We start from the raw sequence: 72,089 nt of genomic DNA, 5'->3' as shown, positions 1-72,089 counted from the left end.
TGTGGAGAGCGAAACGTCGCTGTTTGGGGAAATAAACAGGTTGTGTTGAATTCTATCCCATGAGTGCTGCAGTATTCTTCTGATTTATATTACCTATACCGGGTGGTCGCTGGTATATACCGCCTGGCACCACATCTATCGTTACACGAGTGCTGCATTCATTCTGATTTTTTATATATATATATATATATATATGCAAAAAAGGGGTCCGTGGAGCCTCAGTTACGAGTCTCAAAACACGGGAATAGCCAGATATCCCTCTCTCCAGAGAAGGAAGCCCATTGCCAAGGGGTGCCTCCTAGTGGGGAGAGCACCAAACCACCCTGACACGTAGTCCCTCAGGTCCTCACTCTGTTGCGAGCTTTAGGACCTAAATAGGGAAACACCAAGGTGGCCCCTGTGAGTCAAAGTCTAACTCTGTGGCGAGTATAACGACATAAGACAAGGGTTACCAAGGCTAGGCATCCATCCACAGACTGCAGTTTCGGGGTATTTGCCCCTCGTCAGTGTGGAGCAGGATTCTGGCTACTGGAGAGAGGGATATCTGGCTATTCCCGTGTTTTGAGACTCGTAACTGAGGCTCCACGGACCCCTTTTTTGCATATTTAAATTTTGTATGGGACAATCAATGGAGACTCGTAAATGAGTACTCCATTGGAATTTTTCACTGTTCTCCCTGAGTTCAGTGATTGTTGTGTTTTGTTGGTATATATATATATATATATATATATATATATATATATATATATATATAAACTGGACGCCAAAGGCCAGATATAGAGGTTCCCACTGGACAGCAGGGCAGTACAGGAAAAGCCAAATAGTAGCTGATCCTCCATAAAGTGCTCGCTCCCAATGATTGGCCACATATGTAAATGAAACAGCAATCCAAAGTCATCTAAAAAATACATTTTTCAATAGAATCAATGTTATCCATTACAGGTATATGGCAGAGCATTAAAAAGCCAGGATTGGTAAAGACATGAGGTAATCACATGTAAGGCCACTAACAGGCTAAAAATTGTATTCTGTCCTTATCCAAGTTGACTTTTTTATGCTCTGCTATATATCTGTAATTAAAGAGGTTGGCCACTTTATAGTAAAATTGTTCAGTGTACAGTATCAGCATACCTCCCAACTGTCCCAGATTCCGCGGGACAGTCCTGTTTTCGGGGTGCTGTCCCGCGGTCCCAGAACGGCACCCAGTGTCCCGCATTATATGTGGCCCCAGCGGAAAAAACAATAAACCAGTAACTCACCTGTCCGCCGGCCCCAGCAGCTCCTTTCCCGGCAGAGCGCGCAATCCCGTCATCCTCCGGGGCGGGCAGCGGGGTATACAGACACTGACTGTACCGGAAGTGACCTGCAGCCTCCATCATGAGTCACTTCCGGCAGAGTCAGTGTCTGTATACCCCGCTGCCCGCCCCGGAGGATGACAGGAGCGCGCGCTCTGCCGGGAGCGGAGCTGCTGGGAACGGCGGACAGGTGAGTTACTGGTTTATTGTTTTTTTCGCAGGGGCCACACTAATGGGGGATTGGCTACTATGTGGGGCACTATATGAGGGATTGGATAATATGTGGGGCGCTATATGAGGGGCATTGGCTGCTATGTGGGCACAATATGGGGGATTGGCTACTATATGGGGCACTATAATGGGGGATTGGCTACTATGTGGGGCATATTTGGGGGCATTGGCTACTATGTGGGCACTATATGGGGGATTGGCTACTATGTGGGGCATAGGCTACTATGTGGGCACTATATGGGGCATTGGCTACTATGTGGGGCACTCTATGGGGGATTGGCTACTACGTGGGGCATATATGGGGGCATTGGCTACTATGTGGGCCCTATATGGGGCATTGACTACTATGTGGGCACTATATGGGGGATTGGCTACTATGTGGGGCATATATGGGGGCATTGGCTACTATGTGGGCACTATATGGGGGATTGGCTACTATGTGGGGCATATATGGGGGCATTGGCTACTATGTGGGCACTATATGGGGGATTGGCTACTATGTGGGGCATAGGCTACTATGTGGGCACTATATGGGGCATTGGCTACTATGTGGGGCACTCTATGGGGGATTGGCTACTATGTGGGGCATATATGGGAGCATTGGCTACTATGTGGGGCACTATATGGGGGCATTGGCTACTATGTGGTACACTATATGGGGGCATAGGCTACTATGTGGGGCTCTATATGGGGGCATAGGCTACTATGTGGGGCTCTATATGGGGGCATAGGCTACTATGTGGGGCACTATATGGGGCATTGGACACTATGTGGGGCACTATATGGGGCATTGGATACTATGTGGGGCACTATGTGGGGGATTGGATACTATGTGTGGCACTATTGGGGGGATTGGATACTATGTGGGGCACTATAATGGCGATTGGATACTATATAGGGCATTTTGGGGGGGATTGGATACTGTATAGGGCACTATTTAGTCAGCAGCATGTGGTGACTGTAGGGGAGTGGCTATGGAGGGTTGCTATGGGGGCGTGGCTATGGAGGGTTGATATGGGGGCGTGACTATGGAGGGTCGCAATGGGGGCGTAGCTATGGGGACCGCGGCGCACATGTCCCTCTTTGCAATAGTTGGGAGGTATGGTATTAGTAAGTGTACTCACTGTATATAATGACAGCAGTTCCCTGTGTACCTTATAAAGCTAAAAACAGACTCCCCTCCTCTGGGCTGGGCTGCCTTGCTCTGTGGTGAGTCTGTCCATAAGATGGCCGACATGGGGGAGTAGGTGACCAGGCCCGCCCCCTGTGTCCACCACTGAGTCTGTATATGTTGATGGAGGGCACGGGGGCAGAGCATGGTCACATGCAGCTCCATGGCAGCCATCTTAAAGACAGAAACAAAACGGAGCAGGGCAGCCCAGCCTGGAGGAGGGGAGTCTGATTTTGGCTCTATGAGGAACACAGGAAGCTGCTGTCAGTATATACAGTGAGTACACTTACTACTTACTACACACTAAACAATTTTACTATAAAGTGGCCAACAACTTTTATATCTTGGATTTTATTAGATATTAGAAAAGGATTGGCAGTTTAAGACAGTGTTCAACAGGACACCAGGGACCTAATCTAGGCTTACCACAAAAACTAAATATTACATTCTGAATATACCATTGAACATTTAGGGTACAAACACACACACCGTATACGCAGCAGATACGCAGCAGATTTGATGCTGTGTTCAGTTATATAGATCTAATCTGCTGCGTATCTGAGGCATATCTGCTGCGTATCGCAGCAGTAAATACGCAGCGTATACGGTGTCTGTGTTTGTACCCTAAAAGATGGATTCTTTAAAGAGTAACTGGCATAAAAAAAAACAACACTGGGACATGTCAAACAATTTGATCAGTGGGGGTCTCACAGCTGCGAGATGAGAGAGGAGCAGTGTGGTGCACTTCCCCGTTCTCAATCTAGACAGCCTCATAGATTTATAATACAGCTGCCTGGATGCAGATTAGGGAGGATACATGTTAATTAGAGATGAGCGAACCTCGAGCATGCTTGAGTCGATCCGAACCCGAACTTTCGGCATTTGATTAGCTGGGGCTGCTGAACTTGGATAAAGCCCTAAGGCTATGTGGAAATCATGGATATAGTCATTGGCTGTATCCATGTTTTCCAGACAACCTTAGAGCTTTATCCAAGTTCAGCGGCCCCCGCTCATCAAATGCCGAACGTTCGGGTTCGGATCGACTCAAACCCGAATTCGGTTCGCTCATCTCTAATGTTAATACATATACCATATTATAGCACCCTGGTGGTAAGTGCTGGACTTGACAGATATTTGACTAGCCAGGCTAAGCCCTGTCACCTTTGGCATAGCAAGTACTTTTCTATATAGTTTGATCATTTTTTTTTTTTTTGTTATTGGGAACACTAGTACTGGTGTGTTATAATCGAAGAAATAAAAGTTATGTTAGAAGAACTATCCCACTCAGCTTTCTGGATTCAGAGTCAAGTTCACTACCAAGCATATTTGCCATCTCGTTCTCCTGATCGGTGGGGGCATCAGCTTTGAGACCATGACCAATAAAGACTTTTAATTTTTTTTTTATGCCAATGCCCATTTAATAACCTTTGACTACTTGCAACTATACATCCATTATAACACTCATCATCTATGATTAACCAGTAACCACCGATCACCAGGGGCTAAAGTCTGGATTTACCACTGAACACTGGGAATCAGTCTTAGTTTACCAATGTACACCATCATTTCTGCATTATTCACTAGGAACATCTTCTCTGTGGTATTCGCAAAGGCGCGTAGGCCAGTGAAGAACATAACACGTCTGACTGTGTAATAAGGATGGGGCAGACATACAGCACATCTTTTCTGACCACATTACAATTTTACTTCTAGTAGCTTTCCCATGTACATGTGTCCTACTACTTAATTATACTGAATACTGACTCCTAAATGTATGACCGAGATAGCAATCCCAGCTCTCAGGAGACTGTGATAATAAAGAAGAAGGCTTAGCCGAGGGCAGCTCATTATCGGTGCAGAAATTGCACACTTGTGAGGACTTTATTCACTCTTCTGCCCACTTACCCTGCTGAGCTCCACTCTATTCCACCTCTTATACAAACTCAACAAATAGCCCTGGACTCAATGCTGCCTTTTATTGTATGGACGTGACACACAGAATGTTGCATCTCTTTTAAAGACCATAGACAACGCATTGCGGTGGATAATAGGTTGCTACGGGCGCCATAACAAAGAGGCATCTACAGTCATTGATTAATATACTCAAACCTTGGTGTTTCGGCATTGGGCAAACAACCTAAGATACATCAGTGGCAAAGAGTTGCATACAAAGTTTTTGTGCAGAAAGTTGACCTTAATTAAATTTGGTGGCGTTCATGCAATTGTGGCAGGGGTGCCATCAATGCCCTAGAATCACCCCTTTAGGGCCCTATTACACTAAGGGCCCTATTCCACCGGACGATTATCGTTCAGATTATCGTTAAATCGTTCAAATCTAAACGATAATCGTTCGGTTGAAATGCAGTTAACGATTAACAACCGTACGAGAAATCGTTGATCGCTTTATAAGACCTGGACCTATTTTTATCGTTGCTCAGTCGCAAAACGTTCGCAAATCGTTCTCATTGAATAAGACATCGTTTGGTCGTTTGTAATAGATACGAACGCAATAGCGAATAAATAGCGAAGAAAAAACTATCGCAATTACGATCATAAGTAACGATTATCGTTCCATGGAAATGAGTGAACGTTTTCAGGTCTTTCTTAATAGCGGTAGTTTGAGATCGTTAATCGTTAACGATTATGCAAATGATAATCTTCCGGTGGAATAGGGCCCTTAGCGATAATCGGCCGAATCGGGCCAATTCGTCCAATTATTGCTCTGTGTAATAGAGACAACAATCAGCCAATGACAACGATCATCGGCTGGTTGTTGTTTTAGGTTTGGACCTAAAATCGCAGGGCTGTATTTAATAGCGATGCATGATTCCCCAAACACCTGACACCTTACCTCTCCCCACTCCCGGTCTTCTCTCCTATGCTCCGCAGATTACCAGTGGCAGCATCGCCTGAGCGGCATGTCAGCTGACAGGCCGCTCAAACAAGTCACATAGATACGACGTTTCAACCTCCACTGAGGTCTTTGTCAAGTATACAGAACCCTAGTGACAGCTGGCTTAAAATGCACACAGTGTTTGACCCTCCACCAATGAGGAACAGACAGAGGAGTGGTCTGACTAATGCAGGTAAACAAAAAAACATGGTAGAGCAAAGGGTTATAGTTATACTGGCACATAGGTGTAGTGGCAAACATAGGTGAGTGTAGGTAGAAACCACCTCTTGTTTACCTGCATTAGTCAGACCACTCCTCTGTCTGTTCCTCATTGGTGGAGGGTCAAACACGGTGTGTATTTTAACCCTTTGAGGACCAGGCCCAAAATGACCCAGTGGACCGCGCAAATTTTGATCTTAGTGTTTTCGTTTTTCCCTCCTCCCCTTCTAAGAGCTCTAGCACTCTCAGTTTTTTATCTACAAGGCCATGTAATGGCTTATTTGTTACAGGAGTAGTTGTACTGTGTAATGGCGTCATTCATTTTACCATAACATGTATGACGGAATTCCAAATATATTATTTATGAAGATATAAATTGGTGAAATCGCAAAAAAGAATGCAATATGGTAAAGTTTGGGGTTTCCTGTGTCTACGTAATGCACTATATGGTAAAAGCGACATGATACAATCATTCTATAGGTCAGTCCGAACACAACCATATGCAGGTTTACACAGATTCTCTAATGTTATATATTTTTTTTAAATGAAATAATTTTTTTGGGCAATTAATTATAAATAAAATGGGCCTATTGTGACGCTTATAACGGTTTTATTTTTTCACCTACGGGGCTGTATGGGGTGTCATTTTTTCCTCCATGCTCTCTAGTTTTTATTAATACCATATTTGTGAAGATCGGACGTTTTGATAACTTTTTATTAATTATTTTTTATATATAATGTAACATAAAATCGGTAATCCGCGCACTTTTTCCCCTATTTTCGTGTACGCCGTTTACCGTTCGCAATGACGCTTGTTATATTTTCATAGATCGGACAATTACGCACGCTACGGTATATTATATGTTTATTTGTTTATTTATTTTTATATGTTTTATTTATATAATGGGAAAGGGGGGTGATTTTAACTTTTATTGGGGAAGGGGTTTTGGGGTTGTGTGTTGGTGTTTTTAACTTTGTTTCTTTTACACATTTGAAGTCCCTTTGGGGGACTTTTACATCCAGTACTTGGATTTCTACACTGATAATTGCTATGCCATAGGCATAGCATTGATCAGTGTTATCGGCGATCTGCTCATTGAGCCTGCCTGTGCAGGCTTAGTGCAGCAGATCGCCGATCGGACCGCACGGAGGCAGGTGAGAGACCTCCGGCAGTCCGTTTTACCGATCGGGACCCCTGCAGTCACACTGCGGGGGTCCCGATCGGTAAGTGACAGGGGACTCCCCCTGTCACTTACACTTAAACGCCGCGGTCGCTGCGTTTAAGGAGTTGATGACACGCGGCAGCGCGATCGCTGCAGCGTGTCATTACCGGTGAGGTCCTGGCTGCTGATTGCAGCCGGCCCCCACCTGCTATGAAGCGCGCTCCGCTCCGGAGCACGCTTCATAGCCAGAGAAACACCCAGGGCGTACAGTTACGCCCTAGGTCGTCTGGGGACAGACTTCCATGGCGTAACTATACGCCCTGGGTCGTCTAAGGGTTAAGCCAGCTGTCACTAGGGTTCTGTATACTTGACAAAGACCTCAGTGGAGGTCGAAACGTCGTATCTATGTGACTTGGACACCAATAAAGTTTTGGAAATATACCTGCGGATGCTGTTGGACTTCTCTTGCATCATCACGTTACACCCGCTAGGGGATCGTGGGTTACCCAGTGTGCATAAACAAAAGAAGGGAGCTACGGGGACTATTGGTGCTGCTGAACCTACCCGTTTCTACAGGCCGCTCAACCAATCACAGGCTGGGAAGCTGTGGAGCACAAGAGAGAACAGCGGGAGTGGTCAAAGGTAAGGTGTCAGGTGTTTGGGCAAGGGCTGCATTGACATTGCTAACAGGATCCATGCAGCCCTTACTGCTCGATTATTGGCCCATCTCATGCTGCGTTTACACGGAACGATTATCATTCGAATTTTCGCAATAACGATTGCATTTGAGCGATAATCGTTCCGTGTAAACACAGCAAACGATCAATTGTTTATTTTGATCTTTCAACATGTTCTCAAATCGTCGTTCGTCGTTCACTAAGAGTTCGCAGATCGCTTTGTGTAAACAGTATTTCAAAGATTCACCCTATGTAAAAGATGGGCTTAAAGGGGAACTCCGGATAAGAAAAACTTGTTTTCCATTAAAAGTACATTAAAAGTTATATAGATGTGTCTATATAATGTATTACCGTATCTGTACAGTTCTGCCACACTGATAGCTGAAAGAAATCCAGGAAGGGAAAAAATATGGCCTCTGTGCAGATCCACATTGTCTCCTGCTCCCACTGCTCTCCCACCTTAGGAGACAAATCTTTCATGCCTCTGTCTCACATTGTGTGTGTTTGCTGAGCACAGGCTGATGATGCAGACAGGGGGCAGGGCATGATTCACCATCTCTGACTGGCCAAAAGCAGGTGTTTCAGCTTTGCTGATTGTGCAAAAGTCTATAATGCTAAACAGCTAAGAGGATAAGAGCCGGCACTGCCAATCCCACCTGCACAAAAAAAAAGGCATAAACAGTATATCCCATGTAAGATAATATCGGATAATTTCCTTATTTTGGGAATCAACTTCAAAGATAAAAGATGCTTGATCATAATATGTGCGTGGAGATGAAAAGGAAAAAAATAAAAATGTAATTTAAAAAGTTCTTTGCTTTATTACAATATCAGCGTTACAGGTAGAGATTACAGCGTGCTGTGCGGGTGGGACCGTAATGAAATGATAAAGTACTGCAAATAATTCAGTAACACAATGAAACTGCAATGTGTGAACACAGCCTAGATGTTCTGCAACAGTTTTGGGTGGGGAATAGGCAGGGTGGGGGCTGTGATGGAACAGCTGAGGGAAAGCATTGCATTCTAGAACCTGTAGTACTGAGTACATCTGCTCAACCAGGAAATACAGAAACACAAAACAGAACAAACCCCCCCAAAACAAATGGATTTTTGGTAGTTACAAAACTGGGATAGATAGGTAAGTATTGTTATATGCTTCTGCAGAAGTTTCAATTTTTTTTACCTCTACCCGGAGTTCCCCTTTAAGCGATCCTAAAAACGATCGCAATAACGATTTTTCTTACAAATTTTCTAACGATTTTTCTAACGATTTATTAGTCTAAACGCTGATCATTATAAAAACCAAATCGTTGCTTCAAAATCGTTAAACGATCGATTGGGCGAATTATTGCTCCATGTAAACGCAGCATAATAGGTCCAGTAAACGAGCACTGATCTAGCAGATCAGAACTCGTTTACTAAAACGATCAGGTCATAGTTGGCCCATGTATTAGTACCCTTCAGGCCCTATTACACCAACAGATTATCCAACAGATTTTTTAAAGCCAAAGCTTTGAATGGATTTGAAAAGAGGAGAAATCTCAGTCTTTCCTTTATTAACCCTTTAAGGACCAGGGCAATTTTTTTTTTTTTGCGATTTTGTTTTTTCCTCCTTGTGCATAAAAGGCCATAGCAGTTGCATTTTTTCACCTAGAAACCCACATAAGCCCTTATTTTTTGCGCCACTAATTGTACTTTGCAATGACAGGCTGAATTTTTGCATAAAGTACACTGCAAAAGCAGGAAAAAAATCAATGTGTGGTGAAATTTAAAAAAAAAACACATTTTGTGTTTTTAGTGGATGTGTGTTTTTACACCGTTCGCCCTGGGGTAAAACTGACTTGTTATATATGTTCCACAAGTCGTTTCGATTAAAACGATATGTAACATGTATAACTTTTCTTGTATCTGATGGCCTGTAAAAAATTAAAACCATTGTTTACAAATATACGTTACTTAAAATCGCTCCATTCCCAGACTTATAGCGCTTTTATCCTTTGGTCTATGGGGCTGTGTCAGGTGTCATTTTTTGTGCCATAACATGTTCTTTCTATTGGTACCTTGATTGCGCATATACGACTTTTTGATCGCTTTTTATTAAAATTTTTCTGGATTTGATGCGACCAAAAATGCACAATTTTGCACTTTGGGATTTTTTAGCGCTTACGCAGTTTACCGTACGAGATCAGGAATGTGATTAATTAATAGTTTGGGCGATTACGCACGCGGTGATACCAAACATGTTTGTTTATTTATTTATTTATTTACTTTTATTAATAACCTGGGAAAAGGGGGGTGATTCAGACTTTTATTAGGGGAGGGGGCTTTTTATTAATAATAACACTTTTTTTTTTACTTTTACACTTATACTAGAAGCCCCCCTGGGGTTAGGGTTATCCCCCCCTGGGGTTAGGGTTATTCCCCCTTGGGGACTTCTAGTATAAGTGCTCTGATCTCTCATTGAGATCTCTGCAGCATAGATATGCTGCAGAGATCCATGAGATAGGCACTCGTTTACTTCCGGCTGCTGCAGCCGGAAGTAAACGAGTGCCGAGCCGGGGACGGCGCCATCTTGGAGCGGTCCCCGGCCGGCTTCAGTTACGGAGATCGCTCCTCCGGGATAACATCCCGGAGGAGCGATCTCCCCACTAGACACCAGCGATGACGCTGCGTCCGGTAATCGGATGCAGCTGTCAACTTTGACAGCTGCATCCGATTACTGTATTAGCGGGTACGGCGATCGGACCGTGCCCGCTAATACCTGCGGTCCCGGGCTACAAGCGGCACCCGGGACCGCCACGGTTCAGAGCGCGGCCGCCGCGCGGCCCCGCTCTGAACTTCCTTACCGACCGCAGGGCGTAAATATACGCCCGTGGTCGTTAAGGGGTTAAGGCCCTATTACACCAAAAGATGTCTGACGGATTATCTGACAGATTTATTCAGCCAAAGCCAGGAATGGATTTGAAAAGAGGAGAAATCTCAGTCTTATCTTTACGACCTGTTCTCTGTTTATAGTCCGTTCCTGTCAGATAATTTGTCAGACATCTTTTGGTGTAATAGGGCCCTTACCTGTGCTCTGTTTATAGTCCATTGCTGGCTTTGGCTCAAAAAAAAAATCTGTCAGATAATCTGTTGGTGTAATAGGCCCTTAGACTGACTGGTGCATATCCTATGTATCTAAATTTGATACCAATGTAAATGAATTTATTTTCTGTAAAGTGGGAAAAGTAAAAAGCCATTCGGTGATTAAAACTTGTTTGGTAAGTGGATACATTAGTACACATCCACGTCCTTTCTTGTTAGTACGACCTGCTCTTGTTAGCTGAACGGCCCCGTGTGGGCAGACAAAGTGGCTATTTTTACAAGCTGAATACCTTTTAAATGCTAATTTTGAACCAATGCGTCCCTGCTGCACTGAGAGAGGCTGCAGTAGTAGATGTATATGTGTCACTTTGTTCCAAATCTGCGTAAGAATAGAGCAGGCCTTTCACATTTTTAGCAGCGCCTGCCTCCCACTCAGCTCTTTGGATACTGAAATAGAAGCTGAAAACATGCAGGAGAGAACAGACGGAGTTGTGAAACCCACCATGAAAAATGACAGCATGAGCTTACCTGACTGAGCATCTGCAGTAGGTGTTTTTAACTCTCACTGGAGCAGAGGGGCCTTACAGGCAAGACAGGAGAGAAATGAAGTCTGGCAATATGTCATTATTACCGATCTCTATATCTATAAGGGGGACAACACAGGGGGGCATCTATAAAAGGAACAACACAGAGGGCATCTATAAGGGGGATAACACGGGGGCATCTATAAGGGGGGCAACACTGTGGGCATCTATAAGGAGGACAACACAGGGGGGCCATCTAAAAGGGGGGCAACATAGAGGGGCTTCTATAAGGGGGACAACACAGGGGGGCATCTATAAGGTGGACAACACAGCGGGGCATCTGTAAGGAGGACAACACAGGGGGGCATCTGTAAGGAGGACAACACAGGGGGGCCATCTAAAAGGGGGGCAACATAGAGGGTCTTCTATAAGGGGGACAACACAGGGGGGCATCTGTAGGGTGGATTGACAACACTGGGGGCATCTATAAGGGGACAACACGGGGGGCATCTATAAGGGGGTTAACACAGGGGGGCATCTATAAGGGGGGCAACACGGTGGGCATCTATACGGAGGACAACACAGGGGGGCCATCTAAAAGGGGCGGCATAGAGGGGCTTTTATAAGGGGGAGAACACAGGGGAGCATCTATAAGGTGGACAACACAGCGGGGCATCTGTAGGGTGGATTGACAACACTGGGGGCATCTATAAGGGGACAACACGGGGGGCATCTATAAGGTGGACAACATAAGGGGGGCATCTATAAGGGGGACAACACAGGGGGGCATCTGTAAAGTGGATTGACAACAATGGGGGGCAGCTATAAGGAGACAACATGGGGGGCATCTATAAGGTGGACATCAAAGGGGGCATTTATAAGGGGGACAACACAGGGGGGCATCTATAAGGCGGGTAACATAAGGGAGCCATGCATAAGGAAGACAACACAGGGGGGGGGCATCTATAAGGGGGGACTATAGAGAGGAGGGCCATATACTATAGGGGATGCACAGAGGATGTCATCTACTATAGGGGGACTACACAGAGGGGGGGCTCTCAAGGAAATGCACACGGAGCCATCTATATGGAAGACTGAAGAAAGGGCCATCTATAAGGTGGCTACACAGAGGGGCATACACTATAAGGGGGTCACATAGAATCAGCCTGCTCACTAAATGAGGGTGTAAAGGGGCCAATACAGATGTGCAGTTTGTAGACAGATGAGGATGGTGCCTAATACTGTATGTCTGTCTGGCAGATTCTATAGATTTGTGGCTCGGAGAAGTTCTCATAATGGCCCAAAGCAGATGGAGAAGAAAATGAAAAGGGATCAGAGAAGACGTCCCATGTGAGTCACTTGATATAACTGCACTGTAATTTATATGGTGTATAGAACCTGTGTAGAGCTGGGTCTCCCTCTATATGGCTGTATGAGGTGATAGTGATCTCTGTACAGTGGATCTTATTCAGTAGCAGCGGTGGTGTTAGTCAGTATGTGGTGGTATTATTCAGTAGTAGTGGTGGTGTTAGTCAGTATGTGGTGGTATTATTCAGTAGTAGTGGTGGTGTTAGTCACTATGTGGTGGTGTTATTTGTTACTTGTAATCTGGTACTGGAATGACCGGTCCCTTACAGCATCTGAACATTGCCTAAATGGTTTTAAAAAAGCTATAGCAAGATGGCCCCCATGTACAAAAAAAATAATTAAAAAAAAAATTACAATCAGAAAATAGTAACAGATTAGATAAAAAGAACATGTTTCAGTAAATGGCTCTGATTAGTAAAAATCAAAATAAAAATCTACGTTTCTAATCTATATTTTATGATTCCAAAATCACGATCCTATGAGGTCCTTGTAACTTTTTCTGTTAAATAAGCACTGAAGTCACTCGTAAATCACAGTGATGGAGCCCAAGCCTTATGCAGTCTATTCGGACTGAAAGAGTCAGTGAGTTAAAAAAAAAAAAAAAAAAAGTGTACAGATTTTCATCGCCCATAAGGAGCTGGTCCCTGGCACTTTTTTTTTTATTATATGCAAGCAGTTTCCTGGATCTAAACAGACAAAGCTGCTTCCTGCCCATAGAAGAGTGATATTGTGGAGAAGATGGGGAATCATTGCCTGCATTTTTTACACTGACCCCAATAATAAGCCATCTGTATGCGTCTGTTTGTTGCCCTATGTGCTGTTCTCCATCCACCCACAAATTCGACTTACTTAGCAGTGAGTAAGTACAGAACACTCGTCATCCAGTCACATTTTACTTCAATGGAAACAGATTTGTTTAGTCATCTGCACGCAGAGTACAGAGCTTAAAAACACCATCATTCAATAGAACCCATTGAAAGAGGCCTTTTCTATAGATGCCAAGGTCATCACGCCAAGGATAACTTTATAGGAATAGGTATGTTATGTTACATTTTATACTCTATGAATGAGTTTCACTAGTCCTTCACAATCTCATCTCAGGAAGAAGAACATTTAGCTGTAGGGGTGATGGGTATGCTGGTAGATTGCAGCTGAATACAGGAAGGACTTGTTTTAATGAGGCTTTGCAGGACTAATACACCAAACCTTTGGATCATTCCCCACCTAACAGCAGAATGACGGGACCACCAGAGCCCAGTTGTTTAGATGGTTTTGAGAGAACTTGCTTCATGCTAGTTATTGTTTTAATTTTTTTTGTGCCCCTAAAAGCTAATAAACTTGATTTGCAAATAATATTTCTCCACATTGGAGCCAACGGCCGTTGTTTAATATTACCAGTGGCCAAAATTATTGATCATGATCATTCATTTTGCCTGCAGGTAGGGTTAAACAAGGGCCGTTTGCGGCAGAGCAGCCATTGTTTTTATAGTGTGTGAACAAAGCCTTAGAGTAAAAGGATAACTTTATTGGGGAAACTGTACTACTAGATGGCCACTCTAGTAGCTTGTTGGGCCATGTCTAGTCTGGATACAAAATCGATAATCTGCCAAATTAGGCCATTTCAGCAGATTTTAGCTCCGTGTAATAAAGACAACGATCACCTGATCCTCGGCTGATTGTGTCTTTTGGTCCTGACCAGTGGCGTAGCTACAATGAAGGCAGGGAAGGCGACTGCTATGGGGCCCCTGCATGAAGGGGGCCCGAGGAAGCCTGCCCTGCCTTCATGGTAGGTACCCCGCTCCCCCAGGGGTCCAGAAAGGAAGAGGGACCCCCACTGCACTGTTCAGCCCCCTCACTGTAGTGCCGGGTGAGCGGGCTGAACAGAGGAGCAGGACCTGCCAGACGGCACAGGAGAGGGATTAAGGACCTTTGGGTCACATGACCCAAAGGTCCTCAATACCTCTATGTGAAGATCAGCCCAGACTACAGGAGGAGGAGGAGGGGGGAAGCCTGGGAGCTGTAAGTGCTGTGTATGTGTGTCAGTGAGTGTATATATGTATCTGTGTATGTGTGTCAGTGAGTGTATATATGTATCTGTGTATGTGTGTCAGTGAGTGTATATATGTATCTGTGTATGTGTGTCAGTGTGTGTATATATGTATCTGTGTATGTGTGTCAGTGAGTGTATATATATATCTGTGTATATATTTATATGTCAGTGTGTGTATATATGTATCTGTGTATATATTTATATGTCAGTGAGTGTATATATGTATCTGTATGTGTGTCAGTGTGTGTATATATGTATCTGTGTATATATTTATATGTCAGTGTGTGTATATATATATATCTGTGTATATATTTATATGTCAGTGTGTATATATGTATCTGTGTATATATTTATATGTCAGTGAGTGTATATATGTATCTGTATGTGTGTCAGTGTGTGTATTATGTATATGTGTATATATTTATATGTCAGTGTTTGTATATATGTATCTGTGTATATATTTATATGTCAGTGTGTGTATATATTTATATGTCAGTGTGTGTATATATGTATCTGTGTATATATTTATATGTCAGTGAGTGTATATATGTATCTGTGTATGTGTGTCAGTGAGTGTATATATGTATCTGTGTATATATTTATATGTCAGTGAGTGTATATATGTATCTGTGTATGTGTGTCAGTGTGTGTATATATGTATCTGTGTATATATTTATATGTCAATATGTGTATGTATCTGTGGCTATATATATGTGTGTGTATGTCAGCAGTGTCCGTAGCACTGGTGTATATGTGTGTGTGTGTGTTTGTGTATGTCAGTAGTGTCTCAAGTGATTGACAGGTTTGCTCCCAAAGATGTTCTGCAGCAGCTTCTATTAATGTTGGGCTCTAATAAAAGAACCCACCACTAATATCTGCTGCATTTTCTTTTATTTCTGGTTGAGTATTTATTATTACACTGAGATGATTTCCCTGTGTACAGTCTACTCATGGTGTATACATCAGCACTAGTGTAATCACATTACAGAGTATATATGTGTGTATGTCAGTGGCGTATCTGTATATATGTTAATGGTGCCTCTGTGTGTGTATATGTGTGTCATTGTCTGTGTTTGGCGGGGCGGGGCGGGGGGGAGGCGTACAGGATTCATGGGGCCCCATACAGTTTTTTGCTATGGGGCCCCATGAATCCTAGCTACGCCCCTGGTCCTGACCTAAAATTATTGGGTGCCGGGCGCGCATCATTATGTGTAATAGTGATGTGAGGCTGATAAATTTGTAAAAAAAAAAGAAAGTTCATACATTACCTCTCCACGCTCCCCGCACTTGTCTTTTTAGAGGCCAACTCTGCTCAGCCAATCACTGGCTGGGACAGGACAGCTGTGGCCAGTGATTGGCTGAACGGTCTGTCACTTCAGAGAGCGGCTCTGAAGTTGCACCGGAGGCTGCGGGGAGCACGGAGAAGCGAAGAGAGCACCGGGGAACGTGGAGAGGTAATGTATAAACTTTATTATTTTACACTTTTAAAGCAAGAGCTGCACGGACATCTTTAACTATAGTGGTCGGGCCGTGTAATATGGCCCATACTGTTAGGCATGGAGGCATACAGGTTCCATATGATACTTTTATTCACAGAAGTTGCTGCTGGGCCTGCAGACCCTGCACACTGGTAGGTTGCAGAAGCTGGTATTCCAGCTGGTCCCATAAATGCATGATTGGCAACAATTATTCATCTGGGCAGAGACGGGGGGGGGGGGGGGGTAATGAAGCTGCCACCTCTATCTAAATAGTAGACAAGGAAACTGTGGGAGCTGTTCCTGCTTCTCAGCAGATCAAAGCATCTGCTAGTGGTCCGTCTGGGCCATCGGAGCCTGTTTGTCATGTACATGCCCTCGTGTAATCACTGCACCCAACAACTCCTAACAGCTTGGTTGCAATGGCCTAGATGATAGGCAGCTGGTTGAAACATAATGTGCCTCTTCTGAAAGACTGTGAACTGAGAAAAATGTCTCTGGGTGACATATTTACCCTCCTCGCTCCCCCAATGCGCCCTCTGTGTGATCCTCTGATCCCGGCTGTGTTCCCGTTCTGTCGGCTTCCGTTGGCACAGTAGGTATGGCATGTTTCTTGTTTTATGTCGCGTGGAGGCTGTCCCCCAACAACCTTTAACACATTTGGAAACTTTGTTGTTAAATACTTTTGTAAAAAAAAAATCTTATAGTGTGGTAGATATTGACCCCATGTGACATGTCTACCTTTTACCTTGCTGAAGTCATAATGAAAGAGTTAACTTTACGGAATTGGTGGACCAAAGAGTGGACCGAATTCGCACGATAACGATTGAATTCAAACAATAATCGTACGTGTAAACGCTGCGAACGATCAAACGACGAATGAGAAATCGTTCATTTTGATCTTACATTATGTTCTAAAATCGTAGTTCATCGTTCGCCAAAAAAAAACGCAGATCGTTCCGTGTAAACAGTCGTTTGCCAATTTAACCAATGTTGTCGCTCATTCACTAAGCCTATTACACGATGTCCATGCAGTCCCAGTTCACACATACTTGACCACGCTCCCCAGTGCTTCTGCCCACTCCCCAATATCTTCCTGGCTTCTGACTGGTCCTCCACCCACCACAAGTACTGCAGAGCCATTCGCTGAAGTGAAAGGCCGCTCAACCAGTTACTGGCTACAGCCAGCCAGGAAGGTACCAAGGTAGGGCAGAAGCACCAGGGAGCGTGCTCAAATATGTATGAACTTTATTATTTTTTTACACACATTGCCATTTACACAGTCATCAGCCATTGGCCACGCATTGCTATTACATGCAGCAATGCGCAGTTGGTGGCCAATGATTTTAGGTCAGGACGTAAAGACATGATCAGCTGATGATCGTTGTCTTTATTATACGGAGCAATGATCTGTCAAATTGGCAGATCATCGATCCAAGTTATAGGGCCCTAACTGCCCGTATACAAAAACATCTGCTTTTCCCATTCTTGGCAAGAGTAAGGGCCCTATTACATGGAGTGATAGTCTGCCGAATCAGGCTGATTTGACAGATCATTGCTCCATGTAATAAAGACAACGATCAGGGGATGACAACGTTCATCGGCTGATCGTGTCTTTGGGTCCTGACCTAAAATGACCTGTGCTGTCACTTTGGTGGTTTTACAAACTATGGGGACTGGGCTGAAGCTAGTAGCACATCAGGGAGTGTGGAGAGGTATGTATAGTTTTTATTTTCCACTCATTAGCCAAGGGCTGCACGGAAATCGCTAATGATGTCCGCGCAGCCCTTGCTGCACGATTATCGCGCTGTATGTAGGCTCAGTAAGCGAGCACTGATCTAGCAGATCAGCGCTCTCTTCCATAAAGCCATCGGGCCCTGAGCAAGGAGTAGGTTACATTTTGGTCAAATAAGAAAAGTCTTCTACAGATAGGGCTCTGCTGGACTCCGTGAACCGTTTTATAGATGACCCTGTTATCTTGTCCAATTGAGGCCTTCTACCTCCCAACAGCATGACATGACCATGTTTTTCTACCATTAAAGTAGTCCCCCATAATTCTACATTCAACATGTAGATGCTCACCCCTTCAATTCATTAATTTCTGTTTGGGAGGTTTGCTTTTAATTCATTAGGCTATATTTTTTCAAAAAGCTTTCCTTAACACGTTACAAGGGTTGATCCTCTTTGTCTTGATTTTCACAGGTTTTTCCCAAAGCCACAAATCAACTTTTTCCAGAGAATATTGAATGAGGTATCAAAAAGTCATGATGCCTTCAGTCAAGCTATTAATGAACTGTAACCCAACAGAAGCACGACAACGAAAGAGATTCTTCTTTTATTTGGAATTATTTCAACCATATATTTCCACATTTCGTATACCACACAGAGCTTAGTGTCTCCTTACCTTCACTCCTCTTCTTATTTATGCCTCCTTCAGTGAAGCAAAAATCACTTCAAATATTCTACATCTCTAAACTTGCAATGATCCTCCATTATGTTTGACTGATTGTTTAATTATTATATTTGCAGTCCCCCCCAAAATACTTCCATTTATGTGCACCTGAGAAGTTGCTGGTATGAGTTTTAATAAAAGGAAACTATAATGTCATTGTCACAGCTGTACCTTGGTAGTTTTATGTTTTGAAGGTTGAAATTGTTAAAGGGGTTGTCCAGCGAAAATCTTTAACTTTCAAATCAACTGGTATCAGAAAGTTATATAGATTTCTAATTTACTTCTATAAAAAAAATCTCAACTCTTCCCATACTTATCAGTAGAGATGAGCGAACCGGGTTCGGGTTTGAGTCCACCCGAACGATCGGCATTTGATGAGCGGGGGCTGCTGAACTTGTATAAAGTTCTAAGGTTGTCTGGAAAACATGGATACAGCCAATGACTATATCCATGTTTTCCACATAGCCTTAGGGCTTTATCAAAGTTCAGCAGCCACCACTAATCAAATGCCGAAAGTTCGGGTTCGGATCGACTCGAGCATGCTCAAGGTTGACTCATCTCTACTTATCAGCTACTAAATATCCTGCAGGAAATGTTGTTTTACTTTCAGTCTGACACAGTGCTCTCTGCTGACATCTCTGGCCGAGACAGGAACTCTGTCTCGGTTTTATATGAATCCCCATAGAAAACATCTCCTGCTCCGGACAGTTCCTGTCTCGGCCAGAGATGTCAGCAGTGAGCACTGTGTCAGACTGAAAATAAAACATTTCCTGCATGATATTTAGTAGATAATAAGTATGGAGAGACTTGAGATTTTTTAACAGAAGTAAATTGGAAATCTATATAATTTTCTGATATCAGTTGATTTGAAAGAAAAAGATTTTTGCTGGACAACTCCTTTAACCCTTAGGCGACCCTGGACATACCCGTACGTCCAGGGCCGCCTCCCGTACGTCCAGGGGGGCTTCTAGTATATGTGTAAAAGTAAAAATAAAAATGATAAGTTATAAGTAAAAAGCCCCCTCCCCTAATAAAAGTCAGAATCACCCCCCTTTTCCCATGTTATAAATAAAAATAAACAAATAAATAAATAAACATGTTTGCTATCGCCGTGTCCGTATTTGCCCGAACTATTAATTAATCACATTCCTGATCTCGCACGGTAAATGGAGTAAGCGCAAAAAAATCCCCAAAAATCCAGAAAAATTGTAATAAAAAGCGATCAAAAAGTCGTATATATGCGCAATTAAGGTACCGATAGAAAGTAAACATCATGGCGCAAAAACTGACACCTCACACAGCCCCATAGATCAAAAGGAAAAAAGCGCTATAAGCATGGGAATAGAGCGATTTTAAAGGGGTAGTGCGGCGGTAAAGAATTATACAACTTTGTAATGTATGTTATGTCTATGAATGGCCCCCTTCCCCGTGTCCCACCACCCCCACCCGTGTACCCGGAAGTGTGGTGCGCTATACTCACCTCTCACGTGCCGACACCCGTCTCCGATCTTTAGCGAGTGACGTCTTCTTCGGGCGGCCGGCGAACAGCTCCGACTGTCCTGAATGCCGGCCGCCCTCTGCAGCGTCATCCGATGCTCAGCCGCGATTGGCTGAGCATAGCTGTGCTCAGCCAATCGCGGCTGAGCACAGTTGTGACGCGGCGGAGGGGGGACGGGCGGCAGCGACTCGGCCGTCCGTCCGAAGATGACGTTTGCCACAAGATGGCGGACGGCCCTCGACACAGATCAGGTAATGTATAACGCACCAACACTTCCGGGTACACGGGTGGGGGGGTGGGACACGAGGAACGGGGTGATTCACAGACATAACATACATTACAAAGTTGTATAACTTTGTAATGTGTGTTATTCTGTGAATAATTTCTGAGCGCCGCACTACGCCTTTAAGTGACATATATTTGTTAACAATGGTTTGAGTTTTTTACAGGCCATCAGATACAATAAAAGTTATACATGTTGTATATCATTTTAATCGTAACCGCTTGAGGAACATACATAACAAGTCAGTCTTACCCCAGGGCGAACGGCGTAAAAACACAACCCCCCCCCCCCCCCCCCCCCCCAAATAAAAGAAATGTGTTTGTTTTTTTTTTCAATTTCACCATACTTTGAATTTCTTTCTGGTTTCGCAGTATACTTTATGCAAAAATTCAGCCTGTCATTGCAAAGTAAAATTAGTGGCGCAAAAAATAAGGGCTCATGTGGGTTTCTAGGTGAAAAAAATACAAGGAGGAAAAATGAAAATGCAAAAATTTAAATTGTCCGGGTCCTCTAAGGGTTAAAGTGAAGTAAGGGATGCCATTATATTTAGTATGGTGGATTTGAGTGTGAATCTTTGGTAGCTATTAGAGAGCATGCCTGGGTCCGTCCGAACCTGAGCATGGAAAACATGGATATAGCTTTAGGCCATGTTCATACACAGTTTGAGACCGGCCGTTCCGTGACCCAGCCAGGTGCGCGCCCACATCAGAACTCTCCACTGCACACTACAGAGCGAGCAGCCGGAGCCGCTCGCTCCACAGTGTGCACTGACAGATTTTTCTGCGGCCGCTATTCAATGAATAGTGGCTGCAGAAAACTGATATGTCAGGGATACCGGACGGAGTGTATACCTAGGGGGAGATTTATGAAAGGGTGTAAATATGCACCTGTTGTAAACTGCCCACAGCAACCAATCACAGCTCCACTTATATTTTACCAGAGCTGAAAGCTGAGCTGTGATTGGTTGCTTTGGGCAGTTTACACCAGGTGTATATTTACACCCTTTCATAAATCTCCCACTATGTGTATACACTCCGGCTGGGATTCCATAGGCGGCAACGACACGTATATTTTCGTATTAATCACGGCCGTTGTTGCAATCGGCAACAACGGCCGCAGTTATATGAAAATATACTATGTGTGAACATTGCCATAGGCTGTATCCATGTTTTCCAAGACTCCATAGGGCTGCATCCATTTTCCGCAGCCACCGCTAATCAAATGCTGCACGCTCAGGTTTAGACGGACCCGAGCATGCTCAGTTGCACTAATCTCTAGTTACCATGTTTCCCACTCTCTTTGTGGCACTGACAAACTGTAGTTCTCCTTTAAGGATCATAAAACGGAATCAGGAGTGTTTATGATATTGGAATGACTTATAATAAAAATAGTTTTGAGATAAATTTAATCAGGGTTATAAAATGAATGACCCTAAAATGTAATAAATTTTCTGCTCCTCGTGGAGTATTTCTCTTTTTTTGCTAACAAGAAGCCATTCTCAGCAATAGAGTTGAAATGTAATGACTTCTTTTGAAGCTTTCCGCAACAGCTGTTATCAGACAAACCTAAAGTGGCAATTTGCTGCATGTTTCCTGAGCTCTCATTGAAGACTTGAGATGGTAGTGTCGGCTCATCTGCTTATGAGAACAGTGAAAAAAAAGACTATTTTGCATCCCAACCCCAAATTCCCATTTACAGACTTGGATTTGAACCAGGATGGGGGGGGGGGGGGGATCAGGCAGAGGAAGAGCTTCACAATATAGCCCTGCAAAGTGGGCATCTTGGTTCAGATGCTAGAGCAACCATAATTCCCAGCATGCCCGGACAGCTAAAGCTTTGGATTGGCTGTCCAGGCATGATGGGAAATGTAGTATTGCAACAGCTGGAGGGCCACAGTTTGGAGACCCATGCACCAGAGGAACCATTGGTCTATAAATTCCAATAATCCGGCATCCATAAAAAAAAAGTTTTACAAACCTTTTTTAGACCAGTCATCAATAACCATACCATCCAGCTAAATACTATACCTAAATCCTCAAATCACAGCCTGTTGGGAGGACCTAAGGACTGGAGTTGAGATCCCTACCAGGGCACGTGATACTGGTTATCCTGGTAGGGCAACCTTATCTCCTCCCTAACCAGTAGGGCAGCCTTATCTCCTCCCCGTTAGGGCAGCCTTATCTCCTCCCTGTTAGGGCACCTATGTGACCAATGACTGCAGTTTAGCTTCACTGTTAAAGAATGCGTTCACACATTCAGAATCCGCAGCAGATCTGCTGTGGATCTTGTAAGTGTGAGTGCGCCCTAATGGGTATGCTGTGAAATCTACTGATCTACTTCCCACTTCCTACTAAGGCTGGGTTCACACTACGTTTTTGCAAAAAACAGATGCATTTGTGTGCATTTGTTTTGATCCGTTATTCTATTGACTTCCATTATAGAAAAAAAAAAAAAAACAGATCAAGATTTTTTTGTCCGTTAAAAAAACGGATCCTTTTTTTTAATAATGGAAGTCAATGGAAAAACGGATCAAAAAGGATGCACACAAAGGCATCCGTTTTTGTGCAAAAAAACTGATAATAAAAACGGATTGCAAAAACATAGTGTGAACCCAGCCTAAATGCAAGCAAGGGGTTAGTATAAAAGATAATTTCCTTTATAATCATAAAAAATAATGACGTATAAAAGGATATGTCTTGGCTATCATGAACACCTCCTCATGCCTTATTAATTTTTTCATTATATTCTGCAATGATTCTAAGGCACCTGAGCATTAATGTTTTTGCTAGGTCACTTTATTAGTAAATATATATATATATATATATATATATATATATATATAGTGGAAACTACTATCACGACAAAAAAGGCACAACTGGAATAGGCTAACAACCTATTGCTGTCAGTCTGAAGACCCTTTTAATTAAAATGGAAGTGCTTGGTACACTTTCTGTACAGCTGCCTCCTTCACAATAATTGGCTTCTTCATGCAGTAAGCCGCTTACCGCCATTCATGTTCTGTGGTGTGAGTGATGGTCGGGGGATGCACATGTGCAGGATCAGCTCAGGATCACACATACAAACTACAATATCGTTTTAATAGAGTGTGTAGAGTGCTTCACCAAGTCACAAGCAGAACTGCTTCCAGGTTATGGGAAACTGCTACTCGCCAAAATGTCACCCAAAATAATAACAATTAGTTGGTCTGGTGAAAAGCCCACTCTGACTGGTTGGAAGCCATTTCTCTATGCCGCTGCTTTGGGCTGTCTGCAGCATTTTATGTTCGGGGGGGGGGGGGGGGGGGGGGGGGGGGGGGGGGAGGGGGGGGGAGAAAAAAGGGAGAAGCATGTGTGTCCAGATTAGCCAGATCCCCTAATGTATTTAGTCCATATGTCTATCATATATAAACTCTACATCCTCCTTATTACAAGACTGAGATTCAGAATCTTGTACATGGAAAGCTAAGTTGTGCCCTTGGTACTCTGTATCTCTCATTCTTCCCTCTCTAGCCACCTTATTAAAGCAGACCCCGACTTCACCCTGCCGTCCTGTCTCCATGCTGCTATGGTTCTGTGGGTAGCAAAAGATAGATACCAAAGGTGTCTTTTGGTGCTTGGTCTGAAACCATACTGAGAGAAGCTTGACTGGTCCAAACCCATATGTATTGGTGAGTGAGCGCACAATCTTACCTGTAAAATGTCCACTTGAGTGTGAGGATGAACAAGTTTTGATAATCCTGCAAATAAGACTGGAATTTGTGTTTGAGTTGTGGTCCGAGCAGTAATCTCCTCCTGCCCATCAACATCACAGCACACATCATACATATACATTAGCAACTAGAGATGAGCCAAACGGGTTCGGGTTCGAGTCCATCCGAACCCGAACGTTCGGCATTTGATTAGCGGTGGCTGCTGAACTTGGATAAAGCTCTAAGGTTGTCTGGAAAACATGGCTACAGCCAATGACTATATCCATGTTTTCCACATAGCCTTAGGGCTTTATCCAACTTCAGCAGCGACCGCTAATCAAATGCCGAAAGTTCGGGTTTGGATGGACTCGAGCATGCTCCAGGTTCGCTCATCTCTATTAGAAACCCATCAAAAACCCACATTGAGTGGATCAAACGTTCTCTAATAGCGACTACATTCAGTCCAGTTTGTAGCAACACACCATGTTATTGAGCAATGCACAATGCGCATCAAGTCTGCAGCCTTTCAGCGCTGCTCCACCCCGGGTGCTGTGGAAAAACTGGATCCAATCCTGGGAAACTAGAAGTTTCCCAGGATTGGATCCAGCTTTCCCGGCATCCTGGGAGGAGTGGAAGGGAGCGGAGCAGCGCTGAAAGGCTGCAGGCTTGATGAGCGGAGCGCTTATTAAACAATACGCTTAGCTTTGTTGAGATTAGTGATTTGCTCATCTCTAATTGCAGCTCTTGAGATTCTTTTTCCCACCACACATTTTATGGAATGTAGTTTAGTGATGACTATGTTCAGTCTATTTAGCATCAAATCCAGAAAAATTGTAATAAAAGGTAATCAAAAAGTCAAATATGCGCAATCAAGGTACGGATAGAAAGTACAAATCATGGCGCAAAAAATGACCCCTCAGACAGCCCCATAGGCCAAAGGATAAAAGCGTTATAAACATTTTAAGGAACATGTATTTTTTAAAAAAGGTTTTAGTTTTTTAAAAGCCATCACATAAAATAAAAGTTACACAAGTTCCATATCGTAATTCTAAGAACTTGAACATATATAACGAGTCAGTTTTACCCCAGGGCGAACGGCGTAAACACAAAACCTCCCCAAATTAAAAAAAACATTTTTTTTCAATTTCACCACACATTTTTTTTCTGGTTTCGCAGTGTACTTTATGCAAAAAATAATCCTGTCATTGCAAAGTACAATTAGTGGCGTCATGTGGGTCTTTAGGTGAAAAAATTAGAGTGCTATGGCCTTTCAAGCACAAGGAGGAAAAAACGAAGGCGCAAAAATGGAAATTGGCCGGGTCCTTAAGGGGTTAAGCTATGTTCACACAAAGTCTTGGCACCAAAATGACAGCCGGCCAAAAAAAGACGTATGAATGTCTAAAGATTATAATCTAGAAATTTTAAACACAAAAGTTCAAATTTTTTTTAAAGTAGTAAAGTAACATAAAATTTATATAAACTGTCGTTGTAATCATACTGACTCGGAGAACATAGATAATATGTCAGTTAAACTCCACTGCAAAAGGCAGAAAGATGAAAGTCCCCCGGAAATTTAAAAAGTATTTTTTTTTTTTATTTCAACATGCAAATATTATTTTCCATTTTGCTGAATATTTTATGGAAAAAAACAGCTCATGTGGGTATGTAGGTGACAAAATGGAAGCTGTATGGCCTTTAAATACAAGGGGGGACATTTATTAAAGGAGAAGTCTGGCAAAAAATTTTATTAAAGTATTGTATTGCCCCCCAAAAGTTATACAAATCACCAATATACACTTATTACAGGAAATGCACATAAAGTGCTGTTTTCCCTGCACTTACTACTGCATCAAGGCTTCACTTCCTGGATAAAATGATGATGTCACGACCCGACTCCCAGAGCTGTGCGGGCTGTGGCTGCTGGAGAGGATGATGGCAGGGGGACACTGAGGGACACAAGGCACTGGAGGGACACTGAGCATCTCTGTGCCATCATCCTCTCCTGCAGCCACAGCCTGCACAGCTCTGGGAGTCGTGTCGTGACATCACCATTTTATCCAGGAAGTGAAGCCTTGATGCAGTAGTAAGTGCAGGGAAAAAAGCACTTTATAAGCATTTCCTGTAATAAGTGTCTATTAGTGATTTGTATAACTTTTGGGGGGCAACACAATACTTTAATAAAAATTTTCGCTGGACTTCTCCTTTAAGACCAGCGCACTAGTAAGCCGGTCTTAAATCTCACTGCCCTCTTTTCCCCGACCAAATTCACTATGCGCATGACTCTTAGCGAATTTGGCCATGATTTATGCCTAGATTTCTTCCAGCATTGGGGGGGGGTTCACACTACGGAATTCTCGCGGTAGACTCCGCGGAATTCCGTCGGCTGTCCGCGCGCCTTTCTGCCGGCTCCATAGACACCATTCTATGGGCCTGTTTATTCCGCTATCCGTCTAAAGAAGTGACATGTCACTTCTTTTGGCGTATAGCGGAATACGTCGGCCCATAGAATGGTGTCTACGGAGCCGGCGGAAAGTCGCGCGGACAGCCGACGGAATTCCGCGGAGTCTACCGCGAGAATTCCGTAGTGTGAACCCACCCTTGCTTTGGATTGTGTTGATTGCAAGCAATCAAAATCATTGCTGGAAGAAATACGCACCTGGCTCGTGCCTGCATCGGGAACATGGCAGCCATGGCAGCCGTGCAGCAGTTTTTTTTCACACCATATCCTGCCATCCACGAAAACGTTATAGTTACCCTTTAAGTTCTTTATGGCTGGGTTCACACTGCGTTTTTGCAATCCCTTTTTTTCATCTGTTTTTAGCAAAAAACGGATGCATTTGTGTCCGTTTTGATCCGTTTTTCCATTGACTTCCATTGTAAAAAAAAGGGATCAAAACGGATCCGTTTTGATCTGTTTTTTTACAATAGAAGTTAATGGAAAAACGGATCAAAACACACAAGCACACAAATACATCCGTTTTTTCATCCGTTTTTTGCAAAAAACGGATTGCAAAAATGCAGTGTGAACCCAGCCTACCTCCCTCCTCAGTATCTGTGGTGGTGTACTGTTTGCAAAATATATATCATACAATCACTGACCAAAGAAATAATGCACCCAGATAAAAATGTTGGACTGCTGCAATATGCAGTTATGTCTATGGCGGGTATGTAAATGATTACAGGTGTGGTCACAAGAGACCCTGATTAACCCTATTAAAGCCTCTCCGAGAATAATTTGGGTAGTGTACCTCTTGGTGAAAGATTATTCACTGCTAGACATGTCTCTGACGTACTGAGGGGACTGAGAATCTGAGACTGTCGCCCTAGCAAATGAAAGGTGGCATTGCATTGGCCCCTCTCCCCTCCAAGGGAGGCCAACATTTATGGGGTCCATTTACAAAGAAAGATTATCTGACAGATTATCTGCCAAAGATTTGAAGCCAAAGCCAGGAACAGACTATAAACAGATCAGGTCATAAAGGAAAGACTCAGATTTCTCCTCTTTTCAAATCCATTCCTGGTTTTGGCTTCAAATCTTTGGCAGATAATCTGTCAGATAATCTTTCTGTGTAAATGGACCCTTATGCTAAGTTTACACGAGGCGATTATTGGCCTGATCGTACCATTAACAATTTCGAACTAACGATTTTTTTTTTATAACGATCAGTGTTTAGACGGTACGATATATCGTACAGAAATATCGCTTTGCGATTGTGCGCCCGCAGCCCGTCCTGCCCCCCCCCGCTCAATCGCAGCCCCCTGCGCCGCTCCGATCGCCCCCCCCCCCCGCCGCTCCGATCGCCCCCCCCCCACCCCCCCCCCCCCCCCCCGCAGCCAAGAGCATACGTTACCTGCTCCGCGCAGCAGGTCTTCCGTCATCCCCGGCTCCCCTCTTCAGCGCACTGATTGGCTGAAGAGATGAGCCAGTAATTTCAAACGGCTCCTCTTCAGCCAATCAGTGCTCCTCTTCAGCACTGATTGGCTGAAGTGGAGCCGTTTGAAATTCCCGGCTCATCTCTTCAGCCAATCAATGCAAGGCAGCACTGATTGGCTGAAGAGGGGAGCCAGGAATTTCAAACGGCTCCCCTTCAGCCAATCAATGCTGAAGAGGAGCACTGATTGGCTGAAGAGGAGCCGTTTGAAATTCCCGACTCATCTCTTCAGCCAATCAGTGCGCTGAAGAGGGGAGCCGGGGATGTCGGAAGACCTGCTGCGCGGAGCAGGTAACGTATGCTCTCGGCCGCGGTGGTGGGGGCGATCGGAGCGGCGGCGGGGGAGGCGATCGGAGCAGCGGCAGGGGGGGGGGGGGGGGGTGATCGGAGCGGCGGCGGGGGGGGCGATCGGAGCAGGGGCGGGGGGGCCATCGGAGCGGGGGCGGGCGATCAGAGCGGCGGCGGCGGTGATCGGAGCGGCGGCGAGGGTGGCCATCGGGGCGGCAATCGGAGCGTCGGCGGGGGGGGCGATCAGAGCGGGGGTGGCGATCTAGCCGGCGCAGGGGGCTGCGATCTAGCCGGCGCAGGGGGCTGCGGATGAGCGGGGGGCCGGGGGCGGCGGGCGGGGCTGCGGGCGGCCGGACTATCGCGCGACGACTGTTTACACGGAACGATCAGCGAATTTTTTGCGATCGGCGAATGACGATTTATGAACCTGTTAAAAGATCAAAATGAACGATTTTTCTATCCTTCGCCGCGTTTACACGAACGATTATCGTTCGAATTCGATAGTTATCACGAAAATTCGCCCGATAATCGCTCCGTGTAAACCCAGCATTAGAGGCACAATATGTAAAGTGGGCGCCAGTACTTAAAATATATGCATCACTATTTACTCTTAGGCCAGTTTCACACGTAACAGATCCGCAGCAGATTTGATGCTGCAAATTCGTAGTGAGATCCGCGGATCCCTTGCCTGTCATTTTTAATGAGAAGACATACTCGCAGATGCCAACTGATTGGCTGAGTGGGGCATCCAGACGCCATGAACCCCCGAAGCAAGCCGGAGCTAGAGCAGGTACAGTATGCTCCGGCCGGCGGGGGGTTAAGGGGGGCTGTTACTTACATAATCGTAGCGGCATGGCAATCATAATACCTCTTCCTCTGGTGCAGTGGTTAAACAGGATGTTCATTATTTTTTTTTCCCCCTTCAAAACAACTGGTGCTAGAACGTGTCAGAGATATGTAATTTAAAGAAAAAAAGAAGAGCGTGGTAGGCACAGCGTATAAAAATATGATAATATGAAAAGAGGTGCAAATAGCTAGTCAAAGAACCAATCTTTATACCAACCAAGAAAAAGCGACTAAACTAATTACAATTGTATGCACACTCAAACAATACTCAAAAATATAAAATAGTTTATTATGAAAAAAAACAACATCAACAGGAAATTTAAAAACACTTAAAAAGGCCTAAAAGGCCACATAGAAATACACAAGTGCCCCTACAATAAACAGAGCAACAAGTAATGTGCCAGGTGGAAAGAATTATTCCTGAATATATCAGAGCTCGCTACTAATATCATGGAGCAAATACATGAAAGAAAATATGAATAAATCAAAAAAATATAAATGTCCACAACAAAACCAAATACATACAAAAAAAAATGCCGGGGTGTTCTTGCTATTACAGCTATAGGTTGATCACTTGGAGCAATTTTTTGATTTTGTATGGATTTGGTTTTGTTGTGGACATTTATATTTTTTTGATTTATTCATATTTTCTTTCGTGTATTTGCTCCATGATATTAGTAGCGAGCTCTGATATATTCAGGAATAATTCTTTCCACCTGGCACATTACTTGTTGCTCTGTTTATTGTAGGGGCACTTGTGTATTTCTATGTGGCCTTTTAGGCCTTTTTAAGTGTTTTTAAATTTCCTGTTGGTGTTGGTTTTTTCATAATAAACTATTATATTTTTGAGTGTGCATACAATTGTAATTAGTTTAGTTGCTTTTTCTTGGTTGGTATAAAGATATGTAATTTATTCATTTAAAAAAAAGTCAAGTCTTCCAGTACTTATCAGCTACTGTATGTCCTGCAGGAAGTGGTATTTTTTCCAGTCTGGAGAGCAGGAGAAGTTTTCTATGGGGATTTGCTACTGACAGTGACAGAGGTGGCAGCAGAGAGCACTGTCAGACTGGAGAGAATACACCACTTCCTGCAAGGCATACAGCAGCTGAAAAGTACTGGAAGACTGGAGATTTTTTTTTTTAGATATGAATTATAAATCTCTGGTACTTCTCCCCTATAGTTCTCCCTCCTGCAGCAGTTATGGTTGGCACAATGCAGTAGGGCAGGGAATGTTCTAGGGCATTCACCACACCCAGCCTTATCCTTGGAGTTGTATCCCACAGATCACCATGTTTTTCTGTATCCTGTAGACATCTGGAGATGGGAATGTCCCTCATAGGCAGCCCAATAACAACGTGTCAGCCACATACGCCGCCATGACACTATCAGTTACCCCTATGTGCCAGTCAGAAGCACCATGATGACAGCGACGTTTACAGGACACGTAAGCTCCAATCGGTATAACCATAAAGCTCACAGAGCGTGCCCCATGATATAAACACTGAGCACCATGTTCTAGTCACATGACCGCACTCCTCATCTGACCCAGAGGCTGCTCCAAGGGTCACCAGCAGCACATCGCCCTCCTCTCATACTCGGCTGGGAACCGTCACCATGGTAACTGTACATTTCCCCTTGACTTCCGGGTTATCCGCTCTGTCCCGCCTCTGGGCTCTCTGATTGGTAGTTTAGTACGTGATTGGCAAAAGAATAGACCAATAGCTGTAGACAATCGGAAAATAGGATGACGTCATCAGTCAGCGCCGGGAAGCCTGCGTTCCACGTGTGAGGGAAAATGATATAAGGTAAACATAACCTGAGACCTGTTTATTGCTAATGCTGACTGGGAATTTTATTACAAGTAACGTTATTATGTATATATTTGTTGAAGTAAAGGAGCATTGTGGGATAACAAGTCCCAGCATGCCTAGTACCAACGATTCCGAAACCTGTAATGTTTTCACACACACATGTAATCCAAGTACTGGGTCTCCTGCTGTTACCAAACTACTACTGTCTGGGCCTGATGGGTGTTGTCGTTTTGCACTAGCTGCAGAGCCACAGGCTGGGGATCACAGGGTTAGATGATGAATGGATGAGGGGTATCACATCATAGTCTATGGGAGATGGGAAACTGAGTACACCAAATGCTCATCCCTCACCCCTGTTCTCTGGATGATCTCTGTCATCACGTCTCTATGGAGTGATGGCCACTAAAACTGCATGGATAGTTCTAGATGTGGATTTCAGAATCCTCAGTTACATGATCGCCCCCTTTCCATCTGTATAGATGCTTTCATATACAGTAGTGCCTTGGATTACGAGCATAATTAGTTCCGGGACTGTGCTTGTAATCCAAATCCACTCTTAAACCAAAGCAAATTTTCCCATAAGAAATCATAGAAATGCAGACAATTGGTTCCACACTCCAAAAATAATGATTTATTATTCTGAATAACATGTAACACAAATGAAAGAAAGTTTTAGAAACAGCAGAATATGTTATATTATTACAGTATAGCAAACAGCATGTGAAGTATAATGTATAGTAAGTGCATAACCTGGGAAAAACAGCAGCAGTTTGTAGATACAGGATGGAACAGCAGATCTCAATAATGGAGAGGATGGGAACACAAGGACTGACAGAGACTGCAGGGAGCATGGAGGAATGAGCAGGGCAGATGTGGGCACGCAGAGAGAGAGGGGTTAGAGCTAGGGAGAGATTACCTCCACAGTCCTGTCCCCTGATGTAAGCCCCAGCCTGAAGTGGATCTGCTATGATTTGGAAGGTGAGGGAGACTTCCTGGGTCAGAGTACAGAGCTGTAGACCCCGCTATGCAGACCAAGCTCCTCCTCTACTCGTGCTCCCACCCAGTACAGGGAGCTCTTAAACCAAAACACTCTTAATCCAAGTTACTTTTAAACCAAAGTACCACTGTATATAAAAGGGTCTATAATAGACATGAAGGGATAGTGACACAACATAAGACAATAAGCAGTGGTAACAGAGAAGAGTTGTCACTCTATCTCTATCAGATGCCGGTTAAGGGGGCATTCACATGTACAGGATCTGGCGCAGATTTGAAGTTGCAGATTAAAAGCAAATCTGCATCCTGTAAGTGTGAACGCCCCCTAAAAAGGGAAATCAAATGTCGCTGAAATTAAAGGGAACTAATCACACACAAATTGGCCATAAAGATAAGGAAACGTGCTGGTACATCAGCCAGCACGCTTCCCAACCATCCCCCTGTCCCCTCCGTCCCATGAACATTCAGCCCGCAAAGTTAGTTTAATAGTGTCCTGCGCTGTATGCGAATTACCATCTAAGTAGTCAAGGTGGGCGGGCGGCTGGTCAAGTAGTCACGGTGGGCGGGGGCTTCGTCATGTAGTCACAGGCTCCTGGGCCGCCTTCGGTGCTGTAATCACGCCCCTCCGGGCGTGTTGTAAAGCGGCTCCTGGTGACGTCACTCGGGGGGGGCCGGCATTGCACGTCGGCAACGCCGACGTCTTTACTAAGCTGCGCATGCGCAGTGCAGCCTGAGAAGACGCTGCTGTACTGCGCTTGCGCGGCGTAGTACAGCAGCGGCTTCACCCACTGTACTGCGCATGCACAGCTTAGTAAAGACGTCGGCGTGGCCGACGTGCAATGCCGGCCCCCCCGAGTGACGTCACCAGGAGCCGCTTTACAACACGCCCGGAGGGGCGTGATTACAGCACCGGAGGCTGCCCAGGAGCCTGTGACTACATGACGAAGCCCCCGCCCACCGTGACTACTTGACCAGCCGCCCGCCCACCTTGACTACTTAGATGGTAATTTGCATACAGCGCGGGACACTATTAAACTAACTTTGCGGGCTGAATGTTCATGGGACAGAGGGGACAGGGGGATGGTTAGGAAGCGTGCTGGCTGATGTACCAGCACGTTTCCTTATCTTTATGGCCAATTTGTGTGTGATTGGTTCCCTTTAAACTCTTCTGATCTGGTAGTTAAATAGGGAATACAGCTGCTATATGGAAGTTTTGTCATGTAGAGGCATTTCTATGGAGGACATATCTCATTGTTAATAGAATTGCAATGTTCCAATCTGTAGGACTGAAGCCTCATGTCTTTGTTTTTCACACAGGTTGGAATTTTAGAATTTTATGTTTTTACCCAAGTCAAGTTGAGAAGATGGCAGGACGGGGGAGAGGGTCAGGCCGGGGCCAGATGACATTCATTGTTCAGGCCATTGGCATTGGAAGGGGTGACACATTGCCTCCACCCACCCTTCAGCCTCCCCCTTTGTTCCCTGTAAGTAATTTATTTTATATTCTATAATATACCTGTACACCACAATTAAAGGGGATTTTCTGGAAAAATGGACTTCTTATCAGTCACTGAACGGTGAGTTGCAGACACCTGGCACCGTGCTGATTAGTGACTGATGAACTAGCTCATCAGTTTATTTTGCCTGGAAAAAAACTTTAAAGGTAACGAATCAGCCCAATTGGGCTGATATAGTTCCCTGAACTGCTGTATGTAGCTCCTGCAGCAGCCGCAGCACATACTGGCTGCAGAAGGAGCTGTATACCCGGAAAAAAGGACTTTAATCACCTGGGCGCGTGACAGGAAGCGGCGGGGAAGTATTCATCTGGGTGGCTCCCCACCCGTATCTAGTCACGGCGCTCTGCCTGTCAGCGCCCTCAGAGGGGATGATCGACAGGCAGAGAGGCCAGAGAAGGACCTCTCTGCCTGTCATTCATCCTCTCTGAGCGCGCTGATAGGCAGAGAGTGGTGACTAGATAACTGCTTCCCCACCGCTGCCTGTCATGCACCCGGGGGGTTAAAGTCCTTTTTTTTCCGGCTATACAGCTCCTGCTGCAGCCGCGGCCAGTACGTGCTGAGGCTGCTGCAGGAGCTGTATACAGCAGTTCAGGGAACCATATCAGCCCGATTGGGCTGATTGGTTCCCTTTAAGGCTGGGTTCACACTACGTATATTTCAGTCAGTATTGTGGTCCTCATATTGCAACCAAAACCAGGAGTGGATTAAAAACACAGGAAGGATCTGTTCACTCAATGTTGAAATTGAGTGGATGGCCGCCATATAACAGTAAATAACGGCCATTATTTCAATATAACAGCCGTTGTTTTAAAATAACAGCAAATATTTGCCATTAAATGGCGGCGATCCACTCAATTTGTTTTTACCTGGTTGCCAACAGATATGTGCAGCGTAGTTTTGGGATTATGTAGTTTACACCCATTATTCTTCTATAGCAGGTATCCTCCATGAAGAGTTTTGCCATCTCCACTGCACAGCACCACAGATGCCATGTGCATTAACAGTTACCCCTGTACAAGCAACCCAATGGCTTTTTGTTACATTTTTACTGGATTTCTCCTAAAATGCTATCATTTACTAGCACTTCCTTTTTATACACAATAGTTCCAAAGGACACACTTTATTAATCACTGTCTCTGTCTAGCAGAGTTGATTAACCATAATATTACGTCAAAAATATCACGAAAATAGCTTTACTATAGAACAATTACACAACACAAAGCTAAATTTTTAAACATGTTTAAGAATTTTTATTGACATAATTAAAAAAAACCTCATAAGGTAACATAGTGCAAAAGGATCCAGTAATTAATGACAGCCCAGAAACCACAATGTTGAAGTCACATAATCATGTAAACAAATATTTTTGTCAGCGTCTCAGTCACTGTATATGCCCATGCAGTGTATCCACATGGCCTCTTAGGTTTATTGCATGCAAATCTGCGTAACTTAGCCAATATCTAACAGAGTAATGAGAGCCGCTTACCCATCGTGGTATCTGGCGTCCGTAACCCTGACGCGCGTTTCGCGTATGGTCGCTTTATCAAGTTTTTTCAAGTTTATCAAGTTTTTTTTAATCATGTCAATAAAAATTGTTAAACATTTTTAAAAATTTTGCTTTGTGTTGTGTAATTTTACTAGCACTTCCTTCCCATACTTATCAGCTGCTGTATGTCCTGCAGGAAGTGATGTATTCATTCCAGTCTGACACGGTGCTCTTTTCTGGATCAAAATCCACATAAATATGTTTGGAGGCTCATTCCCATGTAGGTTTGCATCTGCTGGAGGTGGCCAGAAAGCCGAAAGCAGCTGAATGGTGATAGAGGCAGTGTGCTCCCTAACCTTTTAGGTGACCTGGTGGCTTCAAGCCCGCTCTATGTGCACCCTCTTAACTTCCATCATGATATACTGTCACTGACCTAAAATCCCAGATAACTCCTTTAATCGGCTGGATACCTGCACCATATGGCTTTTCCCTTCTTTTGCAGAGACAAGATCCTGAACATTAGAGGAAACTGAACAAGCTATGCTTTTTTTTCTTAAGTTGTAGAACAAGTCACTGTACATTGATAAATCTTTATTCACGTTAGAGGAAAATGTTTTTAAAGAGATTGTTTTAGTTTTGACGTCCTCCTCCCAGTTTGTAGACGTAATTGTGGAGTCTACAAGCTCAGATGATATCACGGATGGGACACAAGGATAAGGGTGGGTTCACACAGTATGTTAAATGTATGTGCTGGAGAATCTTATTAAGGAGTGCCATACAGGGGCATCAATCACCCATAAGCTCCCAAATAAAAAGAAAATGTATACAACTCAGTATGTTTTTTTCACTTTGTATCACTGTATAGTATAATCAACTATGCATTTTTCTACAGCCAAATTTTGCCCATTTATGCCAGCAGGTCAGAGGTCATGTGAATGGGTGGTGGTGGGGTTGTTACGTTTTACCTATACAATGGAAGCTCCATACATTAAAGGTACACTAGAGAGCCATGCTTGATGGAGCTGTAGACACCAGTGGGTCTTGATAATAGGACCTACTTTGCCACCCTAGCGTGTCCCGAAAGGATATGTAATAATGAGCTGTAGGCTCCAAATAATCAATGATCATGATCTCGATGGATGTCACCCTAGATGCCATAGTTTATCTTCTGCTTACATCTTGCCTCTTCCTGTACTAGGCCTTGGACTTCAAGCCGGTGCCTCTACAGACGGGTGAGGAGATTGAATATATGCTCGCCTTAAAACAAGAACTGAGAGGAGCCATGAAGAGCCTTCCTTATTACATCAAACCAGCGGCACCCAAAAAAGGTACCCAGACTTTCTAACATGCCTTTGGTTTCCATCTCACTACATTGTGCTTGCTGTCAGTGATTGAGAATATTTATTGTCTACAAGGGGCATTCTTGTCTTGATCCTGTTCAAGTGATGCCAAGCATGGCTTGCTACAAACCAACATAATCATGAATGGCATTGAGCTTCTAAACACTTACTGACAGCAAACGGAGGTCTTCAGAACAATGAGGAGCTTTTCATTATATAATGCTTAGCCTAAAATAAAAAGTTGAATCCTGTGCTCCAACCCATACAAGACTGGTCATGATTCTAGAATAATATAAAATCTTAAAGATAGTAAAGAATTACAAGACAACAATCTTACAGGTATGGAATATGTTATAGCGTTCTAAGATTGGTTTCTTGTGGCAACATTAAAAAAAAAAAGTGGTAGAAATTTTTTTTTTAAACTCCAGGGGGTGATCATGACCACCGACCACCGAACTTTTAGTCACACTCTCAGGGTTGCTTAGCATGTCCATAAGTGGGTGACATCCATACTTCTGGGGACACCTGGCAATGTTACCTGCTTGTGAACAGATGGTGCCCCATAATGATGCTGTCACCACAAGAATAGACTTTTAAACCATTTATTTTTAAAAATCCCTGGTGGTCTGTGATACACAGCTCCAGCAACATAATAAGATGACTGTAGAAAAATGAACACACCATTAGGTGGCGCTCTGCATGTGGTCCTATTCTGGACAATAAGAGCCATATACAGATCACGCGTAGTGGTTATGAAGCTTTAAAGTGTAACTATTATTTATCACTGAATGGATACGCGAATGGACCTGCCGCCACATTCCCTGCTCAGGTGGGAACCGAGATGGAATTCTACCGGCAGGGGCGTTGTATACAATGCAATCAACTGTGCTGCCAGAAGAATCCCATCTGTGCCTGAACAAGGAGCGTGGTGGCAGGATTTTGACAGCATATCCTGTTGCTAGTGAAGAATGAACCAAAAATGTTTGTTTAACCCATCTCTGAGATTTCTCTTACATGTATGTCAAGATTTTAGGGAGGGAAAGTATGAAGTGGATTCAAAAACTGAGCCCATCCTATACATTGTTGACTGTATTATACAGCTTACACACCAGCAGGGGCTGTTTAACCAACTACACATGAGTAAGGTTACAGTAAGTTCGGGTTCGGACATCTCTAGCCATAGGGAGCCATTAGCGATGACAGCATTGGGGGAACATTTATCAAAACTGTTGTACAAGTATGCCTGTCTTAAATAAAGTCCCGTTCCCTTTTCCGTGGCCGAATTTAATAAGAACCACATGCCACTTAGTCCAGCAGGCCGTTCCTGTGCCTGGCACAGGTCTTGGGGGACAAATCTACACCTGCTCGGGGGCAGGTGTACATTTGTATCATGGTTTATGGGCGTAAATATAGATCAATCTGGCACGGGAGGAGGCCACACCTCCTCCCTGTCTGGCCGCGCCCCCTGCCCATCCGTCAGGCAAGCGGGGAATACAGCTGGTGTACGCCATGGGAAGGGGGGAATCTGCCCCTTTTTCATGGCGTACGTCTGGAGCACATCTTGATAAATCTTTCCCTCTGGCTTCATGAAACATAGCACCAAACAAATGGCGGCATGTGTTACATAGTAACATAGTAAACAAGGTTGAAGGAAGACAAGAGTCCATCAGGTTCAACCTAGGTGAATCCTACTGTGTTGATCCAGGAAGGCGAAAAACCCCCACGGGGCAGAAGACAACCGCCCTACCACCTGGAGAATCTCCCCGCCCCCCCCCCCCCCCCCCCGACTGCAATGGCAACCAGAACAATCCTCGGACCAACGTATCACCAGAAATCTAATGCCCATAACTTGTAATATTATATTGTTCGAGAAAAGCATCCAGGCCTCCCTTGAACTTATTTAATGAATCGGCCATGACAGCCTCATGTGGCAGAGAGTTCCACAGTCTTACCGCTCGTACAGTAAAGAACCCGCGTCGATGCTGATGATGAAATCTTCTTTCCTCTAGACGTAGAGGATGCCCCCTTGTCATGGTTACAGACCTAGGAGTAAAAAGACCACTACAAAGACCTCTGTACTGTCCATTCATATATTTGTACATTGTGATCAGATCGCCCCTAAGACGTCTTTTTTCTAGCATAAATAACCCCAAGCGTGATAACCTGTCCTGGTACTGTAACCCACCCATTCCCTTAATGACCTTTGTTGCCCTCCTCAGCACCCGCTCCAGTTCACCTATGTCCTTCTTGTATACCGGTGCCCAAAACTGTACACAGTATTCCATGTGTGGTCTGACTAGTGATTTATAAAGAGGCAAAACTATGTTCTCATCTTTAGCATCTATACCTCTTTTGATGCACCCCATTATTTTATTAGCCTTGGCAGCTGCTGCCTAGCACTGATCACTAAGGTTGAGTTTACTGTCCACCAATACCCCCAGGTCCTTTTCAGAAGTAGTTTTACCCAGTGTTTTATTATTTAGCACATAACTGTACTTATTATTTCTATGGCCCAAGTGCATAACCTTACATTTATCCACATTAAACTTCATTTGCCATTTCTCCGCCCAAGCCTCTAGCTTCTCCAAATCCTTCTGTAATATGATATTATCCTCCTCTGTACTGATTACTTTACCCAGTTTAGTATCATCTGCAAAAATGGAGATTCTACTCTGTAGCCCTCTACAAGATCATTAATAAAAATATTAAAAAGAAGTGGACCCAACACTGACCCCTGTGGTACCCCACTAGTAACTAAAACCCAATCTGAATATTTTCCATCAATGACCACCCTCTGTTTTCTATCACACAACCAGTTACTTACCAGATCACGTTCATTGTTGAGGAAAATATATGGAATCATTAAAAACAACTTCCCTATGGATTTGTTGCTCTTCCTCCACTTTTATGACAGCAGAATTCTTTAAGCCACAGACTAATGATGAACATTGTTACATAAAGCCAGTGACAGATAAGCCTTGCAGGTTCATGTTTTGTCACGGACCAATTTTTTCACCATAAATTATCTTTGGGATTGAGAACTGGTCATGTAGTTTAGCTGATATGGCCCAACAGAAGCTTTAAAGGGGTTATGCAGGATTAGAAAAAGCTTTTTTTTTTTTTTTTTTTCAAAAACAGCGCCACCCCTGTCCCCAGGTTATGTGTGTTGAGCTTTATTCACTTCAATGGAACTGAGCTGCAAAACCCCACTCCCAAACTGAGGACAGGAGAGATGCTGTTTCTGGAAAAAAATAGCTGTTGTTTCAGGTGACTTTTCAGGATATTCTGTCATGTGGGTATACGTGAACAGTGCCAGACATTTTTCATCAGATTTCTGCTCTGAAGGCTCTTCTTGACTTAGTGGGTTGGGCCATGCCTCTATGGTGTCCAGCATACATTGCGCGCGCACACACACACACACACACACACACACACACAGAAGAGGGAATATAATCTTTCCATGTCATGGGGGGCTTTACACTCGTCAGTCTAAAGCCCCTACTACACTGGCAGATATGGAGGAGCAAGTGAGAGACAACCTGTCAGATTAGCACTCGCTTGCTCCTCATTCCCAGCTCGCTGCCGCCGCTATTACATGTGCCGACAGCAAGCAGGTAAGAGCGTGGGGAGCTGCGGGAGGGGCTCACTTCGTCATAGGAGATAGTGGAGGTCTGTTGCCGCCACTCCTATAGTGCTGAGCAGCGGTCAGCAGGCATTTGCCATAGTTCACGTGGAAAGACAAAGATCAGCCGACATTTTGCATTTTGGCTGATTGTTGTCTTTTAACAGGAGCTATTACAGCTATTACGGCCCCTAATAGGCCAAATAATCGCTTGGTGCAATAGGGCTTTAAGGGTGCCTTTACACAGATTTATCTGACAGATTTTTGAAGCCAAAGCCAGGAATTGACTATAAACAGAGAACCGGTTATAAAGGAAAGACTGAGATTTCTCCTCCTTCTCAAATCCATTCCTGGCTTCAAAAATCTGTCAGATAAATCTCGTGTGTAAATATTACCCTAAGAATGCAACAGATTTGTCAAACAGCCGGAGCCATTGTAATAAATCCGGCACATTCCTAGACTGTCTGGCCTACATTTCCACTGTCTAACAATTAGTTTGTTTTAGTGAATCCAGGCATCAGTTCATTATGAATTCTGACGTCCCCTTTGAAGTCATTGGGGATAATCCGGAGAAAGTCAGCAGCATTTGCTTTGTGGCTGTGGCTTATTAAACTCTCGTCCACTTTGCTGTAATACACTGTGGCGTATGGGCCGGGTTATTAGATGGTCACAGAAATCATCAGTCTTGTGCTGGTTTGTCAGACTTTCTGGATTAGCAGATGCTGTAGACCTATATTACATTCCTGTAGATTGTATGGTAGTGAGCGTTCAGTCTCCAGCATCCGTGTCTCAAGCCGTCGTCTTCATCCTCATCATCCCCCGATACCCGGCAGATTAATTAGCAGGAGCCCATCATGCCATCTGTCTGCAGGATTTATTACCTCGGATGAATGCATTGTCACGTAGTGAAGTAACGAGGGCAGCGTCCGTGCACGGCTTTATAAATAAAGACGCTTCCTTTTTGTATCCTGGCCCGATGCCTGTCATAGACTGCACCAGCGACTAACCGCAGGCTGTGGCTCCCTCACTTGTGATTGGTCGGCGACTGCTTCTCTCACTCTCTACGCTTTTCTATTGATTTTGCCTGTTGGTGACGCACACAGCGCTGCATCTATTTTTATCCTCTTCTTCTTTCTCCTGCTCAGATGTGGAGCGATACTCTGATAAATATCAGACGTCTGGACCTGTTGACAATGCCATTGACTGGCACCCCGGTAAGATCTCACTGCTGCATTGTGTTCATTACTGGAAAGATCTAAAGGTGGCCGATCTAGAGGATAATAGCTCAGGGCCAACCAATAAAAGATATAATAAGTGAGGCCATAGAGATGATGAGGGTGGTGTACTCCTCGCCTCAGTCAGCCCATGGCACAATGCTCAGGATTGATGCTTTATAAGAAAATGTGTTTTATTGTTTGTTAATTTATTCGTCATGTAACCACTGGGGCCCCAATCAGGTGTGACAGTGGCCACATATATGCTTTTTATTATAGTCCAGCTGACGCTACTTGCGGTGTGCCGTATGAGAAGAGCCATCCATAGGTCTCTTTACCATTAGAAGGGCTCCCCTGAGAGTAGCACCATTAATAGTGCTCTCCTATGAGAGGTGCCACCTGGAAAGCTCCCCAAAGAGTGGTGCCACCTGTAGGGATCCCCCTATAAGTAGCGCCATTTGGAGAACTTCCCATTGAGTTATGCCATGGCCATAAGTGGCAGAAAGTAGCGGCAGGTGACAGGCTTCCTCATGACTAGCGCCATCCTGCAGGCTCCCCTGTAAATGACAGCATAATGCATTCACACTAATTAAAATAGGCGGAATTGCGCAGCGAAGCCCCCGCCACAGACTCCGCCCAGAATCCCACCTGTCTCAATGTGTCAATGGGATTCCACCGCGCGGCTCTGCTCAAAGAATTGAGAGGTCAATTCTTTGAGCGAAGAGCAGAGGCGCACGAGGCATCCCATTGTCTCACTGAAGCAGGCCCCAGCCGCGGAATTCCGCCTGTTTTACTCAGTAAACACATACTGTAAGAGGGGTCTGCCCTGTAAATGGTTGCCCAGGACTATCGACCCCAGTAACTGTTCTACAAGTGCCCCTGGGTATACATAGAAGATGTGTTGATGCAGGAAGCTGTGAATTTAATATAAATATATCTTCTAGATTGGAATCTTTTGCCTCGGGAGCTCAAGATCAAAGTGAGGAAGATACAGAAAGAGAGTAAGTGGTAACAGAGTATGTTATCCCATGGGTGTGGTCATATCTGGACTTCCATAAGGGCATATAACCTTCATAGGAGAAACACGTGGGGTGGTCCTGGAAGTGTTCGTATAAAAAAAGAGAGAGGACCTGGTGCAATCATTCTGCGGTAGTGGCTGTACCTATAACAGATGATCACTGGGTTACCCAACAAACAGATCCTGTTCCTGAAGTGGCTGATAACAGAGAATAATAGCTTGCACTCAACTGCACAGAAATGAGTGTTTGTAATAACCAATAGCAAAGTGGCTTAAAGCCATGTAAGTCTGTCGCCCTCTAGTGGCAAGACTGCCAAACCTATTGGAGGTTTGTAGTTGCAGTTTTGTAATTTCCTTTCTTTCTCACCCTACCTTTAAGTGTTTATTAGAGGTTTCCTCACTTTTGCCTTCCCTGCAGAGTCCACCGTCGTTCTTCCAAAACACAAGCAGAGGGTCCCGCTGGATAAGGAAGAAATCATTAAGAAGTTGGAGGTAGGCTGATAGTTGTATACCCATTGTATGATGAAATTGTGATGTTAAATGCAGCAGCATAGGAGTGTGCTAAGAACATGTATAGTGGGAAAAGCTGTATAGCATAACAGCAGTACAGAGTATGTCAGGAGAGTGTTGTGCTGTGACCCTTAGGACAGCAATGGAAAGTTCCATGATGTCTGGGAATAAATGTTACATAAGTGGTAGGTTGCTTCAGCAGCACAGAGTGTTTCAGGAGAATATGTTGTAGGCGGCAGTGACTGGTGGTTGTGATTAGAGAACAGGATGGTTTGTGACAGGACACTGTAATGGTGTCAAGAGGGGGAAGAGAAGGTCACAGGCCAATAGTGTAAGGAGCAGGGTAATACAGCAGCACAAAGATTAGTGTATCCTCTATTCATGTTGGCGAGAACATGGCAGAGACATAGACAAAAAGTAGTTCAGGAGCATAGTGGGGCTTTATTCACAGCTGCATAATTTATGAGGGGAATCAAATGCAAGGATACAAATACAGTGCCACAGCAGCACAGAGTATTTCAGTGGAGGAGTGGTATGTTGCTCTCTAATCATATGATTGTGTTACAGATAAAACAGATGCTAATGTTGGGATGGGGGAATTGAAATAGGGGCATACAAACAGACAATGCCCCAGCAGCACAGAGTATTTCAGGAGTTTGAAATGCTTTGCAGCTGGCATATTGTACTTCATAGTTTAGGATGCAGATCATGGAAAGCTGCCCCACCTCCCACAAACCTTCTTATATCTGTAGTCAGTACCCAGCATGCACCACCTCACTGTAGAGTAAAGCTGCATATGTCAACATGCCCCCTCTCTCTATGAATCTTACACACAGACCCTAAACTGCTGGGAGAAGCGTGGGAGTGATGAACCGGGAATCGGCAGCAGCAGCAGCATTATCGCTGTCACATTTCCCTCAGATGCCTCCCCCTCCCCCAGCCAGCAGCCATGATTGCTGTATTACTAGACAAGTCATCATTACCTCAGACAATACATATACATGTAATTGTTCTCCACCGCAGCAGCTAGCAGACAGCACCGATCCCCACAGCGATCACTAGCTGCCATGAATCACTAACAGACAACAGGTAATTTCCTAGACAAGGTAAAGTGCTATTCCGACCGTGCTGGTCCCTATTGTCAGGGCTTCCTATTATCCATCCCAGCACGTTGGAAATGCCCACCCAGCCAGTCATTGGCCACAGTGGTGACAGGGCGGGCAAAGTAAGAGCCCATGGCAAGCAAGAGTATGGGCTTTTTATTCATACAGAAGTACCCCTTTAAGAGTCCCAGGAGGAAGCAGTTGTTGGTCGTGGTGGTTGTCACTCAGGTTTCCCAAGAACAGGTGCATTATGTATACTTAGGAATGTACTCTATTATAGTATCTATTATTATTATTATTATTATTATTATTGTAACGCATTGATAACTAAGATTTTCTGTGTCCGCAGAACCTGGAGAAAAAGGAGGAAGAAGTCAGCTCGGAGGAGGAGGAAGAGAAGAAGGATGAGGAAGAGGAGAAGGAAGAAGAGGAGGAGTATGATGAAGAGGAACATGAGGAGGTATTACTCTGGTTTTATGGTGGATAATATGCACATAGAATATATGTAAATGATAAGAAATGAACATAAGACGTTACATATAACAGAGGAGCCTCAGGCTGAGTACATTTATACAAGTCACAGAACTCATGTCATGACTGATATTCTATCATTTACAATAGGAGATACAGTATTCTATGTAATAAACACTGCGGCTGCTGCAGATCTGCTTTTGAAGAGTAAAGGGGGATTCCTGTCCACAAATCAATATAAACACACCCTCATCCACATCAAAAGAAGGTCTGCAGCAGCTGAGGTTTGTGTTATAGTGTTCCACTGCAAATGGTGGTCTGCAGAAGCTGTAGCTGTGGTGTGAAAGGTACCATGTGTCTCCCTGACCTAACAGCTATCTGATAGTATGTGCACACTACGGGACCCGGACGGATCCCCCGCCACGGATTCCGCAGCTCGCACCCGCTTGTGGCTGCGCACATCTCCGCCTGTGCCATAGACTCCATTCTATGCACAGGCAGATTCCACCGTCCACACGAAGAATGAACCGGTTCATTCTTTGGGCAGACAGCGTAATTTGCCTGTGCATAGAATGAAGTCTATAGAACGGACAGAGATGTGCGCGGCCGTGAGCAGGGTCGAGCTGCAGAATCCACGGCGGGTGATTCGCCTGGATTCCTTAGTGTGCACATACCCTAAAGTGTCAGCAATTTGGAACTTGAGTTGTAGCTGACACATTCACTTTAAGGCTGGGTTCACACTACGCATATTTCAGTCAGTATTGTGGTCCTCATGTTGCAACCAAAACCAGGAGTGGATTAAAAACACAGAAAGGATCTGTTCACACAATGTTGAAATTGAGTGGATGGCCGCCATATAACAGTAAATAACTGCCTTTATTTCAATATAACAGCCGTTGTTTTAAAATAACAGCAAATATTTGCCATTAAATGACGGCCATCCACTCAATTACAACATTATGTGATCATAGCTTTCTGTGCTTTCAATCCGCTCCTGGTTTTGGTTGCTATGAGGACCTGACATGAGGAACAAATACTGCCTGAAATATACTGTGTGTGAACCCAGCCTTATATTGCAACCTCATGTCAGGTCCTCATTGCAACCAAAACCAGGAGTGGATTAAAAACACAGGATTTGTTCACACAATGTTGTAATTGAGTGGATGGCCGTCATTTAATGGCAAATATTTGCTGTTATCTTAAAACAACGGCTGTTGTACTGAAATAATGGCAGTTATTTACCGTTATATGGCGGCCATCCACTCAATTACAACATTGTGTGAACAGATCCTTTCTGTGTTTTTAATCCACTCCTGGTTTTGGTTGCTATAAGGACCTGACATGAGGACCAAATACTGCCTGAAATATACTGTGTGTGAACCCAGCCTAAGGGTGCGTTCACATAGCAGCATGGTGGCTCAGTGGCAGGGCCGGCCTTAGGGTAAATAGCGCCCTGTGCGAAACCTTTTTTTCGGCGCCCCCACCCCCCCCCTTAAGGTAAAATAAAGCTCCTGCAGACGACATGCAACACCCATCACCCTCCCCCATACACACAACTACCCCGGCAGCCATTCACACAACTACCTGACCCCCCCCCCCCCCATACAAACAACTACCCCACCACACACACACACACAACTACAAACTTTAAAGCAAAAGCCAGGAATGAATTTGAGATGAGGAGAAATCTCAGTCTTTCCTTTCTCTGTTTATAGTCTGTTTCTGACTTTGGCTTCAATAATCTGTCAGATAAAAATCTGTCTGTGTAAACTCACCCTTACAGATATCCTCCTGAGCAAGTAAAATGTACATCTAATGCTGTGTTTCCATATTTGCATTCAGAATGCATTTTTAAACACATGGAAAACAACGTCCCTATTGCAAGAGCCGTGTCAATATTTCCAATAATCCCCACAACATTGGAGAGGAAATGGCAGCGTGGTTTCATCCATGTTTGGATACAAATGTGGAAATAGCCTAACACCACCTGCTGGCCACAAAAGGGGGAAAAAAACACTGAAAACAAATGTGTAGTTTTTCTGAAAAATGCTATGTGACATGTAAGGGCTATTTTATAATACTTTATTGAAAAGTTTGGGGGAGATTTATCAAACATGGTGTAAAGTGAAACTGGCTCAGTTGCCCCTAGAAACCAATCAGATTCCACCTTTCATCCCTCACAGACTCTTTGGAAAATGAAAGGTGGAATCTGATTGGTTGCTAGGGGCAACTGGGCCAGTTTCACTTTACACCATGTTTGATAGATCTCTCCCTTTGTGTTCCTATCTGGAGATATATATATATATTAGAGATGAGTGAACTGTTCGGACTTTTGGTCCGACGGCATCGGCACTCTCTCATTATGCCTGCGATCCCGGCCGCATAGTTGCGCTCCCGGGAATATTTGGCCAGGATATTCCAGGGTATCCATGGTAAATTCCCTGGAAAATCCTGGACGCATACTCACGGGAGCGCAACTATGCGGCCGGGATCGCAGGCATAATGAGAGAGTGCTGATGCCGTCGGACCAAAAGTCCGAACAGTTCGCTCATCTCTAATATATATATTAGATTAATGCTGTATGTATGCAGTGCATCATAGCTATCAGCATCCCATCATAATTGGGCCGCATTCAGATGACTTCAGCTGGTGACTATGGTCAGACCGCTTGCTGCTGGTATACGCAGATGTAACAGGACACAATAGCGCAGCATATCCCACTATTAAAGGGGTATTCCCCCCAAAAGCAAAAAAAATGTAATGCACCCAAACCTAGCTATTCTTACTCACCAAGTCCCCCCGAGTATTTTGAGCCGTCTTCCATCTTTCTAGCTGCTGTCGTTCCTGAGTTACAAGTTTTTCTAAAACATGGTCTATAATCAAGATAGGAAACTACATTTCCCATCATGCAATGCTTATGTCTGATGATGAAGTAGCAGAGCTGAGATGATGATGGCGGCGTAGCAGAGCTGAAATGGTGATGGCATAGCAGAGCTGAGATGGTGATGGCATAGCAGAGCTGAGCTGGTGAGACGGTGTAGCAGAGCTGAGATGGTGATGGCATAGCAGAGCTGAGATGGTGAGACGGGGTAGCAGAGCTGAGATGGTGAGACGGGGTAGCAGAGCTGAGATGGTGAGACGGGGTAGCAGAGCTGAGATGGTGAGACGGTATAGCAGAGCTGAGATGGTGAGACGGTGTAGCAGAGCTGAGATGGTGAGACGGTGTAGCAGAGCTGAGATGGTGAGACGGTGTAGCAGAGCTGAGATGGTGAGACGGTGTAGCAGAGCTGAGATGGTGAGACGGTGTAGCAGAGCTGAGATGGTGAGACGGTGTAGCAGAGCTGAGATGGTGAGACTGTGCAGCCGCAGTGACCGCATGTGATGGGGGTCAGTGAGCCGCGGGCGATCGGGGGGGGAAGCCGCCGGTGAGCGCCCAGCAGCCGCAAGTGACGGGGGACAGTGAGCTGCGGGGCACGGCGCTTACCGGCGGCCCCGCGCCGTGAGAAATTGATGGACCTGGGGGGGGGGGGGGTTGACAGTGAGTGACGGGGGACAGCGCAGCGGGCGAGCGGCTTGGAGCAATTGACGGAGGGGGAGAGGGAGGGGTGACGGGTCACAGTCAGGGGGTGAGCTCTGGGGCTGGGGGGGGGCACACGGTACCGGTGACTGCTGTTAGAGAAGGAGTCAGTGACAGCTGCACTGATTGATCACTGTTTCCCTCTCTAACAGCAGCCACCGCCGTCCTCCTTCACTTCAGATTGGCTGGGATAGAAGCGCTTACCCGGGCCATTGAAGAGATGGAGGACACGTGATGCCGTCTCGGAGGGTGCGGGCCAGGAGCAGGGAGCGTGTCGGAGTGGACTGAGAGCTGATGATTCTATGCAATCCGTGGGGGTGGGGGCACCTAGATAACAGCAAAACTGTGCAGAATCCTTAATAAGTTTATATTGAAAAGATGGAAAGCTACAGGTGGGCAACATATTAATGCAAAAATAATTTTGGGGGGAATACCCCTTTAAGTCCAGTTACATTTGTGTATATCAATGGAAAGTGGCCTGACCAGTCACTGACTGACCACATTCTGCCAATTAAAGTGAATGGGAAATCTTTTGTGGTGGGCTGCTGCTGCTGATGTATGGCACTGGCTGCACTCATCATGTCCTGTGTATTAGAGACCCCCTATAGTATACACACCTCTGGCCTCTCCTGCCTCCTTAGCTGTGACTTTTAATTATTACAGCAAGTCAGGTTTACCTCATTCACTGCAAGGGTTAAACCTGTCCTGCCCCAATAAATCAAAGTCACAGATAAGGAGACACAGGGAGAGAATGAAGTCTGTGACAGGACTGCTGCCCCCCACCTCAGTGCTGTACTGTCCCTGTCACAGCCCACTCACAGCTACCTGGCAGGATTCACAGCATGAGCAGAGATGGAGGTAACATGGAGACATTACTCACATTGGCTGCTGCTCTGTGAGGATGGGCCAGCCGGGGGAGGGGCGCTTCCTCTCTCTCTGCTCTAGCCGCAAGTCTCTCTTCACTCAGAAGCTAAGCTGATTGGTGGAACGGCAGGGGAGATCGTACAGTTCCACCTATCAGCAATAAAAATGGGGAGAGTGGAGAGTAGGATTATACCACTGCTGGGGGCAGGAGGTGTGCAGCTGTCTGCCAGAGCGCCCCCTAGCTGGCTGCGAGTGAGGCGCCCTGTGCAATTGCACAGGTCGCACACCCCAAAGGCCGGCCCTGCTCAGTGGTTAGCACTGGGTTTAAATCCCACCAAGGGCAACATCTGCAAAGAGTTTGTATGTTCTCTCCATGTTTGCGTGGGTTTCCTCCCACATCCAAAACATACAAATAGGTGGATTTAGGATTTGTGAGCCCTAATGGGGACAGGGAGCAATAATTGGCAAAGCTATGTAAAGTGCTGCGAAATCTGTGTGCGCTATACAAATAAAAGCATTATATACAGGATCACCAGCAGATTTGAAGTTGCAGATTTTCTTTGAATCTGGGTCATCAAATCTGCTGCGGATCCTGTACATGGTAACGCATCCTAAACGGGGTTATCCAGGATCAGAAAAAGCACAGCTTGTAAAAACAGCACCACCCATGTCCCTGGATTGTGTGTGGTATTAAAGTTTAGCTTTAAGCCCTTTAAAGGAACATCGTTATAAAGCCCCCCCCCGCACAGTTTCTGATCAACTGACTGTTACCATCTTCCCTCATAGCCAACGGAAAAACAACTTTGGAAATTTCCAGTACCATATGTAAATTACCTTTTATGTAGTCATGTGGAAGGTCCTGGGTGGCGTGAAAAATCTTCTCTCTGGTATTGAAGGGTTTCTGCAGCGTCATGGAGAACGGAGGGACCACCCTGTACTTTCCTTTGAGTGCCAATATCATCGCAGGACCGCTCAGTACATGAAACACCAAGTGGGGGTTGGATGCCGATGTACTGTGGAAATCGGGCCCAGCAATGGCGTTGGCACTCAGGGGACATTATAGGGTGGTCCTTCCATGACGCTGCAGTCCCATCCACTCCTAGAGACGTGATCAGAGAAGATTTTTTTTGCGCCACTAAGGACCACCCACATGACCACATAATGTACATATGCTGTGGGAAATTTTTAAAGTTATTTTTCAGGGGGTATGAGGGAAGCTGACAGCAATCAGTTATATATTCAGGCTTTATTACAATGTGTATATATAGGTGCATAGCCGTTTTTCTTTGTGCCCATGACTGAGATTCACCCATAGACCTACATTTGGATTCTGTCTTGGTCACATGGCACAGAGCTGGGAGAGAATGTGATTTTTGGGGTCAAAACACCCAGACTCCAACCAATCAAAATTTCGACAAGTTTCTTGACTTAGGGTAGCTAGCTTCACACGTACCGGATCCGCAGCGGATTTCACTCTGCCAGTTTGCAGCGAAATCTATTGCACCCCTAAAAGGGGTTATCCAGCAAAAAAAAAATTCTTTTTTTTCCTCAAATCAAATGGTGTCAGAAAGTTACATTAATTTGTAATTTACTTCTATAAAAAAAAAATATATATATCTCAAATCTTCCAATGTCCTGAAGGAAATGGTGTTTTATTTTCAGTCTGACACAGTGCTCTCTGCTGACATCTCTGGCAGAGACAGGAACTGTTCAGAGTTGAAGAGGGTTGCTATGGGAATTCTCGTTAAAAACCTCTCCTGCTCAGGACAGTTCCTGTCTCGGCCAGAGATATAAGCAGAGAGTACTGTGTCAGATTGAAAATAAAACAACATTTCCTGCAGGACATACAGCAGCTGATAAGCATAGGAAGACTTGATATTTTTTAATAGAAGTAAATTACAAATCTATATAACTTTCTGACACCAGTTGATTTGAAAGAAAAAGATTTTTGCTGGACAACCCCTTTAAAAATACTGCGTAATACAGCCTTCGCTCCTGCAGAACATCTTGTTGATAGCAAGATCTTTAAGGCGTTTCCAGCCGCATCTTATTGGTGAACGTGTTTGTATATTTCTAATGTATGTTGTATTTCAGTTCTTGATCTTTGCTTTCTGTGTATGAATGAAAACTTATTCTCTCTTAGTTGGAGTTTAAAGGAGAAATCCGGCGAAAATGTTTATTAAAGTATTGTATTGTTCCCCAAAAGTTATACAAATCCCCAATATACACTTATTATGGGAAATGCTTATAAAGTGCTTTTTTCCCTGAGCTTACTACTGCATCAAGGCTTCACTTCCTGAATAAAATGGTGATGTCACAACCCGACTCCCAGAGTTGTGCAGGCTGTGGCTGCTGGGGAGGATGATGGCAGAGGGAAACTGAGGGACACAGGGCACCTGAGGGACATTGAGCATCCCTCTGCCATCATCCTCTCCAGCAGCCACAGCCCGCACAGCTCTGGGAGTCGGGTCGTGACATCACCATGTTATCCAGGAAGTGAAGCCTTGATGCAGTAGTAAGTGCAGGGAAAAAAGCACTTTATAAGCATTTCCCATAATAAGTGTATATTGGGGATTTGTATAAGTTTGGGGGGGGGGGGGAGAATACAATACTTTAATAAAAATTTTCGCTGCACTTCTTCTTTAAATGGAATAGAGGTTGTATACACTAGTCAAGCCTTACAACTAGAGATGAGCGAACCTCGAGCATGCTCGAGTTCACCCGGACCCGAACTTTCGGCATTTGATTAGCGGGGGCTGCTGAAGTTGGATAAAGCCTAAGGCTATGTGGAAATCATGGATATAGTCATTGGCTGTATCCATGTTTTCCAGACAACCTTAGAGCTTTATCCAAGTTCAGCAGCCCCAACTAATCAAATGCCGAACAATCGGGTTCGGATGGACTCGGTTCGCTCATCTCTACTTCCAACATGTTACCTATTGGTGCACACCCTGTGCAGAGCGCCTCACTGTAACCCCTGTGCGTTGTCATTGCAGGAGACGGATTACATCATGTCCTACTTTGATAATGGTGAAGATTTTGGAGGAGACAGTGATGACAATATGGATGAAGCGACGTACTGAGGCCCTCTCCCCATCTGCTCTGTAATGGATTAATGCCACCACTGGAGTTTATCCTCAGCTCAAAATGGTTTTACAGACTTTTTTTTTTTTTACTTGGTTTTTAGATAATTTTATACAAAACTTTTAGCATTTTAAAATATATCTTCATGTATCCCTCATACACCAAAAAAGGAAGGATTATATTGTTTACACTGTAAAATATATATATAAAAAAAGTTTTAATATTTAACTCCTTCCCCTAAACGTAAATGGCTCTAAAGCTGGGTGACAACCAATAGCACTGACATGACCTGTCCCATAGGTGGCGCTGTCCAGCTCCCCTTACAGCTCTGAACTCCTGACTTGCTGTGTAGTGATTCATATTTCATGTTCGGGACTGTGGAAAAGCTGACTGACAACCCTGTGGGAACTATAATGGCTTATGGGTTGTCACATAGCTTCCCCAGAAAGAGACAATAACTTAGAAAGCATGGCATCAAGTATCATTGCAGTCCAGTGTGCAGGCAGCGGATCAGTCTGATATATAGTTTTATAGGAAACATCCTAAGATAACTTGTCATGTACATGAAACACTTTTAATTCTGGACTAAGTTGTCATGTGGGCGGTCCTACATAGTGATTGACACTTCTCTATATCCAAACCTATACACAGTTTGACAACTTAGCCCAGAATTAACAGAGATTCATATGAATAAATTACCTAAAACTATATATCAGTTTGCTGAGCTCATCCTGCTTTATAACATGCTTTTTTAATGTTCATTTAAAGGTGTCGTCTGAGATTACAGAATTTGTTTTAGCCAGAAACAGCGCCATTCTTGCCTGCTGGCTATGTCTGGTATCCCTGTTCATTCACAACAACTGAATGCAATACTACAACATTATGTTGTTTGTTTGTTTGTTTGTTTTTGGGGGGGGGGGGGGGTAAAAAAGAAACAAAATTGATTTCTGCTAGTCTTAAGGCGCTGTTATAACAACAGATATCCGATTGACAGATTATTGAAGCCAAAGCCAGGAATGGATTTGAGAAGATGAGAAATCTCAGTCTTATGACCTGTTCTCTGTTTATAGTCCTTTCTTATAGACGTTGGCTGCACAAATCTGTCCGATAATCTCCTAGATATCTGTTGGTGTAATAGGGTCTTTATGTCTATAAGGTTCCTGAACCCTCATTAGCCTAAAAAAAGTAGGGAGTCTGACCCGGCACTGACTGTGAATGTTAATGATATAATACAAGAAAGTAAAAATTGCTGAAATTTTTGAGAATTATAAATTTTATTGAATGTAAAATCTCATTCTCTGTCTTGTTTTTGTACCCTGGCAATACTGTCTATGGTCCAGCAGGTGGCGCTTTACTTAATCTGTTTTACTTGTATCTAAAAGTTTTTCTGGACTACGCAATATGGATGTGTTCAGGAGAATAACTTAATTTTATCAAATAGGGGAGGGAATATTATGGCGATATGACTACATCCAGTGTGATGAAGTCCTAGCCTTGCGGAAAACTGTCCAGGTCCCAGACGGCCCCTATAGGGCTTCATCAACCTTTTTAGTGAATTTGTGTTTTTGTTTTTTTTTGCTATGTTGTCCACCGTATTCTCACGTAGGACATTTATCTAAGGGATGTCTCTGTGACCCCTATCTGTCTTCAGCATAAAGGCTAAAGGCTTCCTTGGCTCCCTGGCTTGCCTGCAGCATCCAAACCAACTGTTTTACATAGTTTGCCTAACTCCCATTGGCTTTAATGGAAGTTGTGCTGACTGCATAGCAGTGTTCGCTATGCTGTTTCTATAACTGCCTGTGCTCATGTTGCTGTGGTGTTTGCAAAACCCCTATTGATTATATTGGAAGATGCATAGACTGTGTAAAACAGCTGGCTTGGCCATTTTGCGGTCACCTCCAGCAGCCCCAAGCAAGTCAGTAGGGGCTAAAAGCCATTGTGTCAGAGATAGGTGGAGGAGATGATAACATTGTGTTGTGAACTCTAGGTCCTGAATAGGCCTATCGCATTAGGCTCCAGCAGAAGCTGTAAGCAAGATCATGGCAGGAAGGCCCATAAACGTAAGGGCAGGGGAGATACCAATGTGTGACCTACCACTGCTGTGGGGGGCACATATGGCTGTAGAGGGAGGGGGCATCTGTGGCTGTTATGGGGGTTTGTTGCTCTCACCTGAAAAGTTAAAGGTTGTGGATGATGATGGGTATTAATGGAACACTTGTGGCTAGCATACAACCCCAGTGTCATATAGTTCACACGCTAAAAACATTTTCCACTCCCTGAATTAAACTGACTTGTTTTAATAAGTCTATTGGGAAAAGCTGTCTGTCTGTACAGGCTGTCCCTGACTGTACTGCCTGACCCAATTGCAGTTGGTCTTTGGGCCACATCAGGTATTGCCATCACATTTACCTAAGGACACCATGCTCCAGTCCAGGTAGAAGGGTCCTCTTCCCCGACATAACACTGTCTGGCCCTAAGTGGTGGCTGGTACTGCGAGACTGCTCAGTAGCTTGTGCCATCAAAAGACTCTTCAGCCTGCCACTGTTATGCAGACACTTAATGTGGGTGACGCTGTCATGTCTCTGCTCCTTACAATATTGTAATGATCTGCATGTCCACTAGATGTCACTGTCCTCTGTTCAGATATTCCCATGCTTCTTGTTCTCTAGTTGAAGTTTTTCAAAAATCACTTGATTGCAATTTGTTAAATGGGAAAGTACAAAAATCTACGATCCAGCAGCATGTGACTGACCCCTGTGTCCCATTCTTCTCAGACAACGCCCTAGAGGTTTAGCCAGGCTGCCGAGTTATAGCTACCCATCTTCATTAACCTAGAGCTATCTGTCTAGATCAGGGGTGTCAAACTCAAATACACAGTGGGTCAAAATTAAAAAATTGGCGAAAGTTGCGGGCCAGCCTTAATATTTAATGAAGAGTGCAAGCAGCCAGCCCTTCCAATAATGTCTTATATAGTATCCAGCCCTTGCAATAGTGCCCAATATAGTAGCCACCCCTCCCAATAGTGTCTTATATAGTAGCCAGCCCTCCCAATAGTCTCTTATATAGTAGCCAGCCCTCCAAATAGTCTTATATAGAAGTCAGTCCCTAAAATAGTCTCTTATATAGTAGCCACCCCTCCCAATAGTGTCTTATATAGTAGCCAGCCCTCCCAATAGTCTCTTATATAGTAGCCAGCCTTCCCAATAGTCTCTTATATAGTAGCCAGACCTCCAAATAGTCTGTTATATAGTAGCCAGCCCTCCAAATAGTCTGTTATATAGTTGCCAGCCCTCCAAATAGTCTGTTATATAGTAGCCAGCCCTCCAAATAGTCTGTTATATAGTAGCTAGTACTCCCCAATTGTGTCGTATATAGAAGTCAGTCCCTGAAATAGTCTCTTATATAGTATCCACCCCCCCATAGTCTCTTATGTAGAAGTCAGTCCTTCAAATAGTCTCTTATATAGTAGCCAACCCTTCCAATAATGTCTTATATAGTAGCCAGCCCTACCAATAGTCTCTTATATAGTAGCCAGCCCTCCAAATAGTCTCTTATATAGTAGCCAGCCCTCCCAATATTGTCTGATATAGTAGCTAGTACTCCCCAATTTTGTCCTATATAGAAGTCAGTCCCTAAAATAGTCTCTTATATAGTATCCCCCCACCAATAGTCTCTTATGTAGAAGCCAGCCCTCCCCCATAGTTTTATATAATAGCCAGCCCTCCAAATAGTCTCTTATGTAGAAGCCAGCCCTCCAAATAGTCTCCTATATAGTAGCCAGTCCGAGCGGCTGTATGGACCACCCATATTATAATGTGCTGCAACGTCAGGCAGGCCAGATTTAATACAGCAATGGAAAAGCTCAGCGGGCCAAAAATAATGGCACTGTGGGCCAGATTTGCACGCGTGCCAGAGTTTGAAATGACTGGTCTGGATCTATATTAATGCGTATATATATTTTTTCAGTCATGAGTACACTTAGCTGTGGATCAGCCATAGCATTAAAACCACTAACAGATACAAATAATAACATTGCATATCTCATGCCATTCTCATCTGTCAAGGGGTGGGATATGTTAGGCAGCAAGTGCTTAAACAGTTCATGGCCACCAATGGCTTGTTCATGGGTATAGACTGAAGGTCAGTTCACCTGGTCCAGTCCCATAGCACATCTATTATAGCACAGATTTCTGGAAAAGTTACTGCTGGCTGTGATCCAGAGATGTGAGAACTCACACGGCATTGCAGTTTGCAGTGTAGACAAATACTGGTTATTCCATCTGGACCCCTGTCCAGTGCTAAACAAGACTACAGTCATGTGAGCATCAGAACTGGTCCATACAGTGGTGGAGCAAGGTTAATTAACAGCTACATCACCGGCTATCTCCTCTGAGAGTCAGCACTGACTTCTCTGACCTCTGAATACGGCTTTCACACAGGTCCCGCTGCGTAATCCTTTGTTCTCTGCTGCTGACTAATCTCCCTCCCCCCTCCCCTCTCCATAGATTACACAGGGCCCGACTGATGTAAAACAGTCGAGATTTCCTGATAATGAGTGAATGAGAGAGAGGAGAGGACCTGGGGAAAGGCTTTTTGAATGCAGATAATGGCATATTTGCCTAATAATCCCAATTACAAAGTTTCTTAAAATCGCCTGGACTATTGATTTCTGTAAAAAAAATTGAAACAACAGTGACACTTTAATCTCTTAAGGACATATGCCATACTGTTACGGCATATTTTCGCAAGAGGGGTTCAGAGGGTGGCCGCGCCGCGACCCCGCTCTGAACTGCTGCAATCCCGACTGCTATCTGCAGCACAGGACCGCGGCTATCAGCGGGAGCTGGCCGATCGCCGCTCCGCTAATCAAGACGGTTAGATGCAGCTGTCAAACATGCGTTAAATGCAGTCCATCCCTGGGGTCTAGTGGCGGGATCCCCCCCAGGATGTGATAGCGGAGGAGGGAGAATGATGCTGATCCGACTCGGTATTCTATTGCAATGGTCTGCAGCAGACCGAAGCAACAGAGCACCGATCTGATCGGTGCTGTGCAATACAGCTACACTGATCTCCATGGGAGATCAGTGTAAATGTATTAGAAGTTCCCCAGGGGACTTCTAATTACTGTGTAAATGTAAAAAAAAAAAGTGATTTCATTAATAAAAAGCCCCCTCCTCTAATAAAAGTTTGAATCACCCCCTTTTTCCCATTTTATTATTAAAAATAAATAAATATGTTTGGTATCACCGCGTGCGTAATCGCGTGAACTATTCCATTAGTACATTTCTGATCTCGCACGGTAAACTGCGTAAGAGCAAAGACCCGCCAAAGAGCAAAAAATGGGCATTTTTGTTTGCATCAAATCCAGAAAAATTTGTAGTAAAGAGCGATCAAAAAGTCGCACATGCGCAATCAAGGTACCGATAGAAAGAACACATTATGGCGCAAAAAATGACACCTCAATCAGCCCCACAGACAAAAGGATAAAAGCGTTATAAGCCTGGGAATAGAGCAATTTTAAGTAACTTTTTTTTCTGTAGGTGGTTTTATTTTTTTAAAAGCCATCAAATAATATAAAAGTAATGCAAGATGTATATCTTTTTAATTGGTACCGACTTGAGGAACATAGATAACATGTCAGTTATTCTATAGGATGACTGGCGTAAAAACGAATAACCCCCAAAGAAAAAGAATTGTTTGTTTTTTGTTTTTTTTTTCAATTTCACCGCACATATAATTTTTTTCTGGTTTAAGTCTGTCATTGCAAAGTACAATTACGCAAAAAATAAGGGCTCATGTGGGTTTCTAGGTGAAAAAATGCAAGTGCTATGGCCTTTTAAACACAAGGAGGAAAAAACAAAAACGCAAAAACGAAAATTGGCTCCGTCCTTAAGAGGTTAAGGAATATGGTAATATGTCAATGTGGTGACCTGGACTCCAGATTCCCCAAGTTTCATTCTGACACTTGCTGGAAAAACAAGTCTGATCCATGGAGGTCCCCAAGAACTTATAGGATCTCCGACTAACATCCACAAGACACCTTCAGAGAAATGTGGCTCAGAGTTGTTTTGGCAGCACAAAGTAGCTGACTCAATGTTTAGGAGGTGGTGATTCGTGTGTGCACATCACTGGTAACGCATGGAGATATGCCCATGCTGATGACATACTACTGCAGGGGTACTCAACAACTTTTAGTGAAGGTCCACTTACCGGGGTCTATTGTCAGGTGAAGGTCCAAACTGAACATCAGTAGGAAACGTGTTTTGTTACTTTGTCACAAACGTTCAACTATTTATATACAGAATTGCTGCTTATTAGCGGGAAAATTGGCATTTTTTTCTCTCTCACCAGGCCTTTGATATTAGGTACAAAGGGGGTGACTGCCCTGGTAGTATATAGCCCCCCTGTTGCTCCCCCAGTAGTGTATAGCCCCCCCTGTGCGCTCTCCTTCAGTAGTATATAGCCCCCTGTTGCTTCCCCAGTAGTATATAGCCCCCCTGTGCGCTCTCCCCCTGTAGTATATAGCCCCCTGTGAGTTCCCCCCAGTAGTATATAGCCTCCCCGTGCGCTCGCCCCCTGTGAGCTCCCCCCAGTAGTATATAGCCCCCCTGTGCGCTATCCCCCTGTAGTATATAGCCCCCTGTGCGCTGTCCCCCAGTAGTATATAGCCCCCTGTGCGCTCCCCCCAGTAGTATATAGCCCCCTCAGTAGTATATAGCCCCCTGTGAGGTCCCCCCTGTAGTATATAGTCCACCTGTGCGCTCCCCCAGTAGTATATAGCCCCCTCAGTAGTATATAGCCCCCTGTGAGGTCCCCCCTGTAGTATATAGCCCCCTGTGCGCTCCCCCCAGTAGTATATAGCCCCCTCAGTAGTATATAGCCCCCTGTGAGGTCCCCCCTGTAGTATATAGCCCCCTGTGCGCTCCCCCCAGTAGTATATAGCCCCCTCAGTAGTATATAGCCCCCTGTGAGGTCCCCCCTGTAGTATATAGTCCACCTGTGCGCTCCCCCCAGTAGTATATAGCCCCCTCAGTAGTATATAGCCCCCTGTGAGGTCCCCCCTGTAGTATATAGCCCCCTGTGCGCTCCCCCCAGTAGTATATAGCCCCCTCAGTAGTATATAGCCCCCTGTGAGGTCCCCCCTGTAGTATATAGTCCACCTGTGCGCTCTCCCCTTGTAGATGCCCCCCAGACAGAAAAAAAAAATAACAAAAACAACTCACCTAGCACCTCGTTCCCCGCTGCGGCTGTCTTCGTCTCTTCCCGTCGGTCCGGCCCCCGGCTGATACGCGCTCTGTAGGGATGTCCCGGGGATTCCCCAGCAGAGCGCGCATCAGTGACGTCAGCGTACGCCGCCGGCCTGCACTTCCGGGAAGGACAGGCCGGCAGCGTACACTGAGGTCTGTGGTGCGCGCTCTGCTGGGGAATCCCCGGGACATCCCTACAGAGCGCGTATCAGCCGGGGGCCGGACCGACACTGCCCCCAGCCCCACAGGCGTACTGACATCTAAGGACAGTACACCTATGGGGCAGGAGGCAGTGCGGTGGGGAGCGGGAGGAGGTCTACTTATATAAACAGAACATTATACACTCCCATCAGTTTGCGCGTGATCTGGGCAATGTACTCTCGCAATGCAAAACATAAGTTTTAATTAACCTAAGCAGATATTTTATTGGGCTTAGTTTGGCAGAGAAGGCATGCTGTGTAGGGATAGTCCGAACCCGCCGATGTTCGGGTTCGGCTGAACACGAACGCTCTGCATCGGATTCCCCGTTTGCCCGCTCTGTGCAGCGGGTGGATCCAGCGGGAGGACCGCCTGGAAAACTGGGATACAGCCTATGGCTATGGCTGTATCCCAGTTTTCCAGGCGGTCCTCCCGCTGGATCCGCCCGCTCCGCGGAGCGGGCAGACAGCGGTAATCATTGCGGAGGGTTCGGGTTCGTACGAACCAGGTTCGGACCATCCCTAATGCTGTGTCTTCCCTGCCTTTCCTCATGCATAGACCACACAGACTTTTACTACTGGTTTCCAGCACTTGGTTCTTGGGGTACAGCCAGTCTATGAAGTCTGCTCATCCTCCATATTCTTCAGGGTTAACACGAATCTTCCAGCTGCAATTCATGTTCCAAACTGCTGACATTGTTATATAGCTGTTAGGCCAGGGAAATGCATGGGGGGGATTTATGAAGACCGGCTTATTTATACGCTGCTCTTAAATTAGGCCACGCCTCCTCCCCGACCGAATTCACTAAGAGGCGCACGCCTTTTATTGAAACCGGCCGGGCAGCTTAACCTGCACCCAACGTACCAAATCTAAACCTGCTTCCAGCAGGTGTAGATTTGGATCATGATTTACACCTGCGAGCAGGCATAAATCATGATAAATGAGGTGTGGGAGGAGGCCATGCCTCCTCCCCGCTTTGCACTGCCTCAAACCCCCACCCCTGCCCGCCCATTGTGGCATATGGCAGGCGTACGCCAGGGAGAAGTGGCCTCTCATCAGGGCCGGGACAAGGAGTTTTGGTGCCCTAGGCAGAGAAGGCAAATGGCGCCCCCCCCCCCCCCCCCCCCCGAAAAGAGACAAAAAAAAAAACGTATATACTGTATCTGCATAAAAAAGACATGTATGCACACTTTTAAACACACTTAGTATGGCATGATCATAAATTAATGTAAATAGTTTTTCCCCTGTAGCTAGTGCAAACAATAAGAGGTATCTTCGACATCAATAAAGTGCTTCATAACTTTTGATACTCAATACCATTTCGATACTTAATACAGCGCCCTACAACTCCCAACATACCTTCTTGTGCACTACAACCTCCAGCATACCTATTTGTGCACAAGAAGGTATGCTGGGAGATGTAGTTGTGCAGCAGCAACCTCCCGACACAACAACTCCCAGCATACCTCTTTGTGCATTACAACTCTCAGCATCCCTTCTGCTGCTAGGGTCCTAAAACATCCGGGGCACAGACCCTCTGAGTTGCTATAAGTGGATGATGGGAGAGATCTCTGCACTGACGTTATTTATATAGTGTACATATGTATGCTTATGTGTATATAGGTTTTGTTGTTCATTCCAGTTAGTGTTTGGAAAAGTGACTCACAGTTGACGTCTTCTCTGATCACAGTTGTTCATTATTCTTTTTCTTTTCCACTCACCCTGAGCCACGATTCCTCTTTGCAGAATCTGTCTCAGAGAGACACTTTAGGATCCTTGCTCCAACCAACACATATATAGTAATATAGTCCCCTCTGTACTCCTATGTAGTATAGACCTCTTCTCTACCGCATAGTATTAGACCCCCTCTGTGCCTGTATAAAATATGGACCCCTTCTGTGCACCTGTATAGTATAGGCCCCCTGTGCAGCAGTCTCCATAGTATGTGGGCCCGCCATGCAGCTTCCACATATAGAATAACCCCTCCTGCTGTGCAGCATCCCCATATAATATATGCCCCCCCCCCGTGAAGCATCACCATATAGAATAGGCCTCCCTGATGTGTAGCATCCCCATGTAGAATAGTCCCACTTGATGTGCAGCATTCCTATATAGAAATATAGAATACACACACACACACACACACACACATTCCAGCATTCCCATTTAGAATAAACCCACTTCACACACACACACACCACTGCCTCCCCCTCATGTACTGTACCACTGCCTCCTCCAACGTTTTTGTGTGGTACTAAATTTGTTGGGTTTCTGCGCTTGCTCTGTTTACCTTGCGTGATCAGGAAGGTGATCATTTTGTAGTATGGACAATAACACTTCAGATATCAGGGGGACGATGTAGATTGTAGTCATGTAACACTTCAGCTATCAATGGGATGATGACGACTGTAGTCATGTAACAGACACTGCTATCAGGGGGATGATGGGGATTGTAGTCATGAAACACACACATACTATTAGGGGCATGATGGGGGTTGTAGTCATGGAACACCAGCTATAAGCGGATGATGGGGATTGTAGTACTGTAACACACACTTCAGCTATCAGGGGGATGATGGGGATTGTAGTCATGTAACACACTTCAGCTACCAGGGAGATGATGGTGGTTGTAGTAGTCATATTTACATCCACAATTCTCATACATAGACTGACAGGCACACACATACACACACACACAGCTCTCACACACACACACAGCTCACACACAGTTCACACACACAGCTCACACACACACAGTTCACACACACAGCTCACACACACACACACACACACACACACAGTTCACACACACACACACACACACACAGCTCAAACACACACTTCACTCACACACACACAGCTCACACACAGTTCACACACACAGCTCACACACACACACACACACACACAGCTCAAACACACACTTCACTCACACACACACAGCTCACACACAGTTCACACACACACAGTTCACACACACACACACACACACACAGCTCTCACACACACACACACAGCTCACACACACACACACACACACACACACAGCTCTCTCACACACACACACACACAGCTCACACACACACACACAGCTCTCTCACACACACACACACACACACACACACAGCTCTCTCACACACACACACACACACAGCTCACACACAGCTCTCACACACACACACACACACACACACAGCTCAAACACACACACACACACACACACACACAAACACACTTATCATAAGGAAACTTTACTTTCAGCAGCTCCTTGCTTCCATCTCCTTCCTGGAGCCGGCACCGGGTTCTTCCGCCCCTCCCCCCACCTCCTCTGTGTGCCTGTCTGTCTGTGTATGAGAGCAGAGCAGGAAACAGGTGATGTGGAGGGAGCAGGACCCCAGATGGCAGAGTGAGGCAGCCTGTTAGTGCAGCCAGGCAGTAAGTGGTGAGGAGGCCCAGCAGCATATTCACCTTCCTCCCCAGCGTCTTCCTTCTCCTGGAGTCTGAAGGATCCGGAGTAGTAGTCAGGAGGAGGAGCGGCTATGACTGCCGCCGCGGGACTAGAGCCTGCTCCCCCGCACATGTGAGGTGTGTGTGTGGGGGTTAGATCTTGTGTCCTGCAGAGGGCGCTGCTGGCGGCCGGATCCCGGCCTGCCCATTGGCATGTGAGCCCCACAGCAGCTTCAGAGCTGATGCTGCTGCAGGTGAGGGGGATATGAGGGCGCTGGTGGTATGTGAGCGCGCAGGGGCAGCCACCAGGAGACAGAATACAGTAGCCAGTAGTTAAAAAAAATATTCAGAGACCACAATTGCGCCCCTTGTATATTACCACTAGATGGCGCCCTAGGCCATCGCCTACATTGGCCTACCCTTTGTCCCGGCCCTGCCTCTCATGTATCTGTGCTTCCGGAAAGTAGAAAAAAGCTTTTATTCTCCTGTGCAAAGTGTCAAAGAGGCGTTTCTTATTTCCTGAAGTGGTAAGGGCTGAATCACCTACTGGCCCCCTTCCCATTCCTGACCCTGCCTGGGCCTTAGCTTCTAGCTGTCAATTACAGTAAGCAGAGATAGGGTTGGGAGGGGAAGCAAGAAGACGTTACAGCCTACAGGAATCCAGAGGCTTGGGAAAGCCACTTTGACACTTTACCCCAGAGAAGCACAGACAGATCTATAAAAGGTACCATGTGTCTCCTTGATCTAACAGCCATATCACTTGTGCGTAGGGGGTGGTAACCACTCTGCAAAAAGTGACCTTAGTAAACCCCACTAGGAATAGTGGTAAATACTGTATAGTATATAGTTACTGTACATAGTTAACATAGTTAATACGGTTGAAAAAAGACACATGATGGACGTGTCTTTTTTCAACCGTATTAACTATGTTAACTATGTACAGCCCGTATATCAATCTATCGACAATTTGGCGAATTGCTACATAAGCACCATGGGGGAGATTTATCAAATGGTGTAAAATATACACAGGTGTAAACTGCCCACAGCAACCAATCACAGCTCAGATTTCAGCTCTGGTATTATGATAGCCGAGCTGTGATTGGTTGCTGTGGGAAGTTTACACCAGTGTATATTTTACACTCTTTGATAGATCTGGGCCTATATATGTAAAGAATCTACTCTGCCAGATCATCCAGAACTCAATCTACTCTCCCTGCTCCAAATATCTCAATGAGCAAGAATAAAAATGGCCTGGAGCAGTAAAAGCCCCAGGAATAACCCATTTCCCACATGGTGGTCAGTAACAGGAGGATATTTTTCTATTTCTAGAACATGTGGGACTTGGTGTGAGAACAGACAATGACCCACGTCACTTGTGCCAGGACAAAGCTGCCGCTATTTATATGATACGCAGTTTCCATAACGTGGAGTGGAGGAGCCTGGGAGATGTAGCCTGCCCAGTGTTCAGACGCTTCTAGGAATTACCCGGCTTCTGTCCAGATCCTTAGACAGAGAATGGTCAGGCTGCACCTTCACCTACACAGAAAGTTTCCTCAGGTAATCTGCTGCAGAGGGAACGTCTTGTACTTCAGGCTGAATAATAGCAAACATGTCATTGATACGGCTTCACCCACAATGAATTCACTACAGAGCAGAGGGCTGTGCCAGGAGGATGGCTGGCAGCGAGCCAGAGACGGGCTAATGTAAGAAGGCATGCAGTGTGCAGCGCCCCGGTCACATTACTGCCACCTCCTGTCACAGCACTTAAAAATCATTAAGAAAACATGAAATTTCCATCAATAATTCATTGGACATGAAATGTCCAGGTTGTGATGTCTGTTCTGTCACATTCACGACATTAAGCCAAACTGCTGACGTAAAGGGAAGCGTCAAAGTACACAGACTGCTGCTATAGGGGGCGCTCTAGAGTACACAGACAGCTGCTATAGGGGGCGCTCCAGAGTTCACAGACTGCTGCTATAGGGGTTGTTGTACAGTAAACAGACTGCTGCTATAGGGGGCGCTCCAGAGTGCACAGACTGCTGCTATAGGGGTTGTTGTACAGTAAACAGACTGCTGCTATAGGGGGTGCTCCAGAGTACACAGACTGCTGCTATAGGGGGTGCTGTACAGTACACAGACTGCTGCTATAAGGGATGCTCCAGAGTACACAGACTGCTGCTATAGAGGATGCTTTACAGTACACAGACTGCGGCTATAGGGGGTGCTGTACAGTACACAGACTGCTTCTATGGGGGACGCTCCAATATACACAGACTCCCTGCATCATATCAGAGATGCTGCCATGCGGGGGGGGGGCTGCTAGACTCTGGCAAAGGCCTTCCACGTTTCTGTTCCGTGCAGGTGTCCCATGGTCGTGAAAGGGGTAAACTTGGGGAGCTCATAAAGATACTTTAGCAAAAACATTCATTTAGCAAATGTGTCGCCTTTATAGATATATAGTATAAATATACTGTATAATACATAAATATGTATACTATAGCTATATATATATATATATATATATATATATATATATATATATATATAATCAGCTAGACCACTGCTTTTAGAGCAGAGTGGTGGTCTGTAACCTAAGCAATGAGCTGTCAACAATGGGAGGCCAAGAGCAGCATATCAGGAGGAGGCAAGTTTGCTAAATTAATGAATTTGCAAAAATATTTAGCTTGACAAGCCCTACAAGAATAATTATATTAGCTGAGATGGGAATACCCCTTTAGTTTCTAGCAGTTTCACAAATCTTATTAGATGCCCATATGTCTAGTTCCTAATATACTAGTCTTGGATCTTGTGAATTAACACTTACCAGTTTAGGCCAGGTTCACACTATGTAAAAACAAGGGCCGTATTTCATAACAACGGACGCAGTTGTGCAAACAACAACTGTTATTTGTGAAATAACGGTGTTCGTTATGAAATGCGGCCGTTGTTTCTACATAGTGTGAACCTGGCCTTACTTTGTGTTTGAAATCACGTACATGATCTTTGGGCTGTATGAGGAGACACATGTTCTGTCCTGTGCAGAGGACTCTGGAAATATGCAGTAACACAACACATACACTCTCAGCCTTCCAGCTATGCAGATATGTTTGTTGTCTATATGTGGGATAGGAACTAGGAGAGGAGGAATTCTTTCTAGGAACTGAGTTGATAAGATGTCATGGAAGATTGGATTTACCATCACAAGGACAAGAGAGACAAACATGCAAAATGTATATATAACATGATTTTCAAAGAACATCTACCATAATATCTATATCAGATCTACAGTACATATATCTGATATTAGTCATCCTCTTCTGTCTGGTTCTCCAGAGCAAGACCAGATCTCCCCTCTAGCTAAAACTGGAGGAATCCAGGCAAGAGACTGATTTCCATGTGCCCTAATAAGGAAAGGCGGTCTGACTGGACACCCCCTTTAAGAGAAAAAATGTTTTAAAGGGGTTATCCAAGATTGGAAAAACAACTGAATTTCTTCCAAAATCTGCATCACTCTTGTCCTCAGTTTGTGTGTTGTATTACTGTTCAGTTCCATTGGAGTAAGTGAAGCCGAGTTGTAATACTGCATGCAACCTGGTGATAGTTGTGGAGCTATTTTTGTTAGAAAGCTGCTAGGTTTTTCTAATCCTGTATAACCCCTATAATGGATTAAGCCCCAATTACACGGTGCGATACAGAGGAGCAAACGAGGTTGGCGCTCGCTTGCTCCTCGTCCCCCGCTTGCTGCCAGCGCTATTACGCATGTAACTGGAGTTAGTACATCCTCCACCCAGATGTAATAAGCAACGTCTCTGGTTAAGATACGAAATAATACATCAATCGCCATATATAATATTAACAAACACAAGTCATATTAATCAGATTGGGGCAAATAGTTGTGTGATTGTCATCTGATCATTATCAATAACTTTACTCCAATGGTCGGGATTTGTCATGTGCTCATATATATAAAGTGTTGTTTTGGTGCACACATATTACAAGGTTATGCCCTTTAAGAGAAGCGAAGAAGGGCAAGAAGAAGAAGAGAAGCAACCCTCCAAAGCCGTGTGTAACTTTCTTTGCTCGTCCTGTGATAGGAAGCATGTGTGGGTGGGTTAATGCATAGAACATTGTGTGCTGAGGATGTATAGGACGTGGCAGCTCCTATAGCCCTTCAGCCCCTCCTCCATATGTATAGACCCAAGTCAGGATCTAGACACAGCCAGATCTCACTGTACGTACACAAGTTGTTTTGGAAGGGAATATGCAATGAATGTGGGGAACATGTTGTGAACATATGACAAGCAGCGGCTAAGGATATCATTATTACATCTGCCTACTGTTAGCTATAGGTTTCTATTTAAAGTACATTTCTCCTTAGAATAATAGAGGTTGATACCCAGCTTTCTAAGGATCCTTCCAGGCACAATTATCTAAAGGAAGGGCAGGGGTTGGATCACTGCATAATTTGGCAGACTTACTACTTGTGTCATTTATGAAGGTGGGAAAGTGTACCTGCTGTTACAGCTCCCATAGGTTTACTATGTTCCTGAGTGTCAAATCTGATACATTATAATGGAGAAGGATGTATCCCAAACCATTTAATCTGCTAACATGCTATAGTTTACTTGTCCCAAAGAACTTAAAAGGGTACTCCGGGCTGGGGGGCTGTTTTTTTTTTTTTTTCTTACATATGGCCGGGGAGACGTGACGTTTCAAGTCCGCTCAGCCAGTCAGTGGCAGAGGAGGGATCCCGCTTCTGCCACTGACTGGCTGAGCTGACTTGAAACGTCACGTCTCAAGCCCGCGTCAGTGACCAGGAAGCGACCGGACGACACAGACCGGAGCGGCGCGATGCGGGACATGGTGCTGGAACCGGGGAGGTAAGGGGACGTAAGGGTCATTGCCCTCATCCACCTCCTCCCCGGCCATACGCAAAAAAGCTCCCAGCCCAGAGTACCCCTTTAAAGGGGTTATCCAGAGGAAATCTTTTTCTTTCAAATCAACTTGTGTCAGAAAGTTATATAGATTTGTAATTTACTTCTATTTAAAAATCTCCAGTCTTCCAGTACCTATCAGCTGTTGTATGTCCTGCAGGTTTTCTTTTCAGTCTGACACAGTGCTCTCTGCTGCCACCTCTGTCCCAGACAGGAACTGTCCAGAGCAGGAGAGGTTTTCTATGGGGATTTTCTGCTGCTCTGGACAGTTCCTGTCTCGGACAGAGATGTCACCAGAGAGCACTGTGTCAGACTAAAAAGAAAACACAATTTCCTGCAGGACATACAGCAGCTGATAAGTACTGGAAGACTGGAGATTTTTAAATAAAAATAAATGACAAATGTATATAACTTTCTGAAATCAGTTGATTTGAAAGAAAAAGATTTTCGCTAGACAACCCCTTTAATGGGATCTCAGGACAGTTTCTGGACAGGTAACAAATTTAGAAATGACTACCTCTGCTGCTAAACACTGAAATTGCAACACCAAGATGAAAAAGTCATGGACTTATTGAAATCACAGAGTCAATAGACATAGTAGTGATGTAAAAAAGAAAAAAAGGGGCGGGGGGAAACTATATTCAAAACACCTTGATTTATTCAGTATGGAGTAGGAGCACCATGCACAGAAATGCCCTAACGTATACACCTTGATGTACAATCAGTGAGGTTATTAATGGTTGTCTGACGAACGTTCTGCTATGATGAACGCACTTGGTCACGCTAATCCTCAAGATCCACTGGAAAAAGTCAGCAGCACTCCTATACCTCTGTTCACACTGTAGGTTGCACGCTGCATGTGGCTAAAGTATAGGAAAAAAAAGTGCAACAGCAACCTACAGGTACAAGTGCTTACCGTACATACTCAACCCAACACCGGCGTAGACACGATAAATACCTGTTGGCAGCTCCCCTTTGCAATTGTCTACCAAAGGTGTCCCAGATGTGATTGAAGGGAGACAAGTCTGGAGACCCTCAGGCCATGGTAGCATGTTTAGGCTACCCAGGCTGCTTAAAGAACTACAATATGCATTGTGGCATTGATATGTTAAAAAAACGGCTCCTTAGAGAAATGGGCGTAACTCTGCTTCTACAGCCAAATTGACGTAACACCAATCTGTTAATGAACCTGGAATGAAGACTAGAGGGGTACATCTATTGTACACTCCGCCACCCCGCACCACAATCCCGAGTAGGGCTGATCTTCAGACCATGTGGATTGGTCTGGAATCTGTATAGAAATATTAGTAATTATGGTAATTTGAGTAATAATAATGTTATAGCATTCTATACAGTAATAATCAGCAGGTGTGATCCAGGGTGTTAGGGCTAGAGTTTACACTTCTCCAGCGTATTTTCCACATTTTGGAGCAATTTTGTCATTTTTTTTATTAAATCATCACAAAATGATTCTCAAAACATGGTAAAAAAAGCACCATGTTCTCCAAAATCTTACATAATCATGGCAACAACAAAAAAAAAAAACAGGAAAAAACACAATATATAAACATAACCTTAGCGATACAGCCGAGGGCAGTGAGTGTCTCTACCTAGCTGTCATTCGGATCAAACTCTTTCGCTTTATTACATTCTATGAAGCAAATGAGTGAAATGGTTGGCCTGTTGGGAAGTAAAGTCGCTTACTCCCCTGGCTATATCTCAGGAGAGAGCCAGTGCAATGTCTGATGACATGTCAAAAGTTACTACAAATAAGTAATGTGATAAGGAACATCAAGTCAATTACTTATAAAAGTAATTGAGGCAATGATATTGAAAGAGAACTTAAGAAGTTCTACGAAATTCCCATTTTACAAGTTACGTTAAAAAGTGACATTGCACATGCTGCGGTCAGGGGGTTTTATGTCCCTGTACTTCCCCATACAGTGCCTGCCAGCCTGCAACTCCTGGTCATGTTATCATGGCGGTGTTCCACTTTCAGCTGGCTGGAAGTGTAAGTTGAAGTTTCTAGACTCCAATGTAATAAAGGTCTTTGTGGATCCATTTACACAGAAAGATTATCTGCCAAAGATTTGAAGCCAAAGCCAGAAAGAGACTATAAACAGAGATCAGGTCATGGGATGATTGACAGGCACAGAGACTCTTTAGTGGCCGCTCTGCCCATGCGCTAATACTTAGAAGAATTAGAGTGACTCTCACGCTTCTATAATCCATAAAAACTTTTCCATAAATACAGCAGTGGTGTTAGGCCATTGTCTGTGTGCAATATGTTTTCTATATTAACATGGCTTTCATTAGAGCTGAACACCACCACTCGTTCGCTACTATATGTTGGCAGACACTGCTGGGAGATGTGTCAGCTTACTTGTTCTTTGTTCACTGCAAAAATTTCTGTTTTCCTGTGATTTTTGTGCTAATTATTACATTAAAAACCATTCAAGTGTATAGATATGCCTGAAAAAATGCAGATGTCACACAATGGATCAAAGTCGTCTTCTGATAATCCCCTAAAAATGGGAAGAGGCATGATCCAGGCAACCACAAGTTCTAGGCCTCACTGATATCAAGGCAACCACAACTATTAGGCCTCACTAGGCAACCACTGGTACTGGGGATCACTGGTATTCAGGCAACCACAGATACTGCGCATCACTGGTATCCAGGCAACCACAGGTACTAGGGCTCACTGGTCTCCAGGCAACCACAGGTACTAGGCCTTACTGGTATTCGGGCAACCACAGGTAGTGGGCATCACTAGTATTCAGACAACCACAAGTAGCAGGCCTCACTAGGAAACCACAGCTACTGGGCATCACTGATATCCAGGCCACCACAGATACTGAGCATCACTGGTATCCAGGCAACCACAAGTAGCAGTCCTCACCATTATTCAATATGCAGGCAACATCAGGTACTAGGCCTCATTGGTATTACAACCAAAGCTACCAACTCTCACTGGTATCCAGGCAACCACAGGTGCTAGGCTTGTGGTATCCAGGCAACCACAGTAACCAGGTCTAACTGGTATCCAGGTAACCACAAGTACTAGGCTTTACTGGTATTCAGGCAACCATAGCTACCAGCTCTGTTGGTATCCAGGCAACCACAAGTACTAGGCCTCACTGGTATCCAGGCAACCACAGGTAGTGGGCATGACTGGTATCCAGGCAACTGCAAGTAGCAGGCCTCACTATTATGCAATATGCAGGCAACCACAGGTACTAGGCCTCACTGGTATTCCGGCAACCAATGCTACTAACTCTCACTGGTATCCAGGCAACCACAGGTGTTAGGCTTATGGTATCCAGGCAACCACAGGTACTAGGGCTCACTGGTATTATGGTAAGCAAAGCTACCAACTCTTACTGGTATCCAGGCAACCACAGGTAGTAGGCATCACTGGTATCCAGGCCACCACAGGTACTAGGGCTCACTGGTATCCAGGCAACCACAGGTACCAGTTCGCACTCGTATCCAGGCAGCCACAACTACTAGGTTTTACTGGTATCCAGGCAACCACAGCTACCAGCTACTAGGCTTCACCATACCTCCCAAGTGTCCCTCTTTTAGAGGGACAGTCCCTATTTTTGGTCCATGTCCCTCTTTTTCCATTACATGTCCCTCTTTTTGACCTAGAAATGAGATTAACATTAATATACTTTCTAGTGTAAGGCCCCGTTCACACAGAGCAAGTGCCGCGGAATTCTGCCACAGAATGCAACCAGCCTCCATGTCATAATGACACTCTATGGGAGGCTCGCGCGCCGCATCGCTCAGCGTCTCTCCGCACTGCAGAATGAACATGTTCATTCTTAAGCACCATGAGATGCAGCGCGCCTCCCATAGAGTGTCATTATGACACGGAGGCTGGCGGCATTCTGTGGCAGAATTCCGTCGCTCTTGCTCTGTGGGAACGGGGCCTAAGTTGAATTTTAAAAATTGTTATATTTAGATGAATCATGTGACATTATGGCCTCTTTCACACATCATTTCACACATGCAGACTCATTGATTTCTATGGCCTAATACATGCATCTGTAGGTTTTACTGATCTGTTTTGGGGCCATGAGCCATGACACAAAAAATCATTAAGCCACGGCATGTCCACGTCACCTATCTGCAAATGCAGACAGTTACTGAAACATTTGTAATCCGGTGGGTGGTTGCAGGTCCGCAATTACAGACGTGGTTACTGATGTATGACTGGGACCTAAGGATGCAGTCAAACATACAGGATCTGCTGCAGATTTGCAAATATCAGTGTAACTAAATGCATCAATCTGCAGCAGATCCTGTATAGGTGAATTAATCTTTTAATTAAAAAGTAAAGAAATGTCTGTAAAATGTTCCTAGAATGAACCACAAGTGTCCCTCTTTGACCACCTAAAAAGTTCGGAGGTATGGCTTTACTGGTAGGGGGCATGACTAGTATCCAGGCAACCGCAAGTAGCAGGCCTCACCTCAACCGCAATATGCAGGCAACCACAGGTAC

The 72,089-nt window shown here is 44.7% G+C and overlaps 1 protein-coding gene across 1 annotated transcript; it reads left to right on the top strand.

Annotated features, from left to right (window-relative positions):
- The first annotated feature begins 30,867 nt into the window (after window positions 1-30,867).
- Window positions 30,868-53,039, top strand: POLR3GL (RNA polymerase III subunit GL). The gene is made up of 8 exons (XM_069949781.1): window positions 30,868-30,942; window positions 33,262-33,428; window positions 36,146-36,275; window positions 41,055-41,123; window positions 42,068-42,124; window positions 42,560-42,633; window positions 44,104-44,214; window positions 51,663-53,039. Exons 2-8 carry the CDS (start codon window positions 33,309-33,311, stop codon window positions 51,747-51,749), a joined length of 648 nt encoding a protein of 215 aa, XP_069805882.1. The 5' UTR covers window positions 30,868-30,942; window positions 33,262-33,308; the 3' UTR covers window positions 51,750-53,039.
- The last annotated feature ends 19,050 nt before the right edge of the window (window positions 53,040-72,089 follow it).

Source organism: Dendropsophus ebraccatus, chromosome 13 (genome assembly GCF_027789765.1).
Source record: "Dendropsophus ebraccatus isolate aDenEbr1 chromosome 13, aDenEbr1.pat, whole genome shotgun sequence".
Classification (NCBI taxonomy): Eukaryota; Metazoa; Chordata; class Amphibia; order Anura; family Hylidae; genus Dendropsophus; species Dendropsophus ebraccatus.
This window is presented reverse-complemented; position numbering and strand designations above follow the sequence as displayed.

Coding starts and splice junctions, on each gene's coding strand:
- POLR3GL (XM_069949781.1), top strand. CDS start 33,309: ATGGCAGGACGGGGGAGAGGGTCAGGCCGGGGCCAGATGACATTCATT. Junction 42,634..44,103: donor AAATCATTAAGAAGTTGGAG/GTAGGCTGATAG, acceptor CTGTGTCCGCAG/AACCTGGAGAAAAAGGAGGA. Junction 44,215..51,662: donor ATGAAGAGGAACATGAGGAG/GTATTACTCTGG, acceptor TTGTCATTGCAG/GAGACGGATTACATCATGTC.